The sequence below is a fragment of the Sciurus vulgaris genome (genome assembly GCF_902686455.1).
Source record: "Sciurus vulgaris genome assembly, chromosome: 14".
NCBI classification, from domain to species: domain Eukaryota; kingdom Metazoa; phylum Chordata; class Mammalia; order Rodentia; family Sciuridae; genus Sciurus; species Sciurus vulgaris.
In genome coordinates this window covers 6,531,326-6,600,728 of record NC_136475.1, presented here as the reverse complement: position 1 = coordinate 6,600,728, position 69,403 = coordinate 6,531,326, and the positions used below count along the sequence as shown (strand labels likewise).

Genomic DNA, 69,403 nt, shown 5'->3' with positions numbered 1-69,403 from the left:
GGGAAGGATCTGACGCCAATCACACCCTCTAGGTAAGTAGATAAAGCAGGTCTTAAGAGAGGCTAGTGTTTATTTTTTAAGACATGTAATACTGTATATTGCTAACACGAGTAACGTTTCGTAATTTTTTGATGTTATTCTCATTGTTGGTGTGAACCTTTTAGATTTACTTGCTGTTATTAATTCAGCTTTGGTGATCTAACCATATTTTCTGAGGAAGATGTGTTATGCTAATGACGAAATAACTGTGGATACCTTGTTTGTCTTGTCTTGGGAGCTGAGACTGATATTTACCAAATTCTTCAACATAAAATTAGAAACTTTAAAATGGAATTTGGCAGGCTGGGGATGTGGTTCAGTGGTAGGGTGTTTGTCCAGTGCGTGTGAGGCCCTGGGTTCCATCACCAGTGTGACACACACACACACACACACACACACACACGATGAAATTCCCAAAAAAAGAATTTAAACTGTAAATCAATCATTAGAGGATAGGGAAAGTGGGAGACCTGCGACCTGATCGAAAGCCGATGACAAGTGTAGCTAATGAAGATGTCAGGAGTAGAGCAAAGCACATTGCTATCTTGAGGAAGTGTTAGCTGAATTCATGACAGTCTTTTTGTGTTTGTAGTGGCTTCAGTATTGAGCTGGCGTCTGCCCTCACTGTGGTGATTGCATCAAATATTGGCCTTCCCATCAGCACAACACATTGCAAAGTAAGTGTGGTGTGGCTCGGCCTGTCTCCCAAGTGCTTGTAGTGATGTGTAGGGTGTTTTGTTTCACTTCTGATATTTTGATTTGTAAGTTTTGTGCAGTTGGAATCTTGAAGAGTTCACAAGTTTAGAACCAGTAACTATAAGAATAAAGGCTTACATTTTGTAATTTCTTGTCTATTCTAAAATAAGCGGTTAAATATATGTATTCTCCCCAAATAATGGAAAATTTCTCTTCTGTAGTGCTAGCTATGACTTCTGGCTCCTGACCTCTTTGTTACTTAATCTTTCATCATTGCAGTCTCTTTATAGTTTTTTTTTTCTTTTTTCTTTTTTTGTGTACTGAGTCATCTCTACTTAGCACCGTATGTTCTTTCTCTGTGGGGAAGCCGTTCAGAGTAATTTGGGTGTGTTTTAGTGAAATGGCCAGCTGGATAGTTCTGGCGGGGTGGGCTTTTTACCTTGTGTGGTGGCTAATGCCCTGGTTATAAGAAGCCTGGGATCCTTGCTGGGCTGTTGGGCAGTTTTCTTAACAGAAAGCACATATTCAGGGCCTCTCAGGGCTGTAGTACTGAGAAACTTAGTGACTCTGAAAGTCTTTGGGTGACTGTGTGATTGTAGGAAAAGGAAGAACAGGCTTCTTTTTTTTTTATTGTAAACAAATGGGATACGTGTTGTTCCTCTATTTGTACATGGAGTCAAGGCATACCATCTGTGTGATCATAAATTTACGTAGGGTAATGTTTGATTCATTCTGTTATTTTTTTTTCCCTTCCCCCCACCCCTCCTACAAGAACAGGCTTCTTGAGAAGAAGGGAGGCTGGTCCAGCATGGAACCTGCCAAGTCATCCTTCCTCTAATGGGATGTCTCCAGGGGGCAGCTGTTAGGTCTCAACCACCCTCTAGACTGGTCTTTGGAAAACCTAAAAGCAGTATAAGTTCATTTGATTCTGGTAGCATAGAAGGAAAAGGAAGTGTTGTTCTCATACCATGCTTTAGTGTAGTTGGTGCCGATTCAATGATCAGAGTTCCATATTGTCTTCTCAGGAATAGTAATCTTAGTGTGTTAGGAGCTAGCTTTTTTGGAGTTGGTCTTGTCTAATTGTCTGGGGCTTCTTGGCTAAACAACCTCAGGTGTTGTTGCCAAAATAGGTTTGACTTGTTAACCTTTTCCTTGGTCTGCTTCTCTCCTAGGTGGGCTCTGTCGTATCTGTTGGTTGGCTCCGATCCAAGAAGGCTGTTGACTGGCGGCTCTTTCGCAACATTTTTATGGCCTGGTTTGTCACGGTCCCCATTTCTGGTGTTATCAGTGCTGCTATAATGGCAGTCTTCAAATATGCCATCCTGAGAGTGTGAAGCCAAGATGGAACTTGATGTCAATGTCTGGGACCACCTTACACATTCCTGCTCCCTGGAAGAATGATCACAGTGTTACTGAAGACTGACAGGAGTCTTTAAATGGTGGGAGCTGTGGGAGGAAGTGTTAATTATGCTATAATTGCTGTTGTGCTAAATATGACTTGTCTCAAAATTAGCTATGTAAAATAGCCAGGTTTCCACTGGTTCCTTCTGAGGTCCCCTTTCCTTCTGGGCTGTGAATTCCTGTACATATTTCTCTATTTTTTGTATCAGGCTTCAGTTCCATTATGTTTTAATGTTGTCTCTGAAGATAGCTTGTGTGTGTGTGTGTGTGTTTATTTTTTATTTTTTTTTAAACCATGCAGAGCCATCTTGCAGGGAGAGTATCCTCTGCTTTGTTGGTCTCACCAGCTTTTGCCGTAACACGCACAGGAATCTAACAACAAAACCATGTGACTGAAGCTTCCCTTGTAGCCTCCTAGGAATAGTCGCCGGCACTCTGCCCTCCTGTCGCCGTGGCAGGTCCTCTCAGTGTACGTGGGAACTTCTTAGAGGGATGAGGTTCTTTGGACACAGTGAACATTTAGTAGTAACCTTGCAGACAATTCTTTGACCATTGTTGCTACGAAGTAGGAAGAAAAAGCCTTCTGGCAATCTTGGTTGTTATTGAGATTTCTGGTGGTGTGGGTGGATGAATGAAGTGGATATGGACTTCGGGTAGTTAAATGGGACAGCCTTCCATGTTCATCTGTCTACCTCTTAACTGAATTAAAAAGCCTATGATTTTTAGAAAACTTGTTGTCTTGGTGTTTGTTCAACATATTTGAATCATCTGGGCTCCCGATCAGTTAGCCTTATGTAATTCTTAGGCGCATGTAAATATCTTAAGTGGAAGCGCCTTTCCAGCCTCACAGTTTCCCACTCTTACGTTTCTGTGATCTGAGAATATACATGACATTGCTCTGGAAGGACCATCATAGCAACTTGGCATCTTCTAATAGTACATCTATGCATCGTTTTCAATGGCCTAAGTTCTGTGTGAACAGACTATTTGGTAGATAATTTCTAGCTTTGGCATTAGAGAAGGTGAAAAGTTTCTTGTGTGTTTGTGTAGCTCAGCTTCACTTGAAAACTCTTGGTGTCCAAGTCTTTGTTGTGCCAGGGACTGAGTGTAGGCTGTCCTATTACTGAACTACATCCCCAGCCCTTTTTGAGACTGGCTGTCGCTAAACTGCCTTGGCTGGCCTTGAACCTGCAGTTCTCCTGCCTCAGCCTGCCAGCTTGCTGGAATTTCAGGTGTGCCCCACCACTCCTGGCAGGTTATTCCATCTTGAAACACAGTATTAGAACAATAAATAAAAAACTTTCTTTGGTGATGGTTCCTGTCCTTCCTTAAAGTGGTGGGACTATGCTTGTGAATTTTCGAGTTTGCGTACAGTGGGACTGTACAAGGACAAGGCTGACCCTCATGTGACATACCCTAAGGGGTTAGGCCTCTGGCCAGGTGCATGCCGTTGTGTCCTCCTGCTGTCTGATGGGCAAGTAGGCGTTCACCTCTCAGTCTCGGCTGTCGTCCCAGGCTTCTCACACGTCCTCTTACCTCTTGGGGTAGTCTTGCCCTCGTTTTGTATTATTACATGTTAGCAGAGAGTGGGCTTTAGTTGTAAGCTTTGGGGCTGGCTGAAAATAGCCTTTTCACTTTTGAGGAAGGACGACAGGCCTGAGGAGGGGCAGCTGAGCAGTAAACCCTGAGCTGAGGGTTTCGGTGCTGGCTTCCCTGTCTGCTGTGTGGCTACATAGCCCCGATCCTTCCAGAGCCCTGTGATTAAGTGGAGAATAGTACCCTCTCCAACATTTTCCTTTTAGCTCAGAAAAAAAAATAGGCCAACAGGTGTTTCTCTAGGAAGGGCAGCTGGACTTGGGAAAGGGGAACCCCTAGAGCTGGAAAGTGGTCACAGGGGAGTTTATTTCCATATTTAGTAATATCAGCAATGAGGCAGGGACACAAGCTAGTAAAGACGCAGGCCTACTTGTGTGTGTGTTGGGGGGCACATAGATGTTGCATTGAAGCCCCCCCAAAAAAATCAAGGTCGTGTATATTAAAAGAAGAGTTTGATACGGCTTTTTATCAAAAACCACCAGAGCGCTTGCTGCCGTTTCCCTTTCCTGAGGCAACCACTTCTGGTTTTGCACTTGCTGCTACCTATCTAAATGCATACTTGGATCACTGGATGGAGACAAGTGGCCTGCATGGAAAGGTGAAAGCCTTTTTTTTTTTTTTTTTTTTTTTAACATTAAACACAACTTTTCATAGGCCGGCCAATAGACTAAGTTTATTTCACTTTTTAAAACATGATTATTACTAATACTGGTTTTGAGTTGTGCTGTTGCCCAGGCTGGCCTTGAATTTGTGGGCTCCCGGGATTCTCTTACCTCAGCCTCCTGATAGCTGAGCCCTCAGGAGCTGCCATCACGCATGGCTGCAAAGTGCCTTACAGGGACTTTGGGATAGTTAATTGAGGCTCTGTCCAGAGAGCTTGGAATTTCTTTAACTGATAATTTGGAAGAGGTAAAAGCATCACAGCAGAGGTTAACATTGGCAGTCGGTGTGGCAGAGACGTCATGCTGCACCTAACTGCAAGAGTCGTTCACGGGTACATTGAGCTGTATGTCAGGCAGGTGAGGCTGCTGCTGGAGAAGTTCCAGGTGGGCACCAGAGGAACTCCGGGAAGGTAAGCTTGCCCACCAGACCGGAAGTGACTGGTGTAGGGAGTGTGGGTATCCAGAGGAGACGGTGCTTGCCAGAACTGACAGTCGGCCCAGAGGTGCTTCACAGCACTGAGCTCAGAGGGCAGGACACTGGAAGCTGGCCTCACAGCACTTGGGGCCGGAATTCCCATTGTCTTAAGTACAGGGGACTAGATGGTTCTAGTTTCTTCATTTCCCCATACTTTCTAAAATACTTTAACAAACATACTAAGTTCACTGTACCACCATACTTTTTTCCCTGTTACCAGATCCCTTTGCATGGCTTCCGCTTATGTGGTCTTTTCCCTGGGCCCAAACTTGCCTTGTAAAGTCAGGAGGCCTGTGTGTTACTCGGCTATTTTCCAACCAGGGACCCTCTCATACCCTTATGAAGTAAACTTGAATGGCACGTGGGAGACATGCCTGGCTTTGGGGATGCCCAGGCTTGACTGCTATTGCTTTTAAAAAAAGGTTCATTATGGAAATGTTCAAGGTGCACAGAAGTAGCAGAACATAGTGACCCGTGTCCTGTGTGCCCTCACCCAGCTCCGGCCGGCTCCCGAGGAAGACCAACTGTGACTCTCGTTCCATGCATTTCCTCCACCTCACACTTTATTTTTTTTAAAGCTGGATTATTTTAAAGAAAATCCCAGACTTCTTGCCTATAAGATATTAGAGATATGTCTAAGAGATAAGTGTTTTTAAGAAATGTTTCCACAAAACCTGACTGTGCCTAGTAAGAGCTCTTCTGGTCACCAGCTGGCACCCCGCCTGCCCTTCCTGCTCAGACTCCCGTCTTTAGCTCGAGTCCCTCCGTTGTCTGCCGAGGTACCTGAGCCTCCCAGGCTCTGAGCAGCGGCCAGCTTGGCGCCACCTTCTTGGGCCTGCTAGTCTTTCCACTCTCTTGTTTGTGAGGCCCTTTGCTGTTCACTCTGCCTCTGCAATTTTCCTTCCCGCCGTTTTGGTGGTTGAGAGGGAGGGAGGTAAGATCAGTGTTCCAATCAGTCTTACCCAGGAATTCCTGACTAGTTGATACTTTAGTAATATTTGTAGAAAGTGAAGAATTTTTTAACAATTGGGTGCAGACGGTAGAGACTGAGCAAACCCTGCCGTCTCACTTTTCCCAGCCTCGTGACCCAAAGGAGACCTTCCCGGTAGCTTGCATGTCTGTGGGAACTGGCCTTGCTGCCTGTGGGCGCCAGCCACACTCAGGCTTGCAGGATCTTTCTTTCTGAAAGGTGAGGCCTTTGTTCAGTGGTAAAGCCCCTCAGATGGTTTTCTTCCTGGAGTGTGGGTGTGAGTCACCTGTTAGCCACCCTGGGGGCTGAGTTTCCCAGTCCTGCACATCTTTCTTGCAAGTTGCTGTGACTGTTGCAAGCTGGGCTAAACTGGGCTGAGAGGGTGCCTTCAGTAGTTCACTTCCCGATTGTCAGGAAGTGAAAGCATCTGCTCTCAGGCTCCGCCTCCCTCTTTCACCTCAGGCAACAGAAAGCTGCCTCAGGTGAAAGGTGACCGTCAAGACTGCTCTGGAGCTGGGTTATGGTGTTCCCCGTAGAACCTGGTGCGGGGGGCGCCTGGGTCCACTGCAAGCCGCCTTCTGCTGTCATGTTTGTGGAGTCGAGGATGCTGCAAATATCTTAGTGCCAGTGGTTTTTTTCTTGGCCCTGACAAAATCTTGGTTGGTGCTCCCTGTTTCTCCAGGTGACTGAACTCATTCCACGATCTGAAGTCTCCACCTTGCATGCACCTGAGACCACGGGATATGTGAAAAGTGGGGAAGGGTCAGGCCGCTGAGATGGCGGAGGTGGTTGTGCCAAACTTAGTTTCGTGACAGATTGAGGCTCTTCATACAGCGTCTAGATACACACGGAAGTAACAGCCGGAGCCGTTCATTGGCAGTAGTGCTTGCCTTTCTAATGAGGGGGCTTTGTGGAAACCCCTTTCGCTATATTCAGATATTTCCTAGTCTCTTCTAAACACTGATACAGGGCAGAAGCTATGCTTTAAAGGAATCAAGATGGTTGTTTTCTGGGAACTGCTGAAACGGTAGCAAGATGCCCCTCCCAGGGTATTCTTGCTAAAGACCTAGATAACTGGTCTCCACTTCCCATTCATTCTATTTCTAGAAGCAAGCAAATGTTCTCTAATTGCAGGCTTGGGCTGAATGGCTCAGCAGTGTTTCCCACTGTGCTAATTGGAAAAATATAATTTTCGACTAGCTGTGTCCTGTTTTGCAAAATAATAGTTGGCAGCTGAGTTGTCAGTTCCTTCCTAAAGTCAACTAGTACTTCAGAGTTTAGCACCAAGGATAATGAAGGGCTCTGTGGAACTCTCCGGGGCAGCCGGTGCTGGGTGTTCAGCCCAAGAACAAGTCCCTATTGACCTTGTATCTTTTTCTAGGAATGTTTATTAGATTTAATCCCAGTTATATTTGGGGCGGGCAGATTCTGGGAGCCATCGTCAACGTCGCCCTTTGGTGGAGCAGAGCAGTGACAAGCTTGTGATTTGGGTGCAGGGTACTTTCCTCGTAGCTGAAGTCCTGACTTCTGGCATCAGACCCCGTGTGGGTGGCCTTCCCAGGGCTGTGAAGGTGCTGCCGGCATGGGACCCTCAGTCGCCAGTGACTCTTCTCTTACAATTCTGGGTGTCCTGGAGCGGTCCCCTTACGTCCCACCTCATCACTGTCTGCACACAGAGGCTCTGGGGTCTGTTTCCCTGGAGGCAGAGCTCCTAGAAGTCAGCAGATCGCTTCCCACGTGGGTGTCGTGGCCTTGCGAGGAGCACAGGCTTGGGAGCCAATGCCGGCTCCCCACCTGGAGTTGTGCAACCTGGAAGGTGAATCTTTCTAAGCCTCTGTTCTCTCATCTAAAGAGTGGTGGTGATAACAGCCTCACAGCCCGGGACTTCATGAGGAGCACATAAAATGAAGCGTGCGATGTGTGTCGTGCCTGACTTCTTAAGCACCTATTCATGTTTATTAACTGTCCTCTTTCTTCAAATGGACGTATGTCACTTTTCTTGACACAATGATATTCTGCTTGTCATTGATGACCTAGGCATCTTTCCTGACCAGTGTGACAAGTAATGTTCCTGAACTATAACTTCATGTCTTAAACCTGAAATGAAGGATTTAATTTTGGCAGATTGCCTTTGAAACCAGAGTGTATGACCCTGTATTAATTCAGATTAGCTTAAACCATGAGTGTCAGAACTTCAAGGACAAAGAGGAAGTTCCTGTCACAGGTAGAAGAAGCATAGGGCCCATATGGTGGCTCTATGATCACCAGAGTACAAGGAGGCTTTTTTTTTTTTTTTTTTTTTTTTTTAATTATTTTGTTTGGCACTGGGGATTGAACCCAGGAGTGCTTTAACCACTGAGCCACATGCTCAGCCCTTTTTAAATATTTAATTAGACACAGGGTCTTGCTGAGTTGTTTAGAGCTTCCTAAGTTCCCGAGGCTGGCCTTGACCCTTAGCCTCCCGAGCCCCTGGGATTACAGGCACGTGCCAGGGGCCCAGGTAGGAGGCTCTTTCTGCCTTACTCCATCTCGGCCTGTCGTTGCACCCAGAGGGCTCAGTGGTCATGCTGGTTTGATCACATGGTGCTGACCTGGAGGACGGGAAGCAGTTCGGCCTTCAGGTACTTCATGCAGCCAGAGGTGGGTACAAATCCCCCTCCCAGCACCAGCCTCTGTCAGGAGCCAGTCGCAAGGTAGAAGTCAGTTATTTTAGCCAAACATTAGAGTTTAGAATTCCACTAGTTAGCTAGGCATGACCAGGTAGCTGAAATGGCAAGAAATAAACACTCAGGCTTGAAGGAGGCAGTCACCACTGGCAAGGCTGGACTCTGCCCCCGAGGAGTCCTCTGCTCAGCTGGTGCTGGTGCATGCTAAACTTTATTACGAGATCTTTTCAACATAGAAAAGGTAGAAAGAGTAAGGAAGGGGGGTGTGGCTCAGGGGTGCAGGTTTAGCACTCCTGAGGGCCTGGGTTCAACCCGGCACCAGCAAAGCAACGGAACAACAGCAGACGAGAATGAAATAACCCACAGCTGTGCCCACGACACCACTCAGACTTTAGGGTCCAGCCTCTTTCCCCTATCCAATTCCAGACTGGATTTGGTGTTCCTTATTTCCTGTCTTGACGGCACGCAGCATGGCCGCCGAGTCACAGTGTCGTGCGATGCTCAAGCCCTCCACTCGCAGTCCTGCATGGCGTCATCCTTCAGCGCTGTGACCGCTCGTGAGGTGCCCCTGCATCACCCCTGTGTCACGCAGGACCGCGCTGCTCTTCATGGAGAAGGCATCAGCTGCGGGCGATGAGGAGACGCCTTCCATTAGCCTATTTTTCCTGTTGCTAAGGACTGAACTCAGGGCCTCCCAGCCTCCCGCTGAGCCGTCCTCCTGGGTTACCGAGGGCTCCTGTGCAGCGTAAATCTAGGAGCAGCATCGCAGTGCTGGGGCATAAGTCCACCTTTAACTTTGGACATTGCAAAATCCGCCCCAGGCTTAAGCCAGTGGCTGCTCTCACGTCCTTGTTGTGTGAGAAGAGTCTTCGTTCTGTGCCTGAGCCAACATTTGGTATTGTCAAACTCACTGCTCGGGGCTGGGGCTGTGGCTCAGTGGTGGAGCACTGGCCTGGGATGTGTGAGGCACTGGGCTCCATCCTCAGCACCGCCTATACATCAATCAATCAATAAGATACAGGCCCATCAACAACTAAAAAAAATTTTTAAAATAAAGAGTCTCAAATTCTTAAAAAAACACGAACCTCATTGCTTCACAATCTATAAGGCAGTCTTTTCAATACAGGTGAAAAAAATGAGTGTCAGATATCAAATAGTTGATCAAATAGTTTATTGGGGGCCACACCAAATACTACACCGAGGTGGTTCTAACCCCGGCCTGCCGGACTCCACAGCTCTTGGTGAAGGTGAAGTCTCTGAAGGACTGTAGACCTTCCAAACCTGCAATGGGCTGAGAGTGGGCCAAGGACCAGGGGCTGGGCAAGAAGAGTACCAGGAAGTGCCCAGGGCAAGAAGGGTTGGTAGTGGCCGGTCTACAGCCCTGGCATGCCAGGCTGGCAGAGGAGGATGCAGGCAGTTTTAGAACATGCTCTGCCCTTCTTCCCACAGAGGTGGGAGCTGGTCTCCTCTCCTTGAAGCCAGGTGGGTTCACGCTTTGAGTCAGAGTTTGGCAGGGCGACTGACAGTTTCCAGGTCCAGGCCCTAAGAGGTGGCAGGCCCCCTGTCCTGTCTCCCAGAAGCTGGCTCTGGGGAGAGGCAGTTGCCATGGAGATCTGCCTGCACCAGGCTGTTAGCTTCAAGGCAGCCCGAGCAGGTTCCCAGGGAGGAGCCAAGGCCCTCCCCTCCCCTCTCCAGCAGCACCAGCTCCCCTTCCAGCCTGTAGAGATCCAGCTTGGAAGTCGGTGAGATCCCACTGCTGCCAGGTGAGCAGAGGAGGTCAGCTGAGCGGAGCCCCCCTGTGTTGCTGGCCCTCCAGATGTGGGCAAAAATAAGTGCTTGTCACGCAACCATAGATGGAGCTCTGATGAAGGCTCAAGCAGAAGGGAAGAGGCTCGATCCTCACGGATGTCACCAAATAGGGGTAGTTCACTCATCTCAAAGTCTGAATCCACCTATCACAACTCTGTGGAGTTCACCTTTCCCATGTTGTACGAACAGTTCATTATAAATCACCTGCTCATGGCTCCCAACCCACTACTGTCATTTCTCGCCTTCTTTTCTAGAGTGTGTAATTTGTAACTAAACATGTAATTATGGAACAGGTAGCTGCAATTTAGATTTCCTGTGTCGTGTAATTTTTAGATGGTTTGGCCAAAGGGAAGTCAGACGGTAATTAGGGTGGTGCCGAATGGGTCATTCGCTTCGCCCCTCGCTCGCTGCTCAGTAGCACCGGGACTCATCTCGCAGACCAGAGGACTCAGGCAGGGGAGAGGTGGGGACGGCGTCACGCGGTGGGGCAGTGGAAGCAGAGCCCGGATGGTGGTGTCCCTAGCGGAGCCAGCCCGCCAGCCCAGCAGGAGCGTTTCCAAGCCTGAGAAGATCGGGCGGCGGTGCCCACGGCCGGGCCCCTGCTGGTGCCAGCCAGGGCCCCAAGAGTCCTCTGAGGGCCCTGGACCAGCTCGCCCTCCAGGAAAGCCTGCAGCCCGCGGAGGTCCAGCCCCCTCAGGGAGAGGCACGCCCTGGGACACCTCCCCGCGCTCCGCGGAGGGAGTCCCTGCGGTGAAACCCTGGCCTGGGCTCTGGGGTCTTCAGGGCCAAGAAAAAAATAAGTGGGTGGTTGAAGAAGAAAAGGCACGAGGGTGAATTTGGGCTTTGTACTTGTAGTTTTGTCTCTGGTGCCTCTTCCTGGGGCTTTGTTGCTGGAGTCTTGTGCTTTTTAAAAATTAAAAAAAAAATCTTTAGTTGTGGATGGACGCAGTACCTGTATGTATTTACGTGGTGCTGACGATCGCGCCCAGCACCTCCCAGGTGCTAGGAAAATGCTCTACGGCTGAGCCCAGCCCCAGCCCCAGCCCAAGAGTCGTGTGCTTTTAAGATTTTTGTCAGGGGTGCTGGGGATGTAGCTCAGTCGGTAGAGTGCCTGCCTCACAAGCACAAGGTCCTGGGTTCAATCCCCAGTACTGCAAAAAAAAAAAGATTCTCTTCGTAGAGGAACCAGGTGCACATTGGACTACAGACCGTGGATTTGAAGCATCATGTGAAGTTGATAATGCTGCTGTTTTCTACATGCCTGGCCTGCAGCGCTGGCTGTCCCCGGGCTACTCGTGGCTGTGGCGCTGGGGTCTCCCTGATGGGCAGGGGAACTCAGGCCTGCGGAACCATAGCACCAAGCCTGCGGTTCCCAGCCAGTGTAGAAAAGGGGCCCTCTGTCCTGCACCCCCACCCCACAGCCGTGCGTGTGGCACTTTCTGCCAGCCAGGTCCTGGGTAGGAGCTCCTGCTCTGCCTGATGAGGGAGGGGACCCAAGGCTGCTGGGACTCGCAGATGTGACGCTGTCTCGGAGAGATAGGGCGGCGGTTCCAGGAATCGCCTTGCAAAGCCCCTGGGCTGACACAGGTGAGGGCTTCTTCCTTTCTCCTTCCCTCTGAGCCATGCTGCTGGCAACAGGCCAGCCAGCAGCTCGGCAAGGGCAGTGGCCACGGCAGGCCAGCTGCTGTCACCAGGGTACTTTCTGCTGTAATGGCTATCGATTGTTTCTTAGGGAAACCTTGTTCTCTGACCCATGACCCGGGGCTTTGCTTGTGCCCTTCCCTGAGGGGCTCGCCAGCACACTGGGCCAGAACCTGGCCTTGCCTGGCCTCTGGGGCTCTCCTTCCTGATTTCGGTCACATGCAGCTGCTCTGCCTCCATTTCTTTAGCATTGCCCCGGGGCGGATAGGACCTGTGAAACCTGAGCTTGGGAAGAAATTATAAAGATGTTATAAAGACTGATGATGTTGTGGACCTATGGAAGACAGGAGGCAGTTTCTCCAGTGACCCCACGTAGTACCTGCATGAAGTCTGGTGCAGGGACGTCCCTCCCTTCTTCCGGTGGAGCACTTCAGTGACTCCAGCTCTGTGACAGTGATTCTGTCCCCCAGGACAGGTGTGTGAACAGCTCTGGGCTATCCAGGGTGGGTCTCAGGACTTTGGCTGGGATTCTGTTTTTTAATTTTATTTTGTTTTTTCTTTTTCTTATTTTTGGACTGGGGATTGAACACAGTGGCACTCAACCGCTGAGCCACATCCCTAGCTCTTTCTTTGAATTGTTGATTTTAAGACAGGTCTTGCTAAGTTGCTTAGGGCCTCCTTTAGTTGCTCAGGCTGACCTTGAACTTGGGATGATCCTGCCTTACCCTCCTCGAGTCCCTGGGATCACAGGTGTGCACCCCTGGCCCTGGCTTTGCTGGGATTCTGCAGCAAAGAATCTGCTGCCACTCTGAAAGGGACACACCCAGCCCCCGGTGTCCACCTGAGGAGCAGCGAGTCCAAGCCTTTGCCAAGGAAGCTGGAGAGAAGTGAGTCCTGTAACATCTTTAAGCTGCTGGATGAAGCCTCCCTGGCCTTTTCATCACATGGGCTTATGAATACCTTTAACTGCTTAAGCGGGTGTGTGTTTTCTGCTCTTGCAGCTGAAACCATCCTAACTGGTCCCCCTGGGAGGCCGGTCACTGCTTTGATCTGGGCCGTTCAGCAGAGACGAAACCCCAGCGCAGGTGACTTGCAGCCGGGCCCAGGCCCTCCTGGGAGGACAGCACCTGAGTGCGCAGAACCCCCAGCCTGCACCGGGGGACAGCCCGGACCTGTTCACCAGCTCTCCCCGGCAGAGGCGCGACCCTTCTTCCCAGAGGCATGGGGCCTGCGCTCCCTGTGCGGGGACACCCAGCAGTCCCGCCACATGGGTGATCGCTCCCCTTACTGGGCTTAAAGGCTGACCCTGGAGGCTGTGCTCAGGCCCCTCTGGACACGGAAGTCCAGGCACCTGTGGATGATCACGAGTGCCCTGTCCCCGTCACCCCACCGTCTCCCATGCCCACTCGCACCTCAGAGCCCTGCCCTTCTTCCTGCCCCCGTGTTCTGCCGCCCCCCGCTGGTTTCGCCAGAGGACCTGGGTAGGGCTGTGGGTCAGGCGCCTTCTCCTATCGGCCTGGGGCAGCTGCTGCCTGCCCGCCCCTCCTAGTGCGCAGGCCTGCGGGACACAGAGGGCCCCCGCCCCACCCAATTCTGCAACTTTCACCTGATTGTTCCATGAGATTAAGTCTACTCGGAGGAGGATTAGGAAGGAGAGAGGGCTGGGAGATCAAGACTGTAAATGGATTTAAAAGTTAATACAAAACCACATCAATAAAAATTGTTTGGTACTACCAGTTCAAGAATAGGCATCGTCTTGTTGGAACTGAGTAGCAAGTTCTGGAACAGAACCAAGCACACATTGCATGTGAGAATGTACTGTGTGGCGAAAATGGCATTCCACGCCAGTGGTCCCACGGGGGCTGCGAGCACGTGGTGGCGTCTGGGGCGTTTGGCGTTACAGGAGGAGATGCAGCGGGTGTGATGGAGGCCAGGGTGCGGCTGACGCCCGCAAGGCACGGGACGCCCGCAGCAAAGCCATCAGTTCCATGGCAAGAGTGCCGCTGCTGAGAGACCCTGGGACACGCGAGCTGACAGATCGCCCCGGAGAAGGAAGAGCTTCTGAATCACGCTGCAACTAAAATAACTCAAGTTAGGTCAGAATACACTTTAATAAGTGGGATCTTTAAGATCTTTAGGAAGATTTAGAAGAACATGCAGACATATTTTTATCCTCACAGTGTGCTGACTTTCTAACATACAAAGCAGAAATGAAGAAGGAAATAATAGCGTTAACTCTATGATCATGCAAAAGTACCATGCAGACGATGTGAAAAGCCAGCCAGGGCTGTACCTGTGAGACAACAGATTCCTCTTCTCAATATGCAAAGAGCTCTTAGAAATCACTAAGAAAACAGTACAATAAGAAAATGAGCAAAGGAAATGCATAACTAGGAGGATTATTAAAATAAATACATATGACCAACAAGCCATGAGCCATGCTCAATTTTGTCCAATAAGAGATGATCAGAAATTTTACCTATTAAACTGCAAAAGATGAAAACAACCACCTCTGTGTTAGGATGGGGAAAGGTGCTCTGTGTTGGTGGTGGGTACGAAGGTGAAACATCCGAAGAGCCGTTGTCAATATCATAGCCTTAAAGCTTAAATAATCATGAAAAGTGAAAAACAATAACAAACAAAACCCAAAAAGCCAGACCAAATGCTACAGGAGAGATCAGTGTGGCGTTGTGACCCAGAACGGCTGGGGAAACACAAGTGCCCGATAATCAGGGATTGGTCCCACGTCCACTCAGTGGATACCACGTGGTCATTCACGATGACGTCACAGTGGCGTGAGGGACATCTGCCTTGGAAGAATGCTTGCAATTTATTCAGAAGAGGAAAAACAAATCATGAAACATTGTAATAGCATCACGTTTTGTATGAGGAAAGAAAGACAGAGTGTCTTCAGGTGAGTAGAGTAGGAGCCCCAGGTAAGGACGCCACCTGGCTGGTAGGACTATTTTTTTCTGTGTATTTTTCTGCACTTTTGAAAATTTCCAAAAGATGCTGTTTGTGATAAGAGAAGAATGTTCCTCTGAAATCTCAAAGGAAGAAGCCTGAGAGCGCTGTGTTGCCAGCCCTCTCGGGCCTCTGTGGTCTGGGTTCTGGGCCTTGGAGCAGCCCTGGCTTCTCCCTCTGCGGCCTCTGTCCTGCTGGGATGGGGCTGGGTGTCTGTGGGAGGCCGACAGGCCCTGGTTCTCCTGGGCGAGCCGTCGGATCCGCAAATTCAGGCGCTTCTACGAATGACGACTTCATGACGACACAGGAAGATGCTGACCGACCATCAGCTCAGCTCCACAGACCAAAGCGTGAGCCAACGGCCAGGTTAGACCTGAACAGCTGCTGCGAGCAGGCGGGGGGACTGGAAATGAAAGGGCTGGGGACGGGGACACCGTGGCAGGTCGCAGAGACCTGCCAGTCACAGCCAACTCCAGCAAGGCAGGCGGATCGTTTCTTTAAAGTGCTTTTCCCAGTGATGTAGGGTTGAGTCTGGAATGTGCTTCTTGTCTCCTTGTCTTTGATGTCCCTGTGAGGGTTGGGTTGAGGGTTGAGGGTCGAGGGTCGAGCGCAGACACAGGCAGCGACGCTCTGACCCGCCAGCACCTACTCACTTCCTCTGGCCCAGCGGCAGCCCGCGCCCACCTGGGAGATTCCGAGGCTTCTCTCCAAGCGCCTTTGCTGGTTTGTTTTTCAGTTTTGAGGCTGGGGATGGAAGGCAGGGGGCTTCACCACTGAGCCACATCCCTAGCCCCACTTTTTAATTTTACTTAGAGACAGGGTCTCACTGAGTTGCTGAGGGCCTCGCTAAGTTGCTGAGGCTGCTTTGAACTTGAGACCCTCCTGCCTCAGCCTCCTGAGCTGCCGGACACAGGCGTGTGCCGCCATGCTCAGCTCCCCTTGCTGTTTTCAAGCCCCTGGACAAACATGGCACCCCACCTGCAGCCCAGAGCCCACCCCTTAGGAAGCACTCTGGCCGCCAGCAGCTGGCAGGAGCTGGAGCTCCCTGTAAGCCTCCCCTGGACTCCTCTCACTTTGCCCCAGGTTGTGTTCTGTGCCACCTTCCCACCCCTCACGGCCTCTCGTCCTTCTGAAGTCGTGAGGATGGGGTGGGCTTGGGCTGCCCTGTCTTTGCCGCAGTGGCACAGAGGGTCTGGCTTCCCTCTCCACTGCTGCCCCAGGGTGAAGAGGGAGGCCGTGAGTGGAGGACAGCCAGGGCCTCACTGGCCTCTCTCTCCGCACCCAGAGCAGGGGTCCGGCCGGGACTCTGCTTTTGGTGGGCTTTCTCTGCACAGGGTGGTCAGCCTTTCAGGATATTGCCTGCTGTCTCGCTGTAGGGACGAACAGTGAATTCTGAAGCAATGGGACCCTGGAGCCCCCGCAGCCGACTCTCTGATGACCAGGCTCCATGCCAGGCATGGGCTTCTCTCCTGAGCTGCCTGGGACCTGCAGAGGGGACTGAGAGAGGAAGGTGACATCTCCTGCTCAGCTGGGCTGACCTCCTTTGGTGCCTGCATCAAGGATGTGGGGAGATGGATGGAAGCTTGGACAGTCTAGTCAAGTCCCGAATCCTTTGGTCCAAAGAGGGACCATACACGTCCGCCACTCGTTAGTGCCAGCAAGCACGCAGGCCCCCAGACCTGACACGGGGTTCCCACTCAAAGCCCGTCCTCCGGTTATTTACTGATTTTTCCTTTCCACACTCTTTTATTGGAGCAGTATTGCTGTACCTGATGATGGGATTTGTTGTTACATATTTGTACAGGCACACAATATAACAATACAATTTGGCCAATATGCTCTCTTCCATTTATTTTTTAACATCAACTTTATTGAGGTATACTTTGCAGACAATAAAATGCTTCCATTTTAACTACACAATGAAGAGTCAGGCAAATACACACACCAGGGTAGACCTCAGCACAATCAAGATAAAGTGTCATTGGCCCCAAGTGCCCTGCTGCTCCTTTGTCCCTCTCTGCTCGCCCCTCTTCTTCCTTCTCCCTCTTCCTTTTCTTCTCTCTCTCTCTCCCTCTCTTTCTTTCACTGGAGATTAAACCCAGGGGTACTGAGTATTTTCCTTTTTATTGGTGAATAGCATTCCATTGTATGGACATACCACAGTTTTTGGGTTTTGTTTTTATGGTGCTGGGGGCTGAACTGGGGTGCTCTATCAATAAATGCCATCTCCAACCCTTTTCATTTTGAGATTGGGTCTTGCTAAGTTGCCCAGGCTGCACGATTGTTAAATGGCTCTCTTACATTTGTCCTTGCAACAGATGATCATTTTAGCCCAATGGCAGTGACTCTCAAGGCGACTGGAGGTCTAAGAATGGGCTGGGTTTTCTCTTTCCTGCCTCTTCCTGGTAACCAGGGCTTTTCCCACCTCATCTTTGCCTTGTCTTAAGTCTGCTGAAGAGCAGAGCAGAGGACTTCTTCTGCTGGCTGTTTAAGATTACTTAAAAATAATCATCTATTGCACAAGTATTATAAAACCACCTCAAGACATGCCACATAAAGAAAAAAAAAAAAACCCACAAAAAGCCATGCGTGTGATCCTCACAGCTCACCAGATTAGGATTCTCAGCTGATGTTAGCACACTACCAATTCCTCACCACCTGCTTCTTCAAAAGGCTCTACTTTTTGCCAAAATGAATATTTTACTTTATCTTTTATGGAGACACTGATGTATTTGTAGACATATTGCATTTCTTTTTTTAAATAAGTATTTTTAAACTTTGAAAACATTTAAAAATAATACATGAATATGGTTAAAAAGAATTCAGAGAAAAAAGAGAGGAGACAAAAAGTCCTCCTCTCTCTGTCCTTTTCCTTTCTCAGGGGCAGCCCTGGGAACAGCCGGGCAAGTCTCCTTCCCAGCATTTCGACGGCCCAGATGCACATTGTACAGAACCTGAATAAAACCCGGCTTCTGTGCTCTCGCCTGAGCCCAGTGACATGTCCAGAGGAAACCTAAGCCTGGTCCTGAACTGGCCTCGGTGGCGCTGGGCCTCTGTGAGGGTCCCCGAGAGCACCGGGCGGGGTGCGCCCAGGTGCATGGTCAGGCGCGGCCTGTAGGCAGGAGTTTCCTGCCGGGCAGCCGGGGTGCCCACAGACTCGGGCTGGCTCACAGCCTGCAGGCCGTGCAGGCAAGACTGCCCACGCCCTGTTGCAGAGGTGGCCTGTTAGGACAGCGTGGCACTGGGGCTGCAGCCCGCAGTGTGCCACACCAACACTCAACCCCCAGGCCGGCTGCAAGGACCCTCTGCTGCCACCCTGGGGGCGGAGGCCCTGGGGGAGCGTATGGGATGGGCAGGGCCGTGTGTCCACACCTTCCCTGCGAGGGAGATGGAGGTGAAGTAAATCCTGACTCCTGAGAGGCTGTCCCGCTGCTGGGTGGCCAAGCAGTGCAGGTGGCCCCTGCTACGCCACTCTGCCGAATCTCGGCCGCGCCGCCGTCGCTGCCTCCAGAACCTCCCTCCCTCTTGCTGGGTTCTCCGTCCTGCTCAGGCCCCCCGAGGGCCCTTTTCTTCCTTGGGGGGCAGTGAGGAAACTCAGTTGTTATGCTCATGAGTTTGTCCCTGCCGTGTGTCCACCGAGAAGGACCAAAACGTGTCCCGCGTGTTTTCCATGCGCACAATGGCTGCCCTGTGCTCTGAGGGTAGATTGGAGACCAGTCCCTTTTCACACACGCAGAGCTCTGCCTTCTTGTCATGACAGCTGACAAGAGAACAGACGGTGACTTCTTGGGAACGTCTTCTCCTGGGCATTGGGACTCCACAGGGCTGCGTCCCCGTGAGTGTCCCTCTTGCTGTGTAAGGGGGGGACATTGCTCACTGGGTTGGGCGTCCTCCCGGGGGCTGCTTCCTGCCAAGTCCATGTGCCTTGTGGGTGGAGCTGCAGACCCCAGTGAGGCTGGGCAAGAGATTTGCTATGCGAAATGTCACAGCGACTGGTGACTGCCCCCAGGGTTCTCCACGTCCGTCCCGCTGTGACTGTTCCCGGGCGCTGAGCCTCGGTGGGACCCCACACACGGCTGCGATCAAGGAAGTGCTGCTCGAACTAAACAACGTGCACGGTATCTTCTGAACACCTAAAACACCCCTGATGGATTCAAGCCGCATTTTCGGGGGTGGTTTGGAGGTCTGCCTCTGCCCTGGGCTGCAGAGAAGGTGTTTTGTCGTCCGAGCGTCCAGCACACACTTACCTTCCGCTGGTGAACTCCCTGTTCCAGCTCAGAGGCCGTGGACTCTGCTGGACCTTGCTGTGTGGAGTGGGGCGGGAGCCAGGGAAGAGTGGCCCCTGCCGACACATTCCAGGGAAATGGAACAGACGTGCAGCCATGCCTGCGGCTGGGCTGCAGTGGCAGAGCTCACGTTGCTAGAGACCCGCATGTCTGGACTGACCTCTGGCTCTGCAGTGACCAGGGCGGCATCGGTGACCACAGGACCCACGTCCCCAGCTCCCCGGGCCCGCTGTGCACACCCTTCTGTTGTGGGCTACCTCGGTGGTTGCCCAGCTCCTCCGTGGACGCTTATCCCAGCAGCAGGCCCACCTGGCCTGTCCTGGCCTCCCTCGCCCCTGCCCTCACCGGCAGCTGGGAGCAGAGCCAGCCCAGACATGCTGGTCCCCTGCTGACCCCCACTCTGCTCTGTCTTCAGATGCCCAGTCCCTGGGGTCCCTCAGAAGGCGCTGAGTGACTGGGTCTGTTTCTCTCCAGCCCTGGGGATCCCTTCCAGCTCTGGGGATTGAACCCAGGAGCAGTCTACCTCTGAGCTACATTCTGCCCTGCTGTGGCCTTTTTTGTTGTTGTTCATCCTGACCTTGAACTTGCAATCCTCCTGCCTCGGCCTCCCGACCAGCTGGGATTACAGGCGTGAGCCACTGCACCTGGCTGGTCCTGTGATTTCCACCTGGGTGGATGGTAATGGGCAGGTCTGGGAGGGGAAGGTAGAGGGAGAGCCAGTCACTGGAGGGATGATGGACCTACCAAAAAAAGACGTGAAGGTGAGCCTGAGGGCTCAGCTGGTGGACACTGGGACTCTGAATTGGGGATTCCAAAAAGTTCTCCCCAATTAGCAAGACCCCTTTCACCAGCCTGGGTTAATTCTGGACAGGATCTTTGGCTCTTTAGAGAAAATGAAGTCGCTTCTACTGTGAACCCATTTTAACACAGATGTAGTCCTTCGTTTTCATTTCTCATTAAGACCTGGCAAAGAGCCCAGGCCGTGGGGCACACCTGCCATCCCACACCTGTCAGCGGCTCTGGAGGCTGAGGCAGGAGGATCACAAGTTCAAGGCCAGCCTCAGCAACTCAGCAAGGACCGAAGCAACTCAGTGAGACCCTGTCTCAAAATAAAAATAAAAGTGCTGGGGATGTGGCTTAGAGGTTAAGTGCCCCTGGGTTCCATCTCTGGTATAAAAACCCCAACTCCCTACCCCCCAATAAAATAAAAAAACAATCAAAAAACTGTACTTGGTCTATAGTAACATGAGAATAAATTGCCCACTGTTTCTCCAGTTTAGTGACTCAGGGGAGGCGTGCGTATGTTAAATTATTTTGAAGTGTTTGGGTCCTCTGTGTGCTTTTGGGCTTCTCAATACAGATTTTAAAATGTGTTTTATTCTGGGGAATGACTCTGGTGTTCAGGGTGTAATTTTGCTTTTGGTTATAATAATGCTTCATATGATAATTTCCCTGTCGTTTTCCATTACATTTTGAATAGATACTACATTACATGGCTCATAATTTAAAAATACAAACCAGGACACCAGGAAAAGTCTGCCTCGTTCCCAGGTCCAGCTTCTTCTCTGTCTTCTGAAATCCTGTCTTTACTTTCCTATATATTCTTCTGAGTTTTTTATACAGTTATAGCAATTACAAATGCAGACTCTTGCCCCCTCCGTTACGGGCAGACTGTGGCGCCCGCTTGCCCTACAGGCCCTCCCTGCTGGGTCCCGGCGTCCCTTGGAACGCACCCTCGTTGGTGGCCGGGGGCTTCCCTGTGCTCTTCTGTCTTGTCTTGCCGTTCTCGGTCCTGGGAGTGAACGGGCCTGCATCTGCCTGCGTCTCGTGAGTCTGAAGACGCCACCTCCGTGCTCGCTCCCTCCCTGGGAGCTGTTGGTCTTCTTTCAGGAGCTGGCTGTCCACTGGCCCTGTTGCCCAGTGCCACCTGCCTCCTGGCTTTGCTTCCCCCGTGGCCTGCGATGCTGAGCGTCCTCTAAGTGCCTGCCCGCCGTCGCTCGACGTCTTTGGCCGGGCGTCTGTGGTGGCCCGTTGCCCACTTATGCACTGGCTGTCCGTTTGCTCGCAGGCAGCGTGAAGCGCTCTTTGCAGAGTCTGATGGCAGTCCTCCATCGGACGTGTCTTTGGTGAGCGTTTTCTGCCCGTCCAGGCCTTGTCTCCTCCTCCTCTTGGCGTCGTCCTCCTACGCCATTGCTCTTTAGTCTTCGCGTTAAAGCTCTACACAAACGCTCTCCTCTTGGGTTTTGAGAGCTCACGCTGTCCTCCTCGTGCTGGCGTGGGCCTTGCAGTCGGGGTCTTCCTTCCTTCGGTGTCTACTGCTTCCCCTTGGCACAGCCAGATTCCTCTGATAAACGTTCAGTGAGCACCTACTACGTGGCAGTCACCATGGGTACTGTGGATCCAGTAGTGAACAAGACAGAAGAGATACCTGTTCTCTTTCGTCTGCCTCGAAGGGTCTTGTCTACTATAGACGTATTCATTTTAAAAGGGAGGTTTGCTTGTGGTTTAAAAAATAAAATAAAATGAAACAGCGCGAAGGAGGATGTGACGGATGCCCCCTGAGTCCCGCGCCCCAGCGGGCTCCACACTTGGCAGCTGGGGGCAGGCCGAACGGCCGCTCGGCTCCCCGGCCCATGGGGGCCAAGTTCACACGCAGGTTGCGCACGCCTGGCGGGTGTTTCCTGGTGGAAATCGGCCCTCCTTGGGGTGTGAAAGCTAAATCAGAACACCTCTATTCTAAGAAGTTCTGTCCCCGGAGGGTCTGCTGACTGTCGCCTGCTGACCTCGGAGGTCACTCCTCACTTTTCAAAGTGTGTTCCTCCGAACCCAGGCTAGGATACGGATCTGAAATGAACGATTCTGTAGTCCAAGGAGTTTGAGAGACACCTCTGCTGTCCCTGCTGGGGACTCATGATGTGTGCCAGGCCATAACAGCACTGAGACCTCTGCAATCACAAATCCTGTCTACCCCGGTGTTCCCGAACTCTACCCTGTGGTCTTTGTTTCACGGCTGGCTTTGAACCCGTGCTCCTCCTGCCTCAGCCTCCCCTGCTGGGATCGCGGGCGTGGCGTAGGCCTGGCCCTCTCCTGTTTTTGTGAGTGTGTGCTCACAGACACACACGTCTCATGCATTTTAAAAAGGAGTGTATTCACACGAAAGGCAAACCTGGCTGATGTCCTGCAACAGTGGCTCAAGAGGCTTCCGGGCAGGGGTCCTCCAGGGAGGAGAGATTCTGGTTGGCAAACATCCTTGGCGTCCGGCTTGGTGCCAGGATGTGGTGGCACGCGCCGACCCTTGTTTCTGACTGTGTGGCTGTGGATGGCCATGCTCTCCGTCCCAGGTCCTATCTGGCCGCTCAGCAAACATTCTGCTTCCCCCTGGTGGCGGGTGGGGCCCGGGGCCTGTGTGTGCTGGGCAAGCGCTCTAACACTGAGCCACACCCGGCCCAGGAAGGGCCCTCTGTGTGGCCCCCGGGACCGCAGGACCTCCCGTGAGAGGCGTGAGTCCCTCCTCGTGCTGCCGTGCCTCCGCTTGACGCACTGGGCCAACGGGAAGAGAGTGGAGGGATGCGTGCCACTTTCAGGGTGAAGCCTTCAGGGCCAGCGTGGCTTCTAGTCTGTGTCTTTGACCTTGACCTTGAGGATGGAGGTAGGAGCTGGGCTGTACCTTCAACCTGGGCCTCAGAAGAAGACATGGAATAAAAGTCGCAGTTGACTCACGTCTTCTGAGCAATGTGGGTGAGAAAGGAACCTTGCTGTGACCCCCTGACCTTCTGGAATTGTCTGTTGCAGCAGCCTAACTGTGTGCGGGTTGACTGATGCTGGGAGGCGGTGCTGCTCTGCTTAGTCCCAGAGTCCCAGATGGCTCTGAGGATCGGCTTACCTCTTAACCGCGTCGCCTTTGCATTTGGCCTGGATCTACCTCCAGCTGGTAAAGAAGCTCTGCCCCTGAGGACAGGGTCAGGACACATGTGGGCACCGGGTGTCCCACACCCCCTGGTCCTGATGCCAGTTTCCATGAGCTCTCAGAAGGCCATGTGGCAATGTATGAAAAGGGCCCTAAACAACTCTATTTCTAGAAATCTAGCTCAAGAGAGTCGAAGAGAAGCAGGGAGGTGCCTCATCGAGTTATTTGAAACACTGGAAAGTCCCTAAATGTCCCATGACAGGGAGGATATTTTATGCCACATTCCATTTGGTGGATATTATGAGTCACTGAAAATCGTCATATTTTAGTATTAGTGGAATAAACAGGATTCTGAGCTATAGATACGTGTCGGTTCAAGTTTATAGGACAAATTCAGGATCCTGCAGCTTACGACTTTGTAATTCCTTTCACTCACGTTATGTGAACGAACAGCCCTTCTGTCGGCAAATATATCGATATGTATAAAAAGAAAGAAGACCAGAGAGAAATGAGCAAAAATAGTGGTTTTCTGTGTTTGGCATTTTCTTTTCTGTACTTTCTACATGTTGCAAACATTCTATGATGAAGATGTGCTACTTTTATAATCAGGCATAAGCAACTCTATTTAAAAATGAGGATCATTCCGGTCACCTCTGGGAACCTGCCTCTGCTGTGGCTGCCCAGGGGCCTTAACTGGGACTCCTGGTCCAAGAATAAGCCTGTGTTTTAATCAGGTCACCCTCCTGCCGGCCTAGAATCTCTGCTCAGGGCTGAGCCCCTGCTGCCAAGAGCCCCAGGGGATGCGCCTGCGGTCCTCTGAGGGTGGCTGGCAGGCGCAGGCTGCTTCGGCTCAGTGTGAATCTGAGAAGCCTGTGAACAGTCACCCCAGCCGAGCTGTCACCGCCATGCTGTTTCACAAGGCTTCTTTAAACACGCCTTGTCTCTCGAAGAGACAATGAAGACTTGCGAAGCCAGCGTCTCGGCCCCTGGGGACGATGACAGTCAGGGTTCTGCTGTACCAGGCCGCCGTCTTCCACCACCCCTGGTAGGTTTGTCCTGTGTCACACACAGTCGGGCCCCCAGGGTGGCTGGTCAGCAGGCGGCAGACAGGGAGCGTTCTCAGAAGTTCAGTTTGCGTGAGCACCTAGCGAGCCTCCGGGAGGTCCCCCACAGAGAGGAGCCTGCACGCCATGGCCTCTAGCAAGGCTGGCCAGGAGCGGGCAGCCCCCTTCCTGCCACTCCTGTCCTCTCCTGAGTCCCTGGAGTCTTTTCCCAGGTTGGCCCGGATGGGGGGTGTGGTCAGGTGTGGGCACGTCCTCCGTGCTGGACGGGGAAGTTGCAATGGAGCAAGGGCCAGTCAGGGACAGGTCACCAGGACTGCGACAGGAACAGAGCTGTGGACAAAACAGCTTGGCACCGGCACTTTCAAAACTCACTGTTCACATGATCCATGTGAATGACCGAGTGGCTCCCGGGGCCCTGGGAGCACGCCTGGCTGGCCCGGCTGCATCTGCTGACCTGCCCCTGCCCCGGTCACCCCCAGATGGCGCATTTTCTTCCTTGCTGATTCTGATGCTGTCCCTCTTCTGGGGCTGATGGGTTGTCCAGTGGGCTGATTTTGAAGGAAGACCATCCCTGTCACCCGCCGGCTCACCCTCAGCCTCTGGGCCTCACTGAAGCCCCGAGTCATGGTCCTGCTGGGCTTCTTGGTTGTCACTGTGGCCACTGTCCGAGACTCCTGCGAGGGGCCCCTTTCACGGGTTGCTCCCACTTTCCTGTTCTTTGCTCCCCCTTGACTCCTGCCCCTCCTTGCCCCACGGTCCCCTGTGGCCACATCTGGGGACATCTGGGCCTCCTAAGTGGCCTTTCTGCAGGGCTTGCCCTGCTCCTGGGGCTGGCGACCCTCCTGCTGTCTCTCCTGCGCCCCGCGTGGTGCCTCCTGGCCTACCTGCCCCACCCCACCCCAGCCTTGCCACTGTGGGGCTCTGTCCCCCGTCTCCTGCTCTGTCTCTTCCAGAGGGCCTCCCACTGCAGGGTCTTTGGCCACTGTAGATTCTGATGCCATGTCCCTCAGCCTCCTTCCTGAGGTCCAAATCCAGGAGGGACTTCCCAGGCAAACCTCGCTTGCCCCCCCTGACGTGAGTGCTTTCCTGGCTGTATGTGACCCTTGGTGTGCGTGAGTTGTCACCAGCTGGTTGTGGAAGGTCAGTGGGCTGTGGCCCCAGGCCCCACTGAAGGTGTGATCACGTGCTCTTGCAGTAAATCGCGTTACTTCTCACACTTAGGAAAGGCTGGATTCTGAAACGCCTCTCATCCAAGTTTCAGATCAGAGATCATAGTGCTGTGAACCCCAAATCAGCCCCAGCCCCAGCCTCCCTGCTCAGGAAGTGGGGTCTCCTGCTGGTGTTTCTGGGCTGTGGCCTCTGACTCCGGGTCCTCAGCACCCCAGCCTCTTCCCTCTCCAGCCTCCCCAGGTCCTGATTAACCTAACAGCTCTGGCCAGCTGCCCTTCACACTGGGTACTCTTTGGGCTCCACACTGCCTGGGCCATCTGTGCCTTGGCCCTCAGCCCTCCCTGGCTGGACCTCCGGGCTGCCGGGCAGGTGTGCTGGGGCCTTTTATTCCCGCTCAGACCTTGCCTTGGACTCTCTGCAGCTTCCTGCCCTCTGCCCGCCTGGCCGTAGCCTGACACATTCCTCCTGGTCAAGACACGCTACCTCCCAGCCTCCGTCTGATGCCCTCAGGCTGGTCCTGAGGCCCCCAGGCTGCCAGTCTGGATGGAATAGCTGCTGGCCATGGGCTGCCCTGATTCACAGCCAGGGGCAAAGGAGGCCCCAGGCCTCAGGGGCCAATTTCACCCAAAAGAGGGCCCCAGACAGCCTGGGGTGATGGTCTGTGGGGCAGCCCTGTCCTCCGGCCCTCACCTGTGCTCTCCTGGGACGGTTGGCATAGGCCGTGTGAGTGGCATCCTGTCCCCTGTTCATCCCACCCCTCAGCAAAGGGGCAGGCCCTTGGGGTCCAGCCGAGCAGGGTCAGTGATCGGAACGCCCTCTGCCCACCCAGGCCAGCGTGCCTCCGGGCACCCCCCCACGGCGGGCCCACACGTGCAGACGCACCCCGGGTCTGCTCACACGCACGGGCACCACGCCCCGCCTCACGTGCACGGAAGCCACGTCGTGAGCGGCCAGCTCCCGGTGTCTCCTGACCTCCCGCCTAGATCTGTCCCACCGCGGCCCACCCTGCCCAAGGAGGGGGCAACCTCGCCCCGGGCGGGCAGGGTTGTTTCCTGGACAGGTGCCCAGGGCCTAACTGGGTCCAGGCCCTCCCAGCTAGTAGAGTTCACCTCTGGTCACCCTGGGCCGCCCCCTCCATCCTTCCCAGAGCCTGCACTTGGGAATGTGGCCGTTAGAGGGGAAGACAGCTGAGACCAGGACCCCAGCCAGGGGTCCACCACTGGGTCTGAGGGTCTGGCCACTGCCCCAGAAGCAAGCCCATGCTTAGCTGTCCCCTGCGGGCCGGGTCCTTTCTGCCTCTCAGCCCTGAATTCGCTGGTTATGAGACGCCTACACTTCCTGAAAACCTCATCCAGACGCTCCTCTGGGGACTTCCCGGTGGACTGCTCAGGTCCCCCGCTCAGTGTCCCTATACTCTTGTGTCAGGAAGCTGAGGAACTGGTTCCCCAGGGATGCTCCCGGTTCTCCGAGCTCAAGGGGCTAGAAGCCCCCTCCAGCCCCAGGATAAGGTCCCCATTGCTCGGTGCCATGGAGGAGCTGGAGTGACGAACGGGGGTGACAGCTGTGCCCCCGCAGGCTCCCTGACCTGGGGACCTCTGCGAGTGCAGGCAGCCAGCAGCGCTGGACCTCGACGCTTCTCAGGCGCAGTCCCTGCGGAGTTGAGGGAATGCCCAGCTGGCCTGCGTCCTCCTGCCCCTACGGGGACAGGTGCTGCGCCAGGAGCTCAGAGGTGGGGTGGGGCAGGGGGTGTCCTGGAGCACAGACCTTCCTTAAGAGTGTCCACAGCTGGAAAGGTGTTCAGTTATGAAAAGTCACAATTGAAAACCACACAGAGAACATCCTTCTGTCCTCGACCAAGGTTTCCCGCTGCTGACGTTTTGTCCTGTTTTAGCATTTGCCCCCAGCCGGCGCGCGCACACACGTACGTGTGCACGCATGTGTATGTGCATGATCGTGATTCCTGAAGGTCAGTGACACGCATGGTGACCTTCGCCTCAGTCCCTTGGTGAGCATGTCCCAAGAACAGGGACGTCTTCTCACATTGCTGCAGTGGTGGGTTCCTGGGGGATGGTTCCCTGGCCTGCCCTGCGTGCCATTCCTGCCCTATTTGCAGAGCCCCTGGTGGCCTCCTGTGCCCTGGGTGTGCCCGCCCAGGAGCCAGGGCCCGTGGGCTGCCCTCGGTTGTCACGGCTCACAGCCTCCTTTGATTCAGCCTTGCTCTGTCTTTCATGACCCTGAAGAGTCAAGGGACTTTTGTGAGGGACGTGGGCAGGGGAGGTCTTGCCTTGTTGGTGAAGTCCCCGCACCTGCCTGGGCTCAGTCCTGCTGACTCCGGTGAGCATGGAAGGCAGCGAGCCCTGTGGTGGTGGCTCAGGGGCCAGGGATGGCCTTGTGACAGCTCAGGGTCCTCCCCAGCCACCCTCAGTTATGCCAGGGACTCTGCATCTGGACGAGCGGCCCTATTCTGAGATGGCAGCAGAGACGGTGCCAGCGAAGACTCAGTGGAGACTCAGCCACAGCAACGGATGGGCGATAGGGTGTGGGTGGCCGGGTGCCGGCTACTCCAGCGGTACCGGTCACACCAGGGCCCCAGCATGGTGCCCTTCCCACCCCCACAGTGTCCTGTCCACCCTAGGAGATGGCCGGGGTGTCCCTGGAGAAGCAACTTGAGGAACATGGAGGGACGGCGTGTACCTGAGCATTCGTGCATGGCTGCCTTGCCCTCAGGTGCACGGCGGGTCCCAGGGAGACCCCAAGTCCAGAGATAGGAGAAGCAGGGGCACTTTGTACCCCTGCTGTGTTGCCTCAGTGGGGGCCCGGGACTTCTGGGTGACCTGTGGCCACACGTCCCTCTTCTTTCTCTTTTCAGACGTGAAGGGGACTGCACAGCGTGGCAAAGCTCCCAAAGGGGAACGAGGGGGTGGGCGGCGGCCCGGAGTCATGGGTGGAAAGGACTCCCCAGCCTTCTGACTTCTGCAGCTTGATTCTCCTCAGGGAAGCTTACCACAGATAGCCTGCCAGCTGTCCGTCCATCTGCCCGTCCCTCCGTGCATCCCCAAGTCTGCCCATGCTGGCCTCTGCAGCGAGGACCCGGCCTCCTGCCTCCGTACCGTCCGCAGCCTAGCTGTTGCTTCCTGTCGCTGCCAGGGAGGAGCCCCCCTGTAAACACCCCCGACCTTCGTCCATTTGCAGATGTCGGGCCTCCCTGTGCTCCGCCAGCTGCCCACTCAAAGGCAGGCCGCCTCATCTAAGCCTCTGGAGGCAGGCGGCTGGAGGGGAAGCCGCTGCTTTGTTGTCCAGCGGTGCTGAGGGGCCGCGGGCTGTTTGCGACCTGCCTGGCCGTCCCCATGGCTCTGCTCCGTGGCCCCTCCTCTGGCCCTGCGTCCTCTGATGCGGCGATAGCAGTCACGTGGCACTTCCACAGCTCTCCGCCTGTTTCTAGAAGGATTTCTTCTGAATTGGCCTTGGCCTTGAGCTGGGAAACGCCATGACCAGACTGTTAGGACGGGTGGACAGCCACAGGAGGGCTCTTCTGAGGGCATGAAGGACCACTGGCCCTGCCTCCTTGCTCCTCCACTCGCCTTGTTTATAAGACGCCTCGACTTTCCAGGCTGCTGAGGCCCCTGCAGGCCTGAGCCCCAGACAGGCAGGTGGCCCAGCGCAGACAGCTGTCGGTCCTTGGTCCTCACTGCACTCTCCTGAACAGGGGAGGAGATGCCTGCGCATCTGCTGGCTCCTCCCTCCAAGGAGGGTCGGGTGCTGGGAGCCCAGATAGGGGCCATCTGGTCAGTGGGTTCCGAGGTCTCTGAGGGAGAGGCAGAGGGCAGCAGCTGGGCCCTGCAAGTGTGCGGGGCGCCCTGGGAGAGACCGCTGCCTCCTCCTTGCTCCAGGGCCATGTCCGCTGCGGTTGGGGGAGCCGCAGGAACCCAGCCAGGGGTCCGAGGGCCTGGCCTCTCAAGACCTGATGCAGAACTGGCACCAGAGGTGAGATGGGCACTGAGTGGGGCTGGTGGGGGCCTTGGCCTGTGAACACCCCACAGGACACAGCGGCACAGTGTGTCCTCTAAGTACAGATAGGGACAGGCCCTCCCTGAGCGCCACGGTCATCCCTGCCAGGTGGACACACTGAAGGAGTCCCCATCGCTCCTTGCCTCCCTCAAAGATCTCTGCCCTTCACCCGTGACACCGGACCTTGGACAGAGTGGCCCCGCTCCCCAGGTGACAAGCTGGCGCACTGGCAGCTGTGCCTCCTCACTCCCAAGGATGGACGTGGACACCCCCTGCGTGGCGGGCAGCAGCCCGGCTCCCTGCACACATCTGGACATGCCCAGGTGCCCAGGCCTGCTCCACACGCTTGGTGCTTATGGGACACTGGGGCCTGGGGGACCCCTGGCTCCCCCTTCTTTCTTCCACCGCAGGGGTGCCCGAGCCCCTCTGCTGGGTTCCCACCAGTGGGGACCCGTCAACCGCAGCCTGGCCCTGGGGAAGGTCCGCTGCTTCGGCTTCGACGTGGACTGCACCCTGGCGGGTAGAGGGGCTGGAGCGCGGGTGCCTGGGGCTGGGGAGGTGGGGCAGGCAGCCAGCCTCCCACCGGCTGGGTCTGCTGGGCCCTCTGCAGCCTACAAGTCCCCGGCCTACGAGGCGCTGGCCTTGGAGTTGCTGCTGGAGCGCCTGGTCTGCATCGGGTACCCACGTGAGACCCTGCACTACACCTAGGACCCCTGCTTCCCCACCAGGTGAGGGAGCTCTCCTGGCGGGGGGCTGTGGCCAGCCTGGCCCCCCCCACAACCCCGACCCCTCTCCCAGGGGGCTGGTGTTCTATGCGCTCTATGGGGACCTGCTGAAGGTGGATGGGCACGGGAATGTGCTGGTGGCTGCCCACAGCTTCGCCTTCCTCCTCAGAGTAAGGGCAAGGGGTGGGGACGGTGCAGAGGTGTGAGGGACAGCCAGGGCCCACCCCCTCCTCCCCAGGGCAGAGAGCTGGAGCTTCCACCCCAGCAAGTTCAGCCAGAGGGATGACCTTCAGCGCTCTCACATCCTCCCACATCCTCAGCACGTTCTTCAGCCTGCCTGTGAGGCCGCGGGAGGCGGGAGCCCGTCTTGGGCCCCTGCAGGTGGCCGCCTGGCTCCCTGGGGCATGGCTGACTAGCTCTCCCTCCCAGAACCTTCCTCTGTGCCTGCCTGGTCCCGCTACACCAAGTGTGTCCCATGCCCTGCCCAGTCCTGGGGTGACCAATAGGACATGGCTGCTGCCCAGCAGCCAAACCCCAAAGTGGGGCCCCCACTGAGGAGCAGAGGCCCCTCCTGAGGGGCCGGGGATTCCAGGCGCTCAGGAGGAGGGCCCCCTGCAGGGGCACTGAGCCTGCTGCCTGTGCTGCCCCACGGGGTGTTCGGCACAGATGACTCCCTTCAGGGGGGCTGGGACATGGGCCCAGCGGGGGACCACTCAGGTGTCAGCGTTGGTGACCACTTCAGGCCCTCTTACCAGCCACCCCGGGCCTCTCTTGGCCTGTCCTAGCTGTGACATCGGCTATCAGCATGGGAACCTCTTCATGTCCTTCCGAAGCCTCTTCCAGGATGTGACTGAAGCCTTGAACAATGTCTACCAGGCGGTGAGTGGTCCAGGACCCCAGGACCTCTGCCCCGGCTGCGCTTGGCCTTCCTGGGCAACCTCCAGGGCCCTCCCACCACCTCCCACCCTCCTCCTGCTGAGCACTGTGGTCTGGGCTGCCCAAGACCCTCCTGCCACCAGGACGCAGATAGGCAGGCTCGGCTCCTCCTGCAGGGCTGCCTCAAGGAGAGGACCCTGGGGAGCCTGGAGAAGTGCGTGGAGAAGGACGCGAGTGACTGCGGAGCCAGGCGGTGACTGCCACCCCCTCTCCAGGCAGCAGGCCGCCCGTCCCTGGTCATCCGCCTCCAGATCACGCGGAGCTGATCCTGGTGCTGCTTGGGGTCTGCCCTGGCCTGGAGCCCACCTGCTCTGGAGGGTGGGCTGCTCAGCTTCCAGGGGCTGGAACCCTAGGAAGGGCTCCCAGGGGAACCCGGGAGGCCAAAGGCATCGTTTCCTCTGCCCCAGGCACGAGTCCCCATCCTGCTGGGGACCAACAGCAACTACAAGTACACGGAGCGAGTGGCTGTCCCACTGCCCGGCTAGTACCCAGGTCCCACGACAGGCCTGTCATGGCCTCAGGGGATGAACAGCTGCCCCATCTTGTACCTGTGGCCCCGGAGGGGGACAGTGGGGTGAGGGCCCCCAGGCCCAGCCCGAGCTCAGTGCCCTGGCCACTGCCTGTCCCTGCCAGGCCACCACGACTTACCTGTTTGCGGTTGGTGAGGTCGGTATCCTGGGTTGGGCTAGGGTGGGCTTGGCGAGGGCAGGGCTGCCAGGCCTCCCCGTGGCCAGCCCCACTCCAAGCGGGGCAGACAAGTGAGTGGTCATTTCCCACGGTGACCTTGCTGGAGCCTCCTTGTGGGCGAGGGCAGGGATACTTTCGGCTTCCTAGACAGCCACAGGTGGCAGTTGGGAGTTTGGGGTGGGCCTGGGGTGCGGCGGGTGAGGTGAGGGTAATGTGCATGGTCCAGGGGAAGAAGGCCAGCAAGCCCTGGGCACAGGCGTGTCTGCATGTGTGAGTGACATGTCCTGGGTCTCTCTGCTTGCACTGTGAGGAGGCTGGAGGCTGATCTAAGACCCCCACCATGCCGGCACCCCACCTCCACGGGCATCTCCTGGGCCCCCCGAAGCCCACTTTGGTTGGGGATGCCAGGCAGTGGAGGTCTTCTGGGTCCTGGGCCCACAGGTGTCTCTTCCTACCCGAGGCGGAGCCGGGGATGGCGGGGTCGGGTTTCCCAGGCTGTGTGTGTCCCTGTGCCTGCACATGCCCCCCACCCAGGCCCTGGAGGTCCTACTTTGACTTGATCGTGGTGGATACTCAGCAGCCTGCTTCTTTGCAAAGGGGACAGTCCTGAGACAGGTCAACACGGTAATGGCAGGTGCTAAGGTCCGGTCCACCTTGACAGTCTGGTGGTTGCTGGAGGGGAGACTGCCCACTCTTAGATGTAACCTGTGGTGGCCACTGCCCTCTGCTGCCCTGTGCCCCTGAAGGCAGGGGACTACTTCAGGGCCCCACCGCATCCTACCTCCCTCACCCGAGGCTGCTCCTGCCAGCCCCGCCCAGGCCTCCCTGACCAGCTAGGGGCTGCAGTCCTTGGCTGAGGCTCCCCTCTGCCCTGCAGGACTCTGGGGACCTACATGGGGCCCCAATTCTGCGCCATCTACTCTGGAGGCACAGCCCTCGCTTGCCCCGTGGCCCAGCAGGCCTGCCCTCGGTGGGCCTGAGTCTCCAGCCACCCACAGGGCAGGAGGGTTGCTTGTGTCCTCCCTCCATGGGGCAGGCTCATCTGACAGGGTGTGTGAGCTGCTCGCGGTGTGGGGAAGGACATCCTGTATATTGGGGACCACATCTTTGGGGACATTATCAAATCCAAGAAGCAGCAGGGCTGGTGGACTTGCCTGGTGGTTCCTGAGCTGTCCTGGGAGCTGGGCATCTGAGGCCGGGAGAAGGGTGAACCACGGGGACCAGTACCAGCAGGGGGTGCTGGTCACCCACACATTGTCCTGCCTCACTATCCTTCCCTTTTACTCGGTGGATTAATGGCGACCAGGAATCTTGTCCACCTGAGGTTTATGAAAGTAAATCTATTTAAAAACAAGGAAGCAGACCCAGAGAGGTGAAGCGGGTTGCCCAAAGTCACACAGGTTGTAGGGGCCAAGCTGGGACTCAAATCCACGCCTCCTTGCTCCAGACCCCTGTGGGTTTCTGGCGCCTGGGACTTCCTTCCTCTTCCCCACCCTCCCACCTGCCCCGAGGCCTTTGGGGTGTGGAAGGTACAGGCTTTCCCACCCAGGAAGTACTTGAAGTCACCCTCGGGGGAGGGGTGCTGTGATCCCAGCCAGTTTGGGGTTTGTTCGAGAGTCTTTGCCCTGCGACTTCGTGAAGGTCACCTGACTCCCTGAATGCGTGGTCACCTGGCTCACAGGGCCTTTGTGGTCCCTATTTTGCTCTAGGCAAAGTCTTATCTGACATAAGGGGTCATGACATTACAGCTAGGGAGCAGAGACCCCTGGCAGACCCACCTGTTACTCAGCCCTGCTGCTCCCTGTCTGGTTTCAGTGAGGTCAGAGCAGCTGGAGAGGCTGGACGTGCACCTGGCTGACCCGTATCTGTGAGCCCTGGTCACTCTGGGCGTGCGGGAGGGTGTGGGGAGAGGGATGGAGGGCTGGCGCCCAGGCCCAGGCCTGCAGTGAGGTCTGAGCCAAGGCCCAGGACACCAAGCCATGTTGCAGGCTGGGCTTCCCTGGTAGGTTGGATTTGGGACCCACTGACCCCTTGAGACTTCACACCTTACGAGACTTCTGGGCCTTTCCCAACCCCCCAGCATGGACTCACACCCAGCACACCCCAGCCTGCACCCCTTCCTCACCCTCCACGGGGGCTGGGGAGCTGTGTGCCCCTCCTCCACTGGCCATGTGGCCATTTCTGTACCAGGCACGTGGATGGGAACATCTGTGGGCTGCGAAACATCAACTCCGTCAAGGAGATTCGAGTAAGAGCCCGGTGGTGAGCGAGGGGGAGGAGCCCAGTAGGGGAGGGGTCCCAGGAGCCCAGTAGTCTGATTGCCCCCAACATTGCCCTGGCCTTGATGCCCGGCGCCCCCTGCTGGCCGGTGCTGCAAACGACAGCTGGCTCCTGAGAAGGGCTCAGATCACAGGCTTGCTTCTCCTCCTTCTGTCCTGCCCTCTTCTCAGGCCCCTCTCTAGGAGGGCCTGCCTGCCAGACTGCGGCTTCGTGTGACTAGCTAGCCAGCTCTGATCCAAGTCTGCATTCAGCCAGAGATGGGGCCTGAGAAAGTGTGATTTAGGACCAGTGAGCTGAGGGTCCTGGGAAAAGAGAAGGGAGGAAGACATTACCTGTGGGCTTGCTGCTCTGTCACTGGGCGATTCCCACACCCAGGCAAAGGGAGTCAAGCTGCCTGGCAACCCCAGGCCCAGTGGGGGCCAATGGCGAAGGGTCCTTGTGGAGCCTTTTGCAGGCATAAGACAGGAAGCACAGCCACCTGCTCACTCCATAGCCTTGGGAGGTGGACTGGCAGGGACAGTCACCCTGACTCACAAACGAGGAAACTGGGGTGCAGAGAGGGGGAGACAGGTGCCCCTGGTCACCCAGGAGGCTCTGAAAGCAGGGCTCAGCTGTGCAGTGGGGCCCTGGCCAAGCCCTGGTTGTCGGGCTGTGGGTTTGGTCCTGGGTGGCCACTTTCCGGGGCCAGGCAGGCCACGGAGGGGGAAGCCGAGGGGCCTGTTGCAAAGGGCGGAGCTCCAGCTCTAAACGTGTGCGGTCGTGGTTGAAGCAGGAACCCTCTCTGCAGGTGGCACAGGAGGAAGGTCAGAGGGCTGGCCCTAGCAGGGTGCCCGCCCTCAGAGAGTGCCTGGGTGCCAAGGGTGCGGGTCAAAGTGGACCGGGGTCTTCCTTGACCTGTCACCCGGGAGCTGGACCTGTGCGACGGCACCATGGGCAGCCTGTTTCGCTGTGGCCTCCGCCAGGCCCTCTTCCCCAGCCAGCTGAGGGGCTACGCGGACCTCTACACTGCCACCTGCCTCAACTTCCTGCACTTTCCGCTCAGCTCGCTGTTTCGGGCGGTCCCAGAACTGGTGAGTCTCTCTGAATCTTCCTGCTCACCCCTGACTGTCCGCCTGGGAAGAGCCCACGTGTCCCCAGCCCTGCAGGGAATTTGCAAGGTTCCTCAGGCCCATCTTGCAGACACGAGGGCTTCGAAACCTTGCAGAAAACTGTTTGCAACTAAAACAAGCACAGGAGGTGCCTGTGCTGGAGACGCTCCTCAGGCCCGAGCTCCACTCCTGCTTTCAGGGGAGATCCCACATCGCACGTCTCCTTGGTAGTGATGCGGCCAGTTGCAGGGAGGAGCGTCTGCTGCTTTCACCTCCGGGAGGCACAGGTGGCCTCTGAGAGCAGGCAGCAGGTGGTATGGTAGAGGCTGCAACTGGACCCACACCCCAGACCCAAGGATGCCCCTGGCTAAAATCCAGGAGGCAGAGGTGGCTATGACAGCACGGTGGAGCCAGTGGCCTGGGGGCTGAGCAGCGAGGGGCTTCCCAGGAGCGTGCGCATGTCAGCCTCCCAACAGTTACTAGCTTCTCTCTTCTGAGACGTAGAGTCTGGACCAAGGATCTGGACTTCCGAGTGGGTCTTCGGGATTACCTCCCTGCTTTCCCGGCCCTCCTCAGCTGCCCTGCAGATGTTCAAGAGGGGACCATAGATTGGGCGTTGGGCTGGTACTCTTCAAAGGTTCTGCTCAGTACGACCCAGCAAAGGGAGTTTGATCGTCCTCATTACACCACTGTTGAACTCGAAGTGCAGAGGGGATCGAAATCAGTTGCTGTCACACAGCAAGGCCACAGGGCTTGGATTTGAACTCAGGGCTGTCCAACTCTTCTGTGCCCTACAGTGGCTTCCTCTCTGAGAAGGGCTGGGCTGGAGGGCTCCCATTGGAGGGCTCCCATTGGCAAGGCAGGGTTGGGAGGTCCCAGGCATAACCCTCTGTGCTATTAGAAGTCCCAAGTAGAGACGGAGAAGGGGAATAAAGGGCGCCCCCGAGTGGCCAGGTGAGTTAAGAACTCTGACCTTGACTGCTGGCTTTTGAGGGAGTCCAGTTCAGTAGTCAACACTTCCTCCCCTTGCAGCATCCTTGGCAGGAGCCTGGCAGCTGTGGGCTGGGGACTCTGCATACCTGAGGAATCCTGGGCACCTTCCCACTGATGGAGTTGCTCCATTTCCACCGTATTTGTCCCTGCAGATGCCACACGAGTCCATCTTGGAGCCAAAATAGGCCAGTCTGGATCCAGCCTCCTGCTTGCTCTCCTGTGGGCGGAGGGTGAGTGACTGGGAGCGGTGAGTTCTGCCCTGCCCAGCAGAGCTGGGGGGAGCTGCCTTGCTGGGCTGAGGAGCTCAGAGGCCTGGGGCTACCAAGGCCCAGAGCAGAGGCCACCAGCAGGAGCATCAGCCCTAGGGGAGGTTGGGGATCTGCAGGGGTTGGTTTGGTTTTCAACTGTAGTCATTCTTGGGCATTTATATGGAAACATGTATCATTATTAAACTCTTTAATTTCTCCCTTATTAGGACATTAAATCAATAATTTAAAATTGTGTAGATAACTATATTATTCGTGAATATCAATTCAGTCTAGAAAAGGGGAGAATTTAGACATTGGCTTTCAAAACGGAGCATCAGGTCAACAGGCCACAGGTTCCTCAACAGGGATGGGCTGCCTGCAGGTGCCCTGCACCGCTGCAGACTGCTGCTGGCCGGTCCCCTACAAACCCGTCCCCGGTGCTCCAGGCAGCGGTGGGGACAGGGAGCAGCTGTGCTTCAGGTCATCTGATGTTTGGGCAGAGACTCCCGCCCTCACGAGGGGCAGCCGTGGTCCCTGAACCCTGTACAGGGTCCTTGTTGCCACCCCGGCTTTCCTGGGGTCCCTCTTTGGCGGGGCGTTGCCCAGCCCCGTGTGTCCTTTCCGCCCGCGTGTTCCGGGCGCCCCCTGCTGGCCAGCGGTGAGGCGAGGCCCGGCGAGGGCTCCGAGCGCCGCGCCCCGCGCATGCGCCCGCGCACCTGGCGTGGGTCCTTGCGAGCCCGGGAGGAAAGCTTCCAGGGCCGCGTCCCTCCTTTCCTCCAGGGCGGAGGGTCTTCTGCTCGAGCTGTTTTCAGGTGACGGGAGAACCGCAGAAGGACGGAGAGGCGACCGGCAGGTCTTCCCCTTGGGACTCCTGCACCGGTGGAGTCCCTGATCGGCCTCCTGAGCTGCCGGTCCGCCTGCAACTGCGTTCGCATTCTTTCTAGAAGTGTCTCTATGCACTTGATTCTGTACCTATTAAATATAAGACCAGGCTGGCGAAGATGGCCTCATTAGAGGTATTTCCTCCCGGTCACTGAGGGAGGCTGACGGACACGGCCCGGACGCCTTGGTGCGCGGGGCGCCGTGTGGAAACGGACGAGCCCCTGCTGTGCCGCCGCGTCTCCGCGGTATCCAGCCCCGCCTTTGCTGTTCTGCTCCTGCCGTTGGCTCTGACCCTTGGCGCGGTGGCTGGCATTCTGCGCGGCTCAGCAGGAACCTCTGCGTTGGGAATGGCCGGGTGGACCCTCGTTCACCCTGGAGCCCTGGTCTGATGCTGCAGTCCCTAGTCTCTCCGGCTGCAATTGGCAGGTGCGCTGGCGTGTCTGCGGTCCACTGAGGACACCAGACCAGTGCTGGGAGTCACTTCTGAGTGTGTCCTGTGCATTTCAGAGGCAGGCAGGTCTGCGATGTCAAGCCTTTTAGCGTCTGCAGGGCCAAGGCTCTCCAGGTGAGGACCCGGGGGCTCTGGCCTTGTCTAAACTAGATCCTTGTTCCAGGGTTGGAGAGCATTTGATCAGCGAACGGCTCAGCTCCCAGCCCAGGCCTTTCCTGAAATGTTGTACAGTAGTCGATTCTGTGAAAACCCACCCTTAGCATCCGCCCTGGGTAGGATGAGGAATGGTCAGCAGATGTGACTTGGGGGTCTCAGGAGGGGGAGGGAGAGAGAAGGATAAGAAGGATAAGAAGGCGTGGGAGAGGAGAAAGAAGGAAAGGGAAGAGGAGAGAGGAGGGGAGGGCCCTGCTCCGGCTCTCCCTTGGCCCGCCGACCTCTCTCAGGCCTTGACTGTTTGCATCTGTGACTCTCGCTGGAGACCCCCGGACTCCTGGGGCCAGGCTCCTCTGGCTCACCACTTCTCTCTGGCGCCCGGAGGCCGCTGCACGTTTTCCTGAATGGAGCGGGGGTACCTTGTTCACCACTCTGGGACCGCATGGAGAACTGGAAAGAGTCGGGGAGGATATGGCACCAGGAGGAGGTGGGGAAAGGTCCGCTCAACTCCCAGGAAGCTGTCTGGGACCAGCGGGTGGGAGAGTGGGACAGGCGCTCCATGGGGGGCCATTCATTTGGTGGAGCTGTATTTTTTAAACCCGATGTCACGTTTATATGCAGTTAGTTACAGGTGTGTGCCCTTATGCCTAAGCAGTGTGTGGCTTCCCCCGTTTATGGAAGGATTAATCGGCCGCCTGATACACAATTCCAAGCTTTATTTCAAGATGGCCGGGGACCTGTGACCAAGTGCTGTTCCCTCCATCACAGCAGAAATAATGCGTCAAGCTTCCAAGTTGTGACTGTGACTTAGGAGAGGTGCTTTCCCCGTTCCTTTCTCCCCACTCCCGTGCTGCAGAGCGGGGTTGGGGGAGCCACCCATGGGCACATGGACAGCTGCATCGGGGTGGCAGAGCCTGGCACCGTTGGCCCTAGGTGCTTCACCTGGGCTGCTGCGTGAAGCACGTTTCCATGGGGGCTGCTTCAGCGGCTGAACCAATATCCAGTTCTGACCTTGAGTTCCTGGTGGTCAGGAAGTGACGAGAATGGAGGGGCCGTGGGCCGTGATGAGTGGTCAGAGGTGACCGGGCCACGGGACTCCTGCTTGGCCAGCGGGGAGCAGCAAGGGTCTCTCAGGGGAGCTCCCTGGGCCCCCTCGTTTCCTTGCAGGAGCGACCCGCTCTGGGCTAGCGCTAGACAGCCATGCGCTTGAAGTCCCCCTGGGCGTTCACTGTTCCCGCTGTCACCAAGCTGTGAGGCTGTGGAGACAGATGCAGAGCGTGTGTGGACCTACCTTGCTCAGGAGTTTTCATTGGCACCTAATGAAAAGTCAAATAAATGAAATGGTGTTAGGAAAGGGGATTCATCGACTCAGAAAAACGCAGGGCCCGGCCACGTGGGCATGGAGTCTGTCACTGATAGCCCTGCGCTCCGGCTGAGTTTATCCTTGTGGACGCTGTCTAGTCCTTGCAGGTTTTGTCCACGTGGTCATCAGAGGGCCAAGCCCAGCTCCAGACTCCCACCCTGTCTTTTCGGCAGCTCCACCTGGGAGCCCCTTGCCACCAAACACCAGGGACGCGCAGGCTCACTGGTTCTGACCAGGACGTGCCATCCCCCAGGTGACGCTCCTGGTGGGGGAGATGCTGGACTCTGGCTGTCCAGGCACGGTCACACGCTCACCCTGAGCAGAGTCCCTTGGACTGTGTGGGAGAGGTGGTCCCGAGGAGCTGGGGGCTCTCAGCGTGGGGCAGGCAGGCGTCTCCGAGTGAGCGAGTGAAGACTCAGCGCCCCGCCTGGTCTGGGACACTGACAGAGGGCTGCCCAGCACCCCGCCTTGTCCTCTGGCTCATGGTCATCTGCACCGTGGTGCTGCGCATACCCGTCGTTGAAGATCCACTTTACACTCGCCTGCCCTAGACAACACGGGACTGGCATTCGGCAGACACCTGTCCCCACGAACACTCCCTCATAAACCTTCCTCAGTGAGCAGCCAAGGGCTGGGAGCCCGGCCCAGGTGCAGGTCGGGCGGCTGGGGAATCGCCCAGCCATTTTCACATCTTGGCTGGGGAACATGCCTTTGTCCGATCAGGCTGTTGGAACCTCCGACCTGTCGCTCTGGGACCGCATATCATCAGACACCGCAGTTCCCCCTACTCCGCCAAGCGAGCACCAGGGAGGCCCAGTGGGACACTTGCTAGGAGCTGGCAGGGAAGAGGGAGCTGCTCTTCTGAAATGACCTTCGATAGCAAGACTCTGCTTGTGAGGAGACAAAACCAGCAGGCAGCTGGTCCCTGGGCTGTGCGTGGCGAGGATGAACCTTCCAGTCCCTGCAGGACGGTCGGCAGCGTGGGGTCCACATGGGGACCTGGCAGGCAGGCTCTGCGGACCCGGGAGCCCGGGGTTTGGTCCTCTGGGTCCCTGTGCTCTGCACACCCTCTGAGCATCCCTGGCCTCACAGGTGCAGCCAGGCTGTCTCCAGGTCAGGCAGGCAGGCCCTGGATTCCTAACCTCCCTGGTGCTGCAGTGCACCTCTCACCAAAGCGAGGCTGCTGGCGTTAGGGCTTCGGTTTATAAAGCTGAGAGAGAGAAGGGATATATATATATATATATATAGAGAGAGAGAGAGAGAGAGAGAGAGAGAGAGAGGAACAGAGAGAGAGGAAGAGAGAGAGGGGAGAGGGAGGGAGAGAGAGAAGGGGAGAGGGAGAGAAGGAAAAAGGGGGAGAGGGAGAGGGAGATGGGGAGAGGGGGAGAGGGAGAGGGAGATGGGGAGAGGGGGAGAGGGAGAGCATGCACAAGGGTGCAGGAGGGAGAGGTCTGCGTCCCTCACAATGAAAACGTCCTGGTGTGGCTGATGGCCAGCCCTTATCAGGGTAGGTTCTCCAGGGCAGCAAATATCCCCCAGGCCAGGTGGGTGGGTATTTCCCCAGAGCACCTCCAGTCCTCCCAAGCCACCACCCGTTTTCTATGATAAGTAAGATTAAGAAATATGTAAGAACAAACAATTTAATGTTTTTTTTTTTTTGTTATAGGGAATAATTAAATATTAAGAAAGCTAAACCTGAAAACGTGTCGAGTAGGTTTTTCTGTACATCATATTTACATGACGCTGATCCTGCCTACCCAGGATCAGCTGTCCAGGGGAAGAAAGCGACTTGCATAGTCTGGGGTTGACGCTGCCTTCTCGGGCCAGCTGTCCCACAGAGCGAAGAGCTGAAGTGCAGAAGTGCATGTCCTCCCGCCCTTCTCCTCCAAGCATCTGAGCAACAGATGCAAAACAAGGTTTGGGCACAAGAGGCTAGAAGAGCAGGCATCCAGGACTCTGCCTTGAGGAGACCTGGTGCACAGGACAAGAATGGCCCTTGGCCACAGGGCCAGGCGAAGGAAGTCGAGGGTCACCCACAGAGGTCCCTTAGGGTCTCGGAACAAAGGCACAGCAGCCCAGACAAGCTCATCTGCAGCATCAGGGGGCCTGACCGTGCAGCCTGGCAGCGAGCTTCGAGGCTCAGAGGTCCACTTGAAAGAACCTGCCCTCCCTGCTAAGGTGGATGCCGAAAGGTGAGTCCGTCACTGTGGCGCTGACCTCTGGCCAGGAGGAGCTACGAGGGGCTACAGTGGACGGGTGCAGTGCAGACTCCTTCCACTCTGGAGCCACTGACACTCGGTAGCTGGAACCTACGTACGCTGTGAAGCTGTGGTAGATGCGGTTAAAACGTGCGCAGGAGCACAGAACGGACTTTCCAGGGCACATGAAGTTTGAGTGGGGCAGGGAGTTACTTCCCGACTCCTGAGAGTCCGCAGCCTGCACCGGTGATGCCGCACCGTTGTCCAGTTTTTTCAGGTCATCTGGACAAGGGCATTTCTTATTTCTTGGAGGCTCTGAAACAACTTTTTTTAAAAAAAGTCAAGAGATCATAAGTCGAGCATCTCGAACGCTGACATGGGCAGAGCCTCGTTCTTACGGAACATGAAGCACTCTGTGTCCCCCACGTCTAAGAGTTCGTCAAGAGACGCCACCACCACATCGTGTTCCTGCAGCATCTCTGGGTAGCGGGACGCTGCTCGCTCGATCCTGGCCGAGCGTCGCACGGGGGTGATGAGCTTCATGTCCTGCACTTCTGGCATCCCGTTTATTCTGCGAGAGAAAGATGCAGTCAGAACCTCGAACCTTCGGGAGAATCGCGTCTGCTCTCCTGTTTCTTACTCCACAGGAAGACAGCCGCCTCCGTGTGAGCTCACGGAGTAGCTCTTCCCGACTCCAGAACCACACGTGGCGGCCCCCTGCTCCTCATGCTGGGCAATCCCGTGTGAAGCGTGGCTTCATCTGACTGGAGCCACCCTGCAGGGGGTGGCGAACTTTCAACCATGTTAACAGGTTTCAAGGAAATGGCCTCACACCAAATTTGGTTAGTCTGATAAATTCTTAAATGTGTTTGTAAATCATTCAAAACACACCTTTTAGGATGGCAGCCACACTAAGAATTGACACGGAAACTGACGGCATCTTTCTTGTATGCCGGAAGTGCCTTCCAGTGAGGAGCGCCTGGAGGACAGGACCTGCGTCCCCTCTGGTGACTCTGGTCACATTGGCTCAGGCTTTCATAGTGAGTTCTAGAGCCAGTGACAGCTGCCCGCTGTCATCCACTGCGAGCGGGCAGCAGGGCCCAGCCCGCTTTCCAGGGAACTAAAGCCCAGACCGAGGCCCTGGTGCTCTGCTTGGGATCCTTCAGGAGGGTGAGCAGACGTGGCTGGACTTGCCTGTGGGAGGTGAGGTGACGCCTGACAGGGTCCTTGTTAAAACAGACTGCTCTGTGGTCTGCGGCGGCACCTGCTCACCACCCTCCTGTTCTCAGGGGCCAGGCAGAGCCTCCTTCACAGCTCCAGAGCTGCTGCCTGGACACTGGGCCACCGCCTCCCTACAGCTGTGCCCGGCTGGCAGGAAAGGTAGGAGGGACCCCAAGTGCTGGACACATGGGGGAAGAGGTAGCCTGTCCTGGGAGGGGGCGAACCCACTCCAGCCCCCTCCGGACGCTGGCAGTATGTTCCTGTGCAGGGCACATCTCAGCAGGGGTGGGGGGTGGCGTGTGGAGACCCAGACCCTCGAGTCGGTGCCTCCTGCCTCCCCTCACCCTCAGACAGGCTAGACCGGTGCAGGAGAGCCGGTAGGGAAGGAGGGAGGGAGGACTGCGATCCGAGGCCAGCTCTGGAGTCTGCGTACCTCGGGACTGGGGCGACCTGCAGTTTGATACCAGCATGACTATGCTGCTCGGCCTTGGCTTTTGGGGGTGTCGCTGTGGCCTGGTCCCTCTCCTCTGCAGGAGGACAAGAGTGCCCGGGGTCCGTCTTGTTGGCCTGCTCTTCCACTGATGTGATATTAGTTTCAGCAACTAAAGCATCAGAGCTCATTCCTGTGTATGAAGGTCAGGGAGGAACGTAAGCTTGTCAGTTTAACCCTGATGTGAACCACGGTAGGTGCCCCATGGTGCTGGTGGACTCTATGTCCAGTAGACTCTGTATGTTCACCGATGTGAAGAGGGTCTATAACTAGTTTTTCCTCCCGAGCCCCACAGTCATACCCTGTGCCACCAGGCTGCCCTACTGCCCAGTGCTCCAGACAGCTTGTGGGTCTCTTTGCCACTTGAGGATGGATCCTTGATACCCTTCCAACACCGACCACAGCCCCGACCTCCTAGCCTCGCTCTGAGAGCTCTCAGGACTGCTCCCGCCTTTCCACCCCGCCCCGGAACCAGTCGTCTTGACTTACTGGTGCTAACTCTCAGCTCCCGACCCCTCCCTGCTGGGGCTGCCACGGGGCTGTTGCCACAGACAGCGAGCAAGAACGGTCCCGTCTCCACATAACTCTCACTATACAGTCACCGCAATCAAAATGCAGGAGGTCCTTCAGCCAGAGATGCAGCAGAGCCTGGCCGAGGCCCAGGGAGGCTGACAGCCCGGCAGGGCACTGATTCCTTCCCTCCTGCCCCTGGGGACACTGCTGGGCCTCACTCCTGGGCTCCCACTGGCGTATTTACTTTCTGTTTCCCCACTTACCTGTCAGTCCACTGGGTTGTTAAATGTACTCTTAAGGGAAATAAAACTGTTATGTTCTAAGATAAGAAGAAAAATATGCTTTGTTTTCTAAATATAGCTGTTTTTTCTTTCCATTCATATCACAAGTATTATAAGCAATTGCATTCACTGTGTTTAGTACAGCGGTTCTCACAGAGAGTCCTGTGACTGTAGAGCTAATGAGGAGACGTGAGAGGGCTAGTTTTGAAGAGGTGACATGGACTGGGTGACCCCGTGGAGGCAGGTTTATTAGGACTAGACCTGTCACTTAACCAAGGCTCCCTCCCCTTTAGGACTAGACCTGTCACTTAACCAAGGCTCCCTCCCCTTTAGGACGAGGCCTGTCACTTAACCATGGCTCCCTCCCCTTTAGGACTAGGCCTGTCACTTAACCAAGGCTCCCTCCCCTTGCCTCATGCTCTTCCATAAGGAGCCACTTATGGCCCCACCTGGGACCCCAGGAGAGCAGGGCAGTTGCTCTGCTGCCTGGTGGAAACACCTCTGCTCAGTGCCAGGCGGGCATCTGCTTGTGAAAACAAATGCAGGCTGACGGTGCGCTGCCAAGGGCAGCGTGCAGGGCAGAGGGAGAGGCTCAGGGGACCAGGGCCTCCTTCCCATGTGCTCCGGACGGTCTCATTGTACAGCTGGAGGGAAAGGACTCAAACGCAGAGCAACACTACCTTCTGTGGTTCTGGATGATTCTTGCAAAATATTAAGAACGACTTCCCGCAACTCTTGTATCGGCTGGAAGGAAGAAAATAAATGAATACTGTTAAACAGACTCAGAAAAAATGAGCTAAGGAACTTTAGACAACATCAAACAAACTCTCTATAATAAAAATGTTTCCTTTAAAAATATCCTGTCTAGGTATAAGTAACATCTACAAAGTTTGTTTTAAAACTTCATGAGAAAAATGAAGGAAGAGAGAGAATACTGGTTAAATGCTGGCACACTTGACCTTCTTTCTGAATCAGATTCTATTTTCCTATTAACTTGCATCACACCACTGAAGACTCTAACCGTGGGGAACACGCATCACACAATTTAGTGCTATCATAGCTTAATCTCGTTTTCATCATAAAAGTCACGTTTCTCATTTCAGAAAAACGAAACAATAGGTTAAACTCACTTATATTCCTGTCACCCAAAGACAATGCTTGTTAGTTATTTTGGGCAATTTTCCCCAGACTTTTTTTTTTTTTTTTTAATATAGTAAAATAATATGCCTTAAAAAAAAAAAAAAAAAAAAAAAACCAAAAATCAAAAACAACAACAACAAAAACTTTTATAGAAAAGTGACTTCCTGGGATAGCCTTTATTTTTTCAAAGTGTGTGAACATTTTTCCACGAGGCAGAATGTCATGAGATGGACTGTACTTTTTCATAGGAACCTCATATTTGGACGTTTGTCTTCCTGACCTGGGACTGTGTATCAAATTAATAATAGGCTGCAAAAGAGCATAAAAGCAAGCTTTCCATACATTTTTACAAAATCTAAAATGGAATTAGGCCAAGCTTAATGAGGTGGGCATAAATGAGAATACACGGCAAGGAGTCTGAATTATATAACACTCATTATGCATATTTTACATCTGTGCAGGATTCTGGTTAAAGATGGTACACTGAATGCACATTTACTTCTTTTTTTTTGCGGTGCTGGGGATGGAACCCAGGGCCTTTTGCAAGCACTCTACCAGCTGAGCTATACCTCCCCAGCCCACACATTTACTTCTAATCTCACTTGAAATGCTGAAATGAGAACAGGATTAAAAAGAGGCAATTGCTGGGGTCGTAGCTCAGTGGTAGAGGGCTTGCCTCGTGTGAAAAACTGGTTTGAGTCCCAGCACCACATATAAGTAAATAAATAAGTAAAATAAATGTCCATTGGCAACTAAAATATCTTATGTGAAAGGCAATTGCTACAAAGACTAGGAAAGAGTAAGTAGTAACCAGGTTCTGGAAATGGAGGGCAGAAGGAAGAGAAGGAGCACCCGACCCCTCGAGAGTGTGTCCTGGGCCAGGGCTGCGGGAAGTGTGGTTCACGACACAGCACCTCTGGAAGCCAGGAGTAGGGCGCCAATCGGGAGGGCCCTGGAGCGCTGCTCAAGCCTACCCGGCACTCCTGAGCTCCATGCAGCTAGCGATGGCACTGCCACCTCATCCGACAGAAAACTGGGGATCTGGCCCCCGAGTCTCTGGGGGACTTCATGCAAGGTTCAGGGTGACTGCCCACCGAGCAAGGGACAAACAGAGCCTGCGGCTGAGCGTCGGGACTCCTCCCCTATCACAGGCGCCTGGTTTCTAACTCCCAGGAAGGAGAACCAAGAGCCCTCTCTAGGGAATCCGACCTGCTTAAGGAGAAAGACCTGAAGGCCCTGATATGGAGGGTCCTCCAACCCATCAGGCAGCCATCACCCTGCGATGAAGCCTCATCTAAGTGCCCAGAGCTTTAACCTGCCTCTTGAAACCAGCTGTATCCGGATGAGGCCCTTAGGTAAACAGAATAAAATGCACTCGAGAGAGAGAGAAGGCAAAGCACTGGAGAAGGGACAGAGATGCAGGAAGAGGAAGACGTGACATGGCTCTAGAAACAGGAGCTCCACCCAGCTCAGGCAGGGCACAAGGGTGTCTGGGCAATGGTGAGAAGGATTCCAGAATGGCCGCAAGCGAAGGCAGGAGTGAGGAGCCACCCATCAGCCTGCACGAAACCACAACTTGCCCTCTAAGAAAAGATGGTGTTTTTCAAGTATCCAGCAATTTAGAAAATTAGAGTGTGAAAATTAATCACGTACTAAGTCCTCTGAAAACTAAACAAAGGCAAAGCTCACTCCAGGAAACCTGGAGGTCGTGCTTGGAAGGTGAGGTGGCCCCGGTCATACAGTCATGTCTTTCTTACACCTGCGTAACGGAGGGATGGCTACGTGCCCACGGTTTGCACACTGCTCCCACGGAAGCGTGAAGGATGGCAAAGAGCCGCAGGACATTGGTGGGGGTGTGCAGGTGGCCATGCAGGTGTATGTGAAGGGGGTCAAGTCCCTGCCCCACACGGCTGCAAGTCCACAAGCTGTCTAGGCCTGGAAACCACCGAACAGCAACATGCACACATCTTCGGAAGTTTCAGGGGTAAGAGTATAAAAATAACCTGTCCTGGGAAGTAGAAAACGGGAAGTGAGTGAGGGAGAAGTTTTGTACCAAATTTATTGAACTACTTGGTGGTTTAAACTGTGAGCTTGTGAAACTCCAAACCAACATGGAAACGAGATACAGAGCGTGGAGCAGGAAATGGAAAATGACAGTGTGAAAAGTGACAAAGTTATTCGAAGCAGTCTTTGTTAAAAAAGTTATCGACAGTGGGTTTTTTTCTAGGTTTTAGGGCTAAGAAGTTTTTTCATGCAGTGGCTCTGAATTATTAATTTATGCACATTGAATGTGTTGCTTTAGATTTATCTTTAGGTTCTTTGGTAAAGTTCTTTGTAAGCACTGGATACCAATGTCGTAACTTTCTGACTATTACTTTCTATAACTGCACACTTGTACAATCAGCATTGAGACACGGTCACTCGACAAGAAAACCGACTCTGTTGGTAACACTGCTTTCTGCAAAATGCATGCTTTTTAAATGTGTGCATCAAGGACACACTGCACCCCATACCCTAGCTATGACTTTGGAGGCGAGTTGGAAGTTCGACACTACATCACACAGCTGTCATGCTGCCAACAGAGAAATCACAGGAGAAGGTCACAGGTCACCCGCCTGAGACAGAAACTCACTGTGGCGCCACTTCTAATGGCCTCTTCATACAGCCCGATAACATCAAAGGTGCCTTGACTTGCCAGCAGCTTTGCTTTGCAGATCCAGAATTTAGCAAATTTCTCAGCCTCAGGAATGCCGGACAATATTGTAAGTATTTCGCTAGAAGGTACACCCTGGAAAAAAGGAAACGCTGAGGTGATTTTCAGCTACTCTCACACCTCCTAATACTTATCACAGCAGACATCGGCTTCATCAGTAATCTTCCGGAACTTTTTAAAAATCTTCAATGTTACTGAGGTACAACATATGTGTGATGTATTGGATCCCTGTGTAGCCATGTGAATTGTATTTTCGTGGTTTTGGCACTGATCATTAAATTTTAAGTTACATGAGATGAAGTGGAAAGAAAAACTTTCATCATGGTAGACGGGAAGTATATTCTACATGTTTATGTAGTGCAAAAATCAAACCAAACCAAACCGTAGCACAATCCACATTTCTTACTTATTCAAAATCCTATGTATTTATAAACGTGAGAGTGAATACGGCCAAAATTTCTGGTTGATTCTTAACAGCAGCATGAAGGATGGCACAAGGCAGGGGTGTGTGTGTGTGTGTGTGTGTGTGTGTGTGTGTGTGTGTGTGTGTGTGCTGGGAATTCGTGCGGGTTAAACTCCACACAACACAACTTTTAAAAAAAAATTTAATTTGTTCTAATTAGTTGTACATGTCAATGCATTTATAGAATTTGATAGCTCATACATAAATGGAGTGTGATCCCTCATTTTTCTGATTTTACATACTGCAGGATCACATGGGTCATGCAGTCATACATGCACATGAGGTAATCATGTCTGCTTCTCTGTACTGTCCTTTCCACCCCACACCCCCTCCCCTCCCTTTACTCCCCTCCACCAAATCTGAAGTGACTCTATTCTTCCCTATCCACCCCCCACTGTGAATCAGCATCCACCTGTCAGAGAAAACATCTGGCCTTTGGTGTCTGGGGTTTGGCTTATTTCGCTTAGCCTAAGGTGTACTGTGTTCGCTTGCCAGTTCAGAAGATTCAGCAGTTCTTTCAGGGAGGGGCAGGCTGAACGGCTCCAGAGTCAAGCAGAATTAAATGAGAAAAATGTTTAGAAAAGTGCCTCCCGCGTGCCAGGCAAGTGCTCCACCTTAGCCACATCCCGGCCTGCTTCAAACTGACCGAGACGCTAATAAATCGATGGTGACAGATGCAAGGAAGAAGGCAGAGCGGCAAATTTTCCAGGGAGAACAACCTGAAATTAGAAACACTTCCTAGACTATGGTTAGAGCATGAGGGCTCTTCTGTCAGTCAGAGTCCGGCTCAGCTCTGCGCAGGCGCGCTGACCACCTGAGGAGCATCGGATCCGGCTCAGCCCTGTGCGGGGCGCTGACCACCTGAGGAGCATTCATCTAAAGCTGGTGCCCTCCCTCGAGACCGAGAGCACTGAGGTCAGAGCACCCAAGCCACTTTGAACGGAGGCCAAGGCCAGCTTTATCAGGGTCCTGCTCCAGATCCCTGCAGCGCACCCAGACAGTCGTGGAGACTTGGAGGTAGGTTGTCTCAGGACGAGGCCGCTCCCTGCCCCTGGGCCCAGCAGGAGCAATTGCCTCATGGGAACCAAATCACCCGCCCCCCCACCCTCAGGTCTGATAAACGCCCTGCAAGGCAAGTGGAGAGTTGCCTGAGCACCTCCCTTGACATGGACAGGCCCGCGCGGCCAGCTTGACGATGAACTCTGCCTCCTGCCCGGTCCTCCCTCTAGTTGAATCTGACCTCCTGTCAGTGTCCCCGAGATTGGGCCTGGGAACGCTGGTCCCTTGTCTGGACTGGAGCTCCTTCCCTGCTTTTCACCATTACCTTTCCCATTTGGTTTTTGGGGTGAATAGCCAGATTTGATTTGTTGGGACCCCAGTATTGGACTTCTGGTCTGGGACTCCAGTAACATTGCTTTATTTTGTGATTTCAATATATTGTTTTATGAAATAAAACTGTATGAAACACAGAAATGAGGGAAAATAAAAAGGATTCATATAAACTGAGTTACAAAATAAGATGGCAGGCTGAATTTAAATATGAGTAATTACAATAAATGTCTATGAGAGAAATATGCTTTCAAAAAACATATTTTTAGATCTGGTTAAAAAATTCAGCTGTATACATTCATATGAGACATTCCTAAAATAAATCAACTCAGGAAGATTTAAAAATAAAGGGATACAAAGAGATCTACCAAATTCTAGCAACAAAAAGCAGGTATGGCAAGATTAATACCAGACAGAAGAGAAATCAAAGCAAGCCATGACTTTTATATACATACAAGATAGACTTGAAAAACAGGAAGTAAAAGTTGACAGGAATACAAGCTGTCAATGAGTAATCCCAATTCCAGAGAAATGTTGGCACATTTCTTTCAGAAAGCAACAGATCTAGTAAACGGACAGAATATATATCCTTTCAGAACACCTTTGCAACATATACTAAGAATGATGAGACTACAAAGAAATTTTAACAAATTCCATCAAGAGTAATACACATGGGCCACATTTGTCAACCACAACACACTTAGAAATTAACATAAAGATAGCGAGAAAAAAACTACAAATCTGGAAGTGAAAAGGTATTCTAAGAATTTCAAACTCAAAATGGAAGTCTCAACCTGTTTCGAAACGAACAGTGAAAACACGTTGGTTACTGAGCTCTGGTCCCCAGCTCCACCCACCTATCGCCTCTGTGGTAAGATGCTGAACTCTGTAAGGATGCTCTGCTCCGCAGCCACTCCCTGGGGCTCTGCCAATGTGGGGCAGCGGAGGGAGGCAGCAGGGAGGAGGGGACACTGCCTGCTCCACGGCCTGCACCGCCCAGCAATGGCTCCTCGCCCTGGCAGCAGCACTGGGTTCAGCCACCCCCCTTTCTGGCATTCATAGATCCCACCCACTGAGCCTGTGTGTGCATGCGCATGTACACAGCACCCACCCGGTAGCAGCCTGTTCTCAAGGTCTGAGACCCAGGCCCACAGGCCTCTTCAGCCCCTGGCTGGGCTTCCCATACCCACCGGCCTCTCCTTTCCTAGTGTGGCATCCAACTCCTAACATCTTTGGAATCTCCAAAGCAATGTCTTCATGTCTACTAATGAGTTGGTGATGGCTGGCAGCGCCTAGACAGCTTCCGTGGTGGCTGGCGACTGGGAAGACCAAGGCAGGATTAGAGGGCTGGCTCCCTCTGGGGAGGGGCTGGAGGCGAAGCTGCCCACCAGTGACCCCGAGTCAATCAATCGTGTCAATCATGCCTATGTAATGAAGCCTTCACAGAGCTTTCAGGTAGCAGAGCACATGACGGTGCCTATAGGGTGGTATGCCTTGAGAAGGCCTGGACACCCCGCCCTTCCCACGTGCCTTGCCCTATGCACATCTTCCTCTGTATCCCTTCTAATTATTTATATGGTACCAGGGATTGAACCCAGGGACACTTAAGCACTGAGCCATATCCCCAGTGCTTTTCATATTTTATTTAGAGACTGGGTCTCACTAAATTGCTTAGGCCTCACTAAGTTGCTGAGGCTGGCTTTGAACTCTGGACCCTCCTGCCTCAGCCTCCCCAGCTTCTGGGATTACAGGTGTGAGCCGCCATGCCCAGCCTTCCTGGCCATATTCTTAATATTAAACATTTAAGTATAAAGTAAGTAAAGTGTTTCCCTGAGTTCTGTGAGCTGCTCTAGCGAATTAGCCACTCAGAAGTGATGAGAACTGGCTTCCAGCTGGCTCTCATGAGCACAGGGCAGGCAGTGTTGTAGTGCCGGCTCTCCAACTGTGGATGTGATGCTGCCTCCCAGGAGGTGTCTGCTGGTGTCTGCTGTAGAACTGGGTGAGGACACAGCCCCACATCTGGTTCCAAAACGACTCTGCTGACCTGAGTGAGAGAGCAGGGAAAACCCTGGTGTGGTTGCCCTGCACACTCAGCCTCCTTGCTCTGCTAGAGCCCGTGGGTGCCAGCTGCTCCTCAGTCACTCCACCGTCACCTGGGGCCTGAGGGTTCTGGGCACCCGCTTACTCTGTGTTTTACTTCAACAGCTGCCCTGTGCCGTTTGGTACGTGCCCAGGACAGCCATCGCAGAGGGCCATGCATGAATTCACGCTGCAGTGGAGGCCGGAGCTTCCTGTGGTGCCAAGCCATCCTCCTCAGACAGCCCATTCCAACGGCTGGCCCCCTCCTTCCCAGCTTTCCTGGGAACTGCTTCCTGATAAGTTCCTTTCACATAAATCCTCCTCCCAGGCTCTGCTTCCAGGGGACACACTTAGAATATTGTATCCCTAATTCCTGCATCTTTTATTGAGATATTTGGTGTTTCCTGCTTTTGTAACTGGACCCTGATTGATGAAGAGTATTAGTCAAATTTAGAGGCAAATTTATAGCATTAAACATATTTATAAGAAAATAAGAAAGGCTGACCTAATTATCTAGACTTTAAAGAGGACAATAAACAGTAGGTGCAAACACTGATGCACAAGGAGTGATCAATAAAACTCAAAATACACACTTTGAAAAAGATCACAGAGAAATCCTTGGCAAGTCTGGTTCAAAAAAGGCACAAAATTTATTATAGTTGACTCAAGAAATACAAAACCTAAACAGACCAAAGACCACAGAAAAAAGTAAAGACATTAAAAAGACTATCCCCCAAAGCAGCACAGTCCATGCTGCTGTGGCCAGCCAAAGGAAATGCCAAGTTGTGCTGACCATTCTCATAAGAAAGAAGGGAAAAGTCCAACTCATTTTGTGGTGGCGAAACCAGTCCTGGTTGTGAAATGAAATGACAGAAACGTCAGGGAGGAGTCAGGGGAGGGTCAGCTTCCCTCCCGCTCAGCCTTCTCCAGGAAGCCGGATCCACGTGGCCCTGCCCTCTGCATGGTCAAGAGGGCTCCAAGATCTGACTCCTGCTCCTGAAATGTAGCTGTGTCTGTGGGCAAGCTGCTCCTTCTCCGTTCTCTGCCATGCTCTACGGGGGAGACCCTGCACAGGCCTTCAGCCGCAGAAATCAGGAATCATTTTTTTTAAAAAAGAGGAAAAAGCCCCCATGATAGGATGGGTTTAAGATGACGTGAAATATCTAAGAATATCGTGAGAAACTGTGGGTCAGGGCTCAGGATTTTGGAATGCTAATCTCCTCTGGGCCTGGCAGTGTGAACACAGCTTGGTTTCTCCTACTTTCTCTTGTCATTTCCACAACAATTTGACAAAAGTCAGCATACCACTGAGACGCGACAAAGAAAGGTGACGAAGAACGTGAACAAAAATGTAAAACGAAGCGACGGCAACCCGCAGAACAAGCTGGAGCTTCTCCTCTGCACCCGCAGGGGCGCCCACAAGAGCCGCCTGGGGGCAAGGGCAGTGGGGTCCCCGCAGGGAGCAGCTGGGCCTGCCAGAGTGCGTGTGCCAGGCGCAGGGAGGCCTGGTCTTGGCCGAGGGTCCTCTGAAGTGACCATGATACAGACGCATGTATTTTTTTAATGCAATGAAAGCAAAAGCCAAACAAACCAACCAAAAAAGAAGTGAAGTTTGATTCCACAAAGAGAAATGGCGAATGTTCAACCGATGCTGTGAAAGCACGAATCTGAAGGCCTCCTTCTTGTTAACGCCAACGCCACCAACCAAAGGGCAGCGTGGACTTGCTTCTGGTAGGGAGCTTTGCCCAGGGGTCTGCCCATCATTATTCATCCAGTGAGCTGCGTACTGGGGATGGAACCCAGGGCTGCGACCCCTGAGCGATAAACCGGCCCCCTTGCTTTTTTTTTTTTTTTTTTAAATTTTAAAATATTTTTTAGTTTCGTTAGATGTTTATTTTTATGTGGTGCTGAGGACTGAACCCGGTGCCTCACACATGCCAGGCAGTGCCCGCCCTGCTTTTTATTAATATGCCTTTCCGCCGGGGAACCTCCTAGCTCATGCCCTTTGCCTCCACCGACCTCACCCTCCTCTGGAGAGCCCGAGACACACGCAGACACCACTTCTAGCTACCAAGGGTGTTGGGGAAACTCCAGTCCTACCTGGGCTTGCCCTTTGGCTTCAGTTGCGCACCCAAATTTTAAGTGTCTGCTCTTGGAGCGCGATACCTGAAGAAGGCGAAGCTGAAACTCTCGGGACCCCGGCCAGACTGCTGGGTTATGGGTCAGTTCCCTGCTTCTCTGCCTGTTCCACCTGCACAGTGGCAGCGTAATGGTACTGTGGTAACTCTACAAGATAACAGTGCAGTGCTCGACAAAAGCCGGCCCCATGGGCCGCTGTTCAGTGCGCTGGCTCTCACCACTGCTGCGATCACTGCTCTGTGTCACCAAGGCAGCTCGCTTTCCCTGCTGTGGGGAACCTGGTGCCTCCCGCCCTCTCTCACCTCCTCGATGAGCCGCAGGCACCCCGTCAGCGTGCGGTTGATCTTACTGGACAGCTCCCACTGCGCTCGCTTTTCCTCCTCTTCTTTTTCAATGCTCTTCCAGAACGAAATATTCATTTCTTCTATTATTTTTCTTTTTGTCTTAAGTTCCATAGGGGGCCGCTTATAGATTTTCCCCTTAGATTTCTGCCACTCTTCCAGTTGTTTCCTGTTATGCAATCGAAGGGGAGAGACAAGATTTCACTTTTTAAAAAAGCGGCATCTAGCTTTTAAAGCATATGATCTGCAGTGATCGGGTAAGTCCACACCTTTGACTACAGTCAGGAGAATGGAATCAGAACAGTGACAGCAGGCACAGTGGCACTGGGCTGTGCCCACCCAGCAGAAGGCAGGTGTCGGGATCACTAGGGTCTGGTCTTGGGATGCTAAGATTCTTCTCACCACTGCTCTCTGAAGTCTCCATTCCCTGTAGCCACCTTACACTTGCTTTCCTGAGACACTGTCCATCTCTGAGGTCACTGGGTCTGCACTCCATTTCTCCCCCTAAGCTGTCCCTCACCTCAGACCAAACCTGCAACTGTGCCCTCAACAGCGTCTTGGTGCTCGGAGTGCCCCACTTCACTCAGCTCCTCAGTCCTCTCTGACCACGTGGCTCCCTTTCTTTTACAGATTGGATTGGTGACTTCAGGACTCTTCGTACGTGGCTGTTCCCAAGTCCTGACCTGGCTCTCCTCCACTGAGCACAGTCCGCCTTCCTGTTTCTGAGCAGGTGATACAGTACTTTCTGGGAGTGTTTGGGGTGTGCCAACATGTGAAGACGCTAGTGTGTAGACCGAGGGTCTCTAGCTTTAAATTATGACTGTGTTAGTGATTTGCAAATGTCCATTTCAGCCCAGATCTCTCTCGGAGCCCCTAACTTTGTAAAACCCCTGCCTAGTTGATCTACATTTGATGTCTGACAGACACTTAACTGAACAGGTTCAAAACAAAGCTCTTGACCTTCATCTTCAAATCTGCCCTCACTCTGATGGACAGCACCAACCTACCCAGTTTCCAGGGCCAACGTGAGTGGTGCTGTCTTTCCGCTCCTGTCTGACCCATCACTGTGGAGTGGGCGCCTCCTGTCTACGCTGTCACCTTCTGTCTGACATGCTGCACTAGGCTTATTCGGGGCCCTGATTAAGCCCCCTGGGCACACAGCAGCTGACCTTAAAATGGAAAGCAACTCTCCAAGCCCACTTCCCTTGGAGAAGTCGAGGGCTCTTCACGGTCAGAGTGCACAGTACCACTTGGCTCCTGCTATCTTTGCACCTCAGGTCCACCCGTCTCTCTGGCTCACTGCCCACCCGGCATCTTTGGGGTCTCTTGACGTGCTCACTCCTGCCTCAGGGTCTTCTGCTTACGAGACACCTGCTTGGAGACTAATCGTCCGGGATTATCCTGCCTCATTGAGCCAACGTGCTGCGTTTGTCTCCTGCACTAGAATGCTAGCTCCATGGGGGCAGCAGGGCCATCCAGGGCCTGGCACAGGGCCTGGCGCACTCCGGCCTCACCAACAGTGAAATCTGCCCTTTCTGAGCGAGTGATTCTTAGCATAAACACGAAGTTGCACAACCACAATTCTAATCGAGACGCGACAGCTGCGAAACTTGAAACAGTCCCTCGCGCCCCATACCCGACGGCTCTCAGGGCCTTCACGCTGACCATGGCTGACACATCTGGCAGGCGTTTCCTCCACGTGCTTGGCCATCTTCCTTTGCCCTCCCAAACATAGGAGCAGGTGCTTTTCTTTCCTGAACCAGGGTGCTCCTGGGACCTCAGGCCGGCACTTCACTCCTCTAGCCTCCGTCCACGCACCTGCGGCAGCACCCAGGGCAGAGATGGCCTCGGTGCTCACCATGCTCTCCCAGCGCCTGGCCGCTGTAGGCACCCGAGCTCTCGGGGACAGTGAGTGACCAGACCTTTCCACAGACTCTGGTCCTTTAGTGACTAAGTGTCCAACATGCCACACACAATCACATGACCACATCCCTGTTCTCTGGCCTAGGAGCTTGAGGGCAGGGACCCTGCCTGCCACCCTGGTGGCTGGGGGTCTTGCCCACGTCTCTGCTCAGAAGGCTTGCCCCGTCAGCAGCCCCAGGTCTCGGAGGACACTTCTGTCTAAGGTGGGTCATCTTCAGTCTCTGCAGAAGGCAGAGCTCGGGGGTCTCCCGAGGCCAGCCCCTGCCCTCACCCCACCCTGCCACCCCTGGAGCCCTCCTCTGACTTTGTACGCTTCTCTTGTCTGTGCCAGGAACCACTGGCTTTCTGCTCCAATACCCCTTCGTCCCTCCCTTGGGAGATCCCCCGTTCTGAGACTTCCTGACCCCAGGCAGCAAATGCACAAGGTCCTCTGGCTTAGTGGTATGGGGTCTGTCAAGGCTAAGCCCCAGCAAGCGAGATCCTGACTTATGCCTGAACCCTACTCGACAGCAGCTCCTCTGGGCTTGAGCTCTCCCTGCGCAGCTGGCCTACTCAGCCTCGTGGACGCTTCCTGCAACTGCCTCCCTGAAAACTTACTGACTCAACCAGGGGCTGGTTGACAGAGCTCCCATCCTCTGCTCCTGGCTACTGGAGTCCCACCTGAGCTCCCTCTAGCCTGCCAACTGCTGTGGTTTGGTCCCTGCAGATGCTTCTTGTGTGAATAGTCTATGTCTTCAACCCTATTTCTTACTCATTCTCTGTGTTTCAACTATTTTAAGAACAATTTCAAGCATGTATGAAATTACGGAGAATCGTGAATAACATGTATGTATCACCTAGCTCTTCAAAGTCTTGATATTTGTTATAGTTGCTTGAAATCATCCTTTTTTCCAGGCTATAGCTACAAATTACTTGGGAGTTATTTATGGCCTATTTTCTGACCAAGTTCTCTTTATTCTTTTTTTTTGTACTGGGGATTGAATCCAGGGGCATTTAACCACTGAGCCACATCCCCAGCCCTTTTTTATATTTTATGTAGAGACAGGGTCTCCCCAAGTTGCTGAGGCTGGATTTGAACTCGCGATCCTCCTGCTTCAGCCTCTTGACCACTGGCATTATAGGCACGCGCCATGCCCAGCTGACCAAGTATTCTTTTTTTTTTTGGTGGGGCTGGGGATCGAACCCAGGGCCTTGTGCTTGCAAGGCGAGCACTCTACCAACTGAGCTATCTCCCCAGCCCCTGACCAAGTATTCTTGAGGGTCAATTTGCCTAATTATCATAAGTTGAAACATTGTGGAAGTAAGACAACGTACCTTCGATCCTCTGCGGTTGCCTTCCTTTTGGTGTTCGGGTTAGTTTGTGCACCCCGTGGGACGCCTCTGCCGTTAGTGGCTGTGACTTCAGCTTGAGTTCTGGGAGCTGTCTTGTTCAGAAAATGGCTCTGGGGAAGAGTTGTCTTCAACCTGGAGTCCCCCATATGTGCGTTTTGTTGGACGTTTTTGTGTTTATTGTCCTTGGTCCCATTTGCTCCTATGCTAGGGGTGCTTGGAACAACTGAATTACACCTGCCAGTTGCCACATTGGGCTTCTGGCCTACAGCTCTTGTGTTTTGCAGTCCACAAGATGTCTGAGGCCTAGAACAAGGCTGCATGGACTTCCGATCTTGCTTGGTGCTTGGACGTCTGTGGTTAAGTTCTCCCTGATGCCAACTGGGGTATGTCCTGGGGTTGGCACGCTTTGCTTCCTGTCCAGCGACAGAGCATGACCGCGTGTGCTTCCCCCTTTCAGCCTTTACACTTCTTATGTCTTTGGCTGCTGGTTTCTTTGATGCAGGAGTCCTACCAAGTGTCTGCACGAGGGGAGGGGGAGCTGTCCTTGGGGGCTTTTCTCCTGGTTTTGCGAGATCTTTTCTCTTAGAGAGTTGCTGTGACTTCAGGGGTACAGTATGGATGTGTGGTTTCCTAACAAACTGCTTATTAACCCTGTCTTTCAGAACAGCACTAGTCACCAAACTTTTGCCCAGGACTTGTTGAGAAGTCAAACGGCTCTTGGTTTGATTATGAGTGTTGATCTCTGGCTTACTTATGGTACACAGTTCAGGATCTGGCATCTTCTCAGGTTCTGATAGGGCATGGGACAAGTTCTCTTTGTCCATCTCTTTTAAAAAGCCACCCACAGATTCATTTCCAACATGGGGGCCATCCACAAGGTCTGTATGTGGAACAATTCCTTGACCTGTTACCTGCTGCTCTTGTGTGTTAGGTGACCTTGTGGGTTTTCTTGGTAAGTCTCCTGCAGTGGATGATCCAGCTTTATGTTGCTGGTGGCTCTTGCTGGAAGGTTTACAGTTTGGGTTAGAAGAAACACATTTTGAGGTCAGTCTTCTTCCCAGATTTGGTGGCTCCAACTTTGGCTTCTGGAACTCTCTGATGTTGGCTGGTCTAGGCAGTGGTTTAGTGCTGATGGGTCTTGTAGCTGTGTCAGGAAAAACAGCATGCTTGGTAACATGCCTTTGGGGTCCAATAGTCTGAAAAGACAAACATATATTTTAAAAATTCATAACAATAGTCACTGTTTTTAAAACAGTGATAAAAATAACTGTTTAAAACTGATGCTAGAAAAACTTAGTTGTTTTAATTAGAATTTCATTTAGGAAAGTTGAATTCCGAGAAAGTCTCCCTTCATTAATAGGTGATTTTAATAACTTGAGCTCCGTCAGAAGTGCATCCGAATCCTTTCAGCTTGACAGAATTAAGTAGACATTCAGTGAATACACAAAAATTGCTGTTTAAAAAATGACTTTTCCTAAAGCAAACAGTGCTTGCAGAATGCCTGTTATGTTCCAGTGACGTCTTTCCACAGACCTTGGAGAGACATCCTGAAGACCCTATGTTACGATGCCTCTCAACAGATGGCTCCTTGCACTTTGTACAGCCACGACAAAACCCGCCTTTGTTAATGCCAGTTTCACACGGGAACCTCTGCCTTGCCTGAGAGCAGTGACGAGGAGACAGACTGGGGGACGAGAGGCTGGGCCGCCTCAGCGGTGCTGAGCACCTCTCAGTAAGCATCCAGCATCCCAGCAGGAGTGTCAGGGCGGGGCTTCAGGGTCAGACTCTATTTTATTCATAAGCAGGTGTTTTAGTCGTGTGATTTGATTTTAGATAAGCAAAGGAGAACCAGGTTACAGGAAACTGAGAACTAAGGAGGGAGTTTAGAGCAAGCCACGGTGAAAGCATTGTCAGAAAGGAGGACCTGGCGTGTGTAAGCGTGCACACCTCCAGGAGGAGCTCCGTGAGCACCAGGCTGCCACTCTTATTTCTGACTCAGTACTGTGAGGAACTGCATGTAAACTGGGCGAGTGTGTGAGGGGTCTGTCCTTAAAGGCAGAGCACTACCTGCCCTGAAACGTATTGGCACGTGGCGTTGCTCGAGTGGGATGGAGGAGGCAGAGAACTGGGGAGTGTAGCGCGTGTCACTCCTGGCCCAGCACTGACGCCCGTCTCAGATTTCTATATCACTGTGGAAAAAGTGGGGATGCTGGGCGAAAGCTTCCCAAGGTAGCTTGTATTTTGGTTGCACTTTTGTGAACACTTCTTAAATATTTACCACTTAAAATTTACCAGAAAATGTACAACTTTAAAGCATATAATTTGGAGTGTTTCAGCATATCACAAGGTTGACAGTGATCACTACTGCCTGATAACGGGCATTTCACTGCCCCCGAAGTAAACATGGAGCCTGTCTGCAGCCACTCCCCACAGCCCTCTCCCTGGCCCTCGGCTCTGGGTCTGTCCGTGGCCCTCCCCCCAGCCCTCGGCGCTGGGTCTGTCCCGTGGCCCTCTCCCTGGCCCTCGGCGCTGGGTCTGTCCCGTGGCCCTTCCCCCAGCCCTCGGCGCTGGGTCTGTCCCGTGGCCCTCCCCCCGGCCCTCGGCGCTGGGTCTGTCCCGTGGCCCTCCCCCCGGCCCTCGGCGCTGGGTCTGTCCGTGGCCCTCTCCCCGGCCCTCGGCGCTGGGTCTGTCCCGTGGCCCTCTCCCCGGCCCTGGGCGCTGGGTCTGTCCGTGGCCCTCTCCCCGGCCCTCGGCGCTGGGTCTGTCCCGTGGCCCTCTCCCCGGCCCTGGGCGCTGGGTCTGTCCGTGGCCCTCTCCCCGGCCCTCGGTGCTGGGTCTGTCCCGTGGCCCTCTCCCCGGCCCTTGGCACTGGTCCAGCTTCTACTGCGTTCTGTAGCCTGCCTGTCGTGGGTGTGCTTTTGGTGTTTGGCTCCTTCACTTATCAGAATGTTTTCAAGAGTTGACCCTGTTGTAGCACGTGCCAGTATGTCATTACTTGTTTTATTTCTCACTCCTTAGTTATAAAATTTTATTATTTTTAGCAACAATAATGTGTATTCATTTTAAGAATATGGAAAATACAAACAAGCAGAAGATTTTATTCATGATCCCACCACTGAAACTGAACTTTTGTTTTGGCGGCACTGAGAACTGAACCCAGGAGTGCTCTACCACTGAGCTACATCCCCAGTCCTTTTAATTCTGTGGCAGGGTCTTGCTAAGTTGAAGAAGATGGCCTTGAACTTGTGATCCTCCTACCTCAGCTAGGATTATAGGTCTGTGCAATCATGCCCAGCTTGAGTGAACTTTTTGTCTTTCATCCTTCCCCAGCTTTTAATGAGCATATATGTAATAAACAAATGTACCCTTACCTTATTAAAAAATCTGATTCACATATTATTTAACAACCTTTTTTTCCATTTTATATCCTATCAGGAAATTCTTTTTTATAGTGAGCAAATCCCTCCTATTCAAAATACAACAAACAATGAGATGCAGATAACAACAGATACATCTAAAATCACTAACAGCAACAGGTTAAAAGTAGAAAGATGGACAAAGATATATCAGGAAAATGCTAATAAAAAGGAAGCTATATAGAAATATTAATACCAGAAAAAACCAAACTCCAGGTAAACGACCTCAGATAAGGGTGAGGATGGTTTTGATCGACCTCCCAACGCATCACTGTAAGCTTGCTTCTTACTCTCCTCCTCTCCTGTTTCATCCACTTCCCCAACATACCTTCACTGCTCAAACGCCTGTTATGTGTATGTTCCTGTTTTTTTTTTTTTTTGGTGCTGGGGACTGAACCCAGGGCCTTGTGCATGTGAGGCGAGCGCGCTACCCGCTGAGCCGTCTCCGGCCCCTGTGCATGGTGCACGTTCTCTGAACTCCTGGAGAGTCTGAGGTTTCGCTAAGTCTCTTCTCGTTTTCCTCCTGCTCTGCTTCCCCTCTGGCTCTGGCGCTTCCTCCGGTTTGGGTTCATTCTCATCATCTGATTTTCTTCGGTTTTCTGACAGGGTTTGTCCTGTGACTCTCTCCTTCTCTCCTGCTTATTCCTCTTGGAATGCAGTTTCTTCTGGTTGATCTGGTCTGCTTCTTTCTCCTACTTTTGTGGCCTTGGGAGGTTCAAACCACAGACCTGCAAACTTCCAGCAGGTTGGGTCCTTCCGCTGGCCTCTGGAGCCACTGCCTGCATGGCCACAGGAAGCTCTGCCTTCACTGCTTGTGAATGTAATAAGACTGAGCAGAACGTACAGAGGTTCCCACATACCCGTTCTCACACACGTACTTTATTGCACTCCCACAGCTGAATACTGTCCCACTGTACGGCTGGACCTGTTTTGGTCACCCCTGCATTAACTGATGGACATTTGGGTTATTTCCAGTTCAGGGGGGTTATGAAAAATGTTGCTACAAATATTCGTGTACCAGTTTTTGTGTGAGCATGTTAATTTCCTTGGGTATGTACCCAGAAGCAGAATTGCTGGGTCATATGACAAAGCTATGCCTAACTTTTGAGGAACTGTCAAACTGGTTTCCAAAGTAGCCGCACCAGTTCACATTCCTGCCTATAATCTGGGAGGGTTCCAAACTCTCCACATTCATGCATCTTTTTGATTACAGCTATGCCAGCAGATGTGAAATGGCATTAATTCACAATTAAATGGTGGCTAAGGATGCTGAGCAATTCTTTTTGTTTCTATCTTCTTGTGAGTAATGTCCATTTGGATCCATTGCCCATTTTTCAATTGGGTCATTTGTCTTTTAACTGTGGAGTTGTAGGAGTCAGGTATCCTGGATGCTAAATCCTTCAGGTACATGATTTGCAAATATTTTTCTCTTGTACAGTCTCTATAGCTTGACTTCAGACCAGCCTGACGGCTGACTTATTATAGGTGGAAGAACTGGTCATGAGACCCAGGCATTCCACTGAGAAGGAAAAACTGAATTTGAAGAGTTATCAGGTTAGCAACTCATGAAAACAGACTCAAAACTGGAAGAAATGTCAGAGAGTCTTAAATTCATGCCTTCGTTTGAGAAAGAAAGTGAGCTGCCCAAAGTAGACAGGGAGTTGGAGATCAAGTTGGAGCTGAGCCTCTGTCTCTCTTTCTTCCTTTCTTCCTCCCTCCCTCCCTTCCTTTCTGAGTTCAGGAGATTGAACCCAGGGCATTCTGCCGCTGAGCTGCATCGCTGGTCCTTTATTTTATTTTCAGACAGGATCCTGCTGAGTTGCTGGGATGACAGGTGGGTGTCCTATACCTGGTTGTACTTTTGCCTTCTGAACCCTGGTCTCTGACCCTTGGTCACTTTCAACCCACCTCAGAACTGATGGGCCAAGTTGAAAAAACAAGCAAACAAACAAAAGACAGAATGTAAAATTACAATTGATTCAAACTTGCATGAAGTAGGAGAAGGGAGAAAATTCACAAGCTGTAACCAGCACCAGTCTCACTAGAGTAGGATTTACTGGATGTTGATCATATAATGGGCACTAGACTCTAAGGAGACATGAAGATGAGATCACACTGCCCCTCAGGGCCACTAGCAGAAAAGATACAAACACAAACAAAGGGCGATACAGTGAAATAAAGGCTGGAAGGGGCTGCAGAGCCCATCAGAGGTTGTCCATATACACCCCACAGGAAGTCCATGTTCAATATTACTTATTGCTATAATGACAAGGTTATGCATCACTTTTATTCCTTTTTCTTCTAATAAGTAGATAGAACTAGATGTTTTGCCACAGCAGTTATACTAACTTTTTGAGCTTATATTGAGGTATGTGCTAAAAATCTCTCAGCCACCTGTGAACGGCAAAAGCTTTATCACCAACACCATTATTTCAAAGTGTCCCTTGATTTTGTACTTGATATTTCCATCCTGGAGTACAAGGAGAATTAAGATTAGCCATGAGATGGGCGGGTGGTTTGTCTCTAACAGGCAGAGAAAGAAAGAACTGAGAAGAGGAGGAAGGATGAAGGTGCCGGGGGAGGGGGGACGAGGAGCAGGCAAGGCCCGCTCCTCCACACATCATCCTGGTAGAAGCGGGCATGAGAGCTGCAGCTCTGGGGTTGATTCTGCCCGGCTGTGTGCCTGCAGGGGCACAGCCCACTCTGCAGACATCAGAGTGTTCCCACAGTTCCTAATCCAGTCCTCTCAAGCAACCCTGTGAGGTGTCTCCTACCACTCCCATTTTACAGATCAGGTAAATAATTTGCTCAAGTCACTTAGTTATGAAATGGAGCTAGGATTTGGACCTAGGCAGTTCTTACTATGACTACATAAAACTTTGAGCAGTAACACCGTAGTAAGGGTACACTGGAAAAGCCTGCTTGTGTCCCAGACCTGGCTCTTACCTGTGTAACTGGGTCAAGTACTTAGTCTCTCTGAGCCTCAGTCCATTCATTTTGTAGAGTGGGCATGATAATCTGTCTTCTAGGAAGGGCATCCTGTCTTCTGGTTTTCACAGGACAGTTTTGATTTAGGCTTCTTGGTCCAACATAATTATTAACAGTCCTCCCGTTCCTCTCAAAGGTTCTGGTTTGAGTACTAAATCACATGGTTGACTTTCTTACGGGGTTATTTTTAGTACTGAGATAATGTACACATCTTCCTCAGCATCTAGATGACAGTTAGCACCCAGCTGTTAGTGTTACTGTTGTGGACCAAGTGTTTTTGAAGTGCATTATATAATTGTGACACTGTCTAATACAGTCCTTTTGAGTTTCTCCTAAATTCTGGAATTTCCTTCCCCATTTTTTTTTTATCTTGACAACTGTATGAAGCAGATTTACTAAGTCAGTACTATCAGTTGCTAGAGATGCCTCTGGGAATTCTGAATGAAAACTCTTTCCAGATTTTTCCTTCAGACTTGCAGCCTATACTGGTACAATCTGCATAAAGTAGAAGTATAAGCACAACCCCGTCAACCACCACAAACTCGCTTTGCCTTAGCTACATCTTTTTAATCTTTGGGTGTCTGAGGATGTGGTGCACATGTATGCATGTATGTATACATATGTGTATGTGTGCATGTACATAGTGAAGGATCGTTAAAACAATAAAATTGTCAACCATGTCTCCCTTTGGGCAACACAATTTGTTTGCCTTAGGACTTTGATGGAACTATGATTTTGGAAATCAGAGATGGGATTTTTGTGAATAACTTTATTGCAGATGAACAGTTTGCACCCTTCCAGAAGGCTAATTTCTCCCTTGCATATGTTAGGATCCTTCATCATTCTGTGTACGATCCAGCTGAACTGAATTGCCTGGGAGCACATTCTTGTTGAGTGGCTTGGAAGACTGAGCATAAGAGTTCCTTTCAGTGAGGACGACAGGGCTCCTTAACTTCAGGCAGTACCAAGCAGGTGGACCACAGTCACTTAGCAGCGGTCTGACCTTGGGAGCTATTCCATCTTTCTATGACTCAGTTCCTTCATCTATACCATGGGGCTACATAGAACCTGCCCTCATAAGGCTGTGAGGACTCAGTGAGTTAGAGTCAGAGGGAGCCAGGCACACGGTCAGTATTCAATGAATGTTAGCAGTTAAAAGGTCCCATGCCCACGTGTTTTGTTTTTTTTTTTTGGTTACCAAACTAAATTAAAATAAGTACTTTTCAAAAAAATGTTTCTCTTATTAAGTCAAACTACTTATATTTATGAAAAATATATTTGAAATATGTGTTCTTTTTGCTGGCATCATGTTTATCACTTTTATTACTGGTTATACTTCCATTGTGGATATTTCTTTTAAAAGACTCATTTCTACTTACAGATTTAGAAGGTGGAGGATTCAGGCAATTATTCGTGGCTTTTAGATATGGCCTATGAAAGACAAAATACAATTAATCCTGAGTATAGAAGGATCAGTAAAGCATAGAAAGTACAGTGACTAAAATTATGATCAGAATTTTAAATCATTAGAACTTCTGTATATGATAAAATGATTCAAAAATTATGAGAAATCTTATTGTCTCTTCCCTTCCTGTATTCTCCTCCTGAAAGACCACAATTGCTCTTACTCATTTTTTTGTGATCCTTTCAGACATATTCTATGCTTAAATGTAGCATTCTAACAGTATTAATGAAAAATGTGTTTTCTTCATGTTTGCAGTCTTATTAATTCAAACATTCCTTGGATAATGCAATGTGGCAGACACTGGAGATAAGACAATTGCTTCTGTAACGAACTTCCTTGGTATAAGTTTCTTCAAATAGTGAATTTTCAGGGGGAAAAAGTGATATGTAGTTGATTCTCCATCATCTCTGGGTTCTACATCTGTGGTTTTAATCAATCTTGGATCAAAAATACTTGGAAAAAAAATTGCATCTGTAGTGAACATGTTAAACAATACACTGTAACTGTTTATAGAGCATAGGCTTACTTTGTATTAGGTATTATAAATAATCTGGGGATGTTACATGTGAATACTAAGCCATTTTATATAAGGAACTTGAGTATCCATGGATTTGGTATCCTGGTAGATACTGAGGTGTGGATTAATTTAAAAAAAGGGACATAACATGAAATCTAGCTAGTAAGACAAAAATGAAAAAAAGAGATCAGGGCAGAATTCAGAAAGATTCAGTCTACATGGACCAAAAAGAATCGCTAAACTAACAGAGGCAACTATCATCTAGAACATACTCCCTGGGTGGGCAGAGACCTCTGTCTCATTAAGTACTGTATCTGTAACAGAGAGAGTGACTGACACCTATGGGTACTAAGTATATATCTGTGGAGTAAATTATTTTGGTTTACTTAATAAAGGAAATAGAGTTGAGTTAAAACCCAAGAAAAAAATAGAGTGAAAATTAAGTGTGTAAACATTAATTTTCAGATAAAAATTGAGCAACCCAAGTAGGAAGAAAATATATCTATGCAAAATAAGAGGGATAAATAACACCACAAAGATGGTAAGATGTTGACAGAAGGTATCATGAAGCAGTTATGTTCCTTCTACCTCATAAGTAAATGTTGAGAAACTGGTCAAAGAGCACTCTCAGGCTGGAGGATGCCAGCATGCTGCTATTATAGACAGGATAAAACCGGCTCTCCCACTTCAGCACGAAACGCCAGAACCAGGACCATTCAACTCCTTGACCAAGGTTTGCCATCACGAGAATCAATTTTCCCAGCACAAAGAAGGGACAAGATCGCTTCTAGCATGGTGTGCAATGCTGTGGACCCTTTCCCTCTTTCTCTGAGGCTGTCAAAATAACAATGCTTAAGTCTTTGCCAACACTGGAAGCTGCCCAGGGGTTTTGATCACATCTGGTCTGAAAAGGTCGGATACCAATATAGGCCGAATAGGCTGCAAACAAAGGCTGTGTTTTGAAGAGGCTTTAAATCGCTATTAGCACCGAGGGCAACAGAACTGGCATAATCGCAGGTAGACAAACTTACTTGGTGTTTTGACTCTTCAATTTTCCCTTGGCTGCTAGGTATTCCTGGAGCTTTCTCTGTCGCTCTTCTGCAAAACAGGTGAACAACCACAGATCTTTAGCTTGAGATTTTAACCAGTTCATTTATATTCTAAAAGATGACACTTTTTTGGGTAATGATTTAGGCTTTGCAAAATCCCCAGTCCTACAGGTTTACCTTTAAGCTATAAGTACATCGACAATATTATTAAAATGCCAGGCCCTCCACTAAGCTCTTTACTTCTTTTAATCCACACGACAATCCTGTGAGCTATTTTGCAGTTTGAGATTCAGAGAGAGTAAATGACATGCTTAGGTACCCAGCTACTCTGTAGCAAAGCCAGGATTTGAAAACACGTTTATCTAGAGTCCAGAGCCCTTGATCACAGCCACCATTAGCCACCATTCTCAGTTACAGCACACCACGCTTTACACAAAGAAATTCTGTTATTGGCCCACTTAAGCTGGTGAGCTAGGCTTGATCTTACTTTTTTTCCTGACAGAGACAGTGATTTTTATCAACAATCCCTTACATGGTTTCCTGTGGGATTACATAGAAAACAGGCCAGACTGGGAAGCTTATGGAAAACATCTACATGGTGACTTTCTAAGCAAGGGACTGTGAGGGGATGAAAAATCCATACAGATTGACCATCCCTAATCTGAAACTCTGAAATCCAAAATGTACCAAGGTTGAAAACTTTTTGAACATCAAAAATCAGTTAATAAATAGAAAATTCCATACTTGACCTCATGTGACTGCGTTTAGTCAAAACACAGATGCACTAAAAATAACACGTAAAACCACCTTTGGGCTATGTGTATGAAGTGTATATGAAGTGTAAATGAATTTCATGTTTAGATTTGGATCCCATCTCCAAGATAATCTCATTATATATTCAAATGTTCCAAAATCTAAAAAAAAATCTGAAACACTTTCGGTCCCAAGCATTTCAGATAAGGGAGATTCAACCTATATTTCTACCCTCAAGAAGTTCCAATCTAGTAGTAGAGATAAACAACACTAATTAAAATGTAAGGAAAAATCTGGATGCCATAAGAAAAGGTTAAAGACAGAATTATGGGAATTCAAAGGTGGGGAACAGTGAGTGAGCAGATGGTGGAAAAAGACTAAAATCACATTATGATTAAAAAAAAAAAAAGGCCACAGGCATGCAAAACTATTCTTAACCTCATCTAAACCGAGTTGCCCTGTGTCTTGCTATCCAACTTGGATGCAGACAGTGGTGAGAAACACAACACTTGAGGTCCACAGCGGGCAGCGTAGAGGGCAGGGGCTACAGCGTCTGCCATGGAGTTGGGATATCCCAAGTTCTGTGACTTCTGGCAGGTTCGTACACCTTGCTGCTGTTGGGCACAGAGAATCCCAACTTGCAGGGTTGTTGCCTAGAAGCACCTAGAGCAGTGCCCAGAACGGAGCTGACAACAAGAGGGATGGCTGATAAAACAATCAGGACCGCGTATGCACGCACTGAAGGGCAGGAAAGGGCTCCGGGCACATCGGCCAGGTCAGGGACACCGCGATCCCTGGCCGTCAGTGCAGAACCCGGCAACAGGCTGCAGCCCGGGCTGCAGGTGGGACCCCGCCTCTTGGCTCTGTCGACGTCCGGGGGGAAGCGCACCGAGGGCCACGCCCGGCGGCGTGCCGAGCCCGGACCGCACAGATCCAGCGCGTTGCTCCCCGTCCGTGCTGGGACCCCGCGCCTGGGCCTCGGTTGCTTCCTCCCGACGTGGTGGCAGCGACACGGAGTCCGGGGCTGCTGCAGGGCTCGCAGGGGAGATGCCACGCGGCACCTCGCCCCGCACGGCTCCCGGGGTCTGGGGCCCCGACTCCGGGCGCCGAGACCGAGGCAGGCAGGCGAGCGGAAGGGCAGCTTCCGCAGGAGGGACTCGCTCGGTGTACCCCTGCCTCCCCGCCCGTGTCCCAGCGCTGGCAGGAACCGGGGGCTCGCAGTCCTACTCACCCGCTGCGGCGGCGGCGGCAGAGGAAGGCCGCGGCCCCACCATGACTTCTCGGCGACAGTTTTCCTTCAAAAGCCGCGCCCGGAGCCACGGCCGCAGCCCCGCCTTCTCCGCACTCTCATTGGTTTCCGCGGGTTTTGAAACCCACCAATCGGAAGCAGGGGAGGGCGGGACGCTAGGAAACAGACGCTTTGCGATTGGCCCTGACCCTCTTTCCCTGGGGCCCTGTGATTGGAGGAACGTCCGTCGCGCGGGCTCGGGGCGGGGCCTCGAGGGGCGGTGGGACGCTCAGACCAGGGATAGGCCAGCGCGGTTGTCGGGTCTGATGAGCTTGGATCCCGGAACCCCGACTGCCGAGCTGTCCCACAGCTGGGCCGCCGCAGACTCCCTCCTCCCAGACCCGCGGTTCGCAGGAGCCATGCAAACTAAACAGCAAAAGGGGGGCGAGCCAGGCGCTTGCCACTCACTTCCTTTAGGGGTCGGGTCGCAGGCCTTAGGTCTAGGCACTGCTGGCTGCCTCTCCGCTCCGTTTTAAAGGTAGCTCTTAGTTTTAAAAAGGTTAATGTGTGCATCACAGGAGACAGCACAGGCAGCGGAGGACCGAGGCGGCCCGTCGCAAGCAGCGCAGTCGGCCTTCCTAGGTCCTGCGTGTGCGCAGCATCCC

At 52.8% G+C, this 69,403-nt stretch overlaps 3 protein-coding genes across 5 annotated transcripts in view; 2 read left to right on the top strand and 1 right to left on the bottom strand.

Annotated features, from left to right (window-relative positions):
* The window catches only part of SLC20A1 (solute carrier family 20 member 1), a 15,982-nt gene extending 12,534 nt beyond the window's left edge, over positions 1-3,448 (top strand). For all 3 annotated transcript variants that reach the window (XM_079110652.1, XM_079110653.1, XM_079110654.1), the window contains 3 exons: positions 1-32; positions 632-716; positions 1,908-3,448. The exon at positions 1-32 is cut by the window's left edge and continues 154 nt beyond it. In XM_079110652.1, the coding sequence (XP_078966778.1) occupies positions 1-32; positions 632-716; positions 1,908-2,069 (279 nt within the window). In that variant the 3' untranslated portion in view covers positions 2,070-3,448. The remainder of the gene's footprint in view (positions 33-631; positions 717-1,907) is intronic.
* An 11,766-nt stretch (positions 3,449-15,214) lies between these two features.
* Positions 15,215-33,744, top strand: NT5DC4 (5'-nucleotidase domain containing 4; the record flags this gene model as incomplete). Its single annotated transcript, XM_079111650.1, is given in 15 exon segments — positions 15,215-15,285; positions 20,901-21,032; positions 21,274-21,331; positions 21,540-21,594; positions 29,237-29,330; positions 29,765-30,059; positions 30,063-30,082; positions 30,153-30,262; positions 30,293-30,481; positions 30,708-31,286; positions 31,423-31,973; positions 32,034-32,283; positions 32,286-32,440; positions 32,540-32,771; positions 32,774-33,744. Coding segments are annotated over 15 exon segments (2,913 nt in total). The 3' UTR covers positions 32,896-33,744.
* A 7,051-nt stretch (positions 33,745-40,795) lies between these two features.
* CKAP2L (cytoskeleton associated protein 2 like) lies at positions 40,796-68,837 on the bottom strand. The gene is made up of 9 exons (XM_079110657.1): positions 68,742-68,837; positions 66,740-66,806; positions 65,106-65,157; positions 57,305-58,518; positions 54,029-54,236; positions 47,636-47,791; positions 44,544-44,607; positions 43,013-43,202; positions 40,796-41,929 (listed from the first exon to the last, which is right to left on the bottom strand). Exons 1-9 carry the CDS (start codon positions 68,782-68,784, stop codon positions 41,707-41,709), a joined length of 2,217 nt encoding a protein of 738 aa, XP_078966783.1. The 5' UTR covers positions 68,785-68,837; the 3' UTR covers positions 40,796-41,706.
* Positions 68,838-69,403: the final 566 nt, after the last annotated feature.

Excerpts from the sequence above, each read along its gene's own strand:
- CKAP2L (XM_079110657.1), bottom strand. The coding sequence starts at position 68,784 with ATGGTGGGGCCGCGGCCTTCCTCTGCCGCCGCCGCCGCAGCGG. Across the intron at positions 43,203-44,543 it reads ATCATCCAGAACCACAGAAG|GAATGAGCTCTGATGCTTTA; the intron begins GTAGTGTTGCTC and ends CTTCATACACAG. Across the intron at positions 41,930-43,012 it reads CAGGTCGCCCCAGTCCCGAG|AATAAACGGGATGCCAGAAG; the intron begins GTACGCAGACTC and ends TTTCTCTCGCAG.